Here is a 72,089-nt window from a genome sequence, read left to right on the forward strand (position 1 = left end):
CCCAACTCCGGCTAACTGTTAAAGTGGACCATGCCCCCCCCCCAAAAAAACAAAAAAAGAAAACACACACACTCACACACACTGCAAGGGTTAAAGAGGAAGTAAACCCTGATGAGTTTACTTCCTCTTTCATTCCCTGCAAAGGCAAAGCATAATGGACTACTATGCATCACATAGTAGCCCATTATGTGTCACTTACCTGACACAGGAGCCAGCGAAGTCGCCGCTGTCCCCTGTAGTCCGCCGCATCCATCTTGTTGGTGGGGTCTCGCAGCTCCGCCGCTGTCATTCGGCGAAGCCGCGATGACGTCACTCCCGCGTATGCGCACGGGAGTCGACACGCGCGGCAGCTCCATTCTTGGAAATGCCGCGCTCAGTGCCGTAGACAGCGGTGCCCGTTTTCGGGCAAATATCTCCTAAACCATATAGGTTTAGGAGATATTGCTTGGACCTACAGGTAAGCCTTAATCTAGGCTTACCTGTAGGTCAAAGTGGTTTGTAAGGGTTTACAACCACTTTAAATGCTCATCCAGCCTAGGAGATTAGGAATAAGCAGAAATAAAGTCCGACCGCAGGTTTTCCTTGAAATCCTTTTTTTTTATTATTTAGAAATAAACAGAAATACCTACTTTATTATTTGCTCCCTTATGCTTCCTCCCCGGTATTTACTGGTTCCACAAAGCCAATTCCCTTCATCACTCTTTCAGTTGGAGCCTCTCCAATGTGATGCTGTAATGCACACTGGTGGTCCCATTTTGTATGTGAGGATGCTGAGGTTCCATCCACAGTAGTGTAGAGTACTGAACTGTACTTGCTGTGGGGGAAAAAGATAAAAGGTAAGTGATTCTGCTTATTCCATTACTTTAGACTAAAGCAGCATTTAACCCTTGAAGTGTGGTGATTCATTTTGAAAGCTGATCAGAATTCCAATTTATTGTAAAGTTCATCTTACAATTTTCCCTTAATCCCCCTACAAAATAGAACACATTATTGTTTGTTGTGCCAGTCAAATACAGCTCATGCAGCTTTCATTAATGGGGTGATATAATTGCTATATTTCAACAAATAAAGGATGATCTGGCTCAAGCAGGGGAGGTTAAGGATATTTTTTAACTGTAACTTTGGATAGAGTAGGATAGGCTGAGATCTCTGTAAAATTTGTTTTGCTGTTTGTAGCCCCCATTAGAGAGCTGCTGTTACATTTCCTGTCTCATAGACATAACAGGAAGCAAGAGGAATTCTACCCAGTGTGAGGGAAAATCACATCTTTAAGAGATGTCTCCAGAACAGTTGTGTCTATTGGAATAATTTTCACTACACCTGGAATATTTCCACCCCAGTGACAAATAGTGAGTGCAGAGTTCCCAAATGGGGACAAGAACAGCAATAAAAACAGATATTTTAACTAAGGTTGCACTGATACCGATATTAATATAGGTATCGGTGCTGATACCAGGCATTTGCACGAGTACTTGTACTTGTGCAAATGCACCGATACTTAACCCAATACCTGCGTCCTCAGCATAGCAGGGGCGTGGGCAGCCTCATAGATGATCGGTGGGGGCAGTTACAAGCACCAATCTCCCTGTATACTTTTTAATAACATATCTTACAGCCGGCCGCTTCTCCTCCTCTCCCTCCCATGGCTGTCAGCTACTTTATTAAAAGGTATGCAGGGAGGTTGGTGCTTGTAACTGCCCCCAATTATCACTTAACTGTCCCCTGTGTCCTGCAGCTCCCCGGATCCTCCACTGACTCGCTAAGTCTGCTCTGGTCCTCCTCTGTGAATAAAGCCTTAAAAGACGAGCAAATAATGAAAACAATTGTAGTGGTGAGCTAGCTGAGCAATATATTTGTGTGTTGTAATTAGAGAACTAGTAAAAGGTGGTCCAGAGGTCTAATTACCAATTAACTTTCTGTCTCAATATTTTTATTAAGTTTTGAGAGAGTATGAAAAGCTGTGGTTTTCCCACGCAGGGGCAATATTAAACAGGCACATACAAAAGAAAAAGCGTATGTAAGTAGAGTGATTAACATAACTATAAACTGTTTTCAGGACCCAAAAGGGTCAGGGTAGAGGAAAGGCAAATAGCACAAGTTATACTGTATTGTCCCCTAAGGGAAATCAGTCTCCATATAATAGCCGTCATACCAAGAATGAAGAGGAAAAGAAAGACAGAGGAATAAAAAGGGAAAAAAGAAAAAGAGAGAGAAAGGCCCCAGGAGAGGGTGAGTACCACAGACGCGGGACCTGCACAAGCAAAGTTTACAGTCGACCATAGCTGGACAGGGGCAGAGACAGGCAGGAGTACCTCACCCAAGGGTCCCAAACTTTTAAGAATTTTGCATGAAAATTCTTCAAAATACCAGACCTGTTCATCCACCATCGGAGCAGTCATTCTGCCTTTCACTCCCTGAAAGACAACAGACGGAGTCTTCCAGGCCTGGACTATTCAATTACTACTCAATTTCTGCTGATGCGCAAATAGACCTGGTATAGGACAATGTAAAAGAGCCAGTCGGGCATCTTTACGAATTGTTACATGAAATAACGATTGCAATAGGCCAAAGACTCTGGACCAGAAGGGTTGACAAAGACAACCTACTATTAAGGCTGGATTAACACCTATGCATTTTTAGTGCTTTTTGCATTTTGCAGATTTGCACTACAGAATGTGTTCCATAGGAAACCATGTTAAATGGACTATAGTGCAAATCTACAAAATGCAAAAAGCACAAAAATTCATTGATGTGAATCCAGCCTTAGGGAGGCCTAAAGCAATTAAATAAGACCAGGGACCCCGGGGAGTGTAAACGGTATGCTCAAAGGATATCTTATGAAAAGGAAAGGAGGCAGTGCGGTGGAGAGATAAAATCCAGTTGCACAATTGTAAATAATGGTAATGTTCCTGCCCAGGGATCTCATGTGTCTCCCAGAGGGTCTCCCATGAAGGGAATGAGCACATAGATAAAAAATGATGCACACTATTAAAGTCATTGGAAGTCCACCAAGAGAAGGAATGGGGTTGTTCCAGCCCCGGCACAAAAAGAGGATTGTTAACGATCGGTAAAAGAGGCGTGAAAGGGGACATCAAATTTCACAAATAGTCCCAGAATTTCAAGCCATGAAGCATAAGAGGGGGTGTAAATTATGAGGAAGCTAAAGCAATGCTTGTAGAGAAATAGGGACGCAGTTAGGTAGTTCCGGGATGTCAAAAGTGGCATGCAACATAGATAGTTGAGAAATCTGGGCTGCCAAGTAATATTTAGCCAGGTTAGGTGCTCCCAGGCCACCTTGCAACCTATGGGTATAGAGCGACAATCTGGGTACTCCGGGGCGTTTATGAGCCTATATAAACTGAAGGACTCTGTTCTGTAAAAGACGGCGATAAAAAGATGGGGCGTGTATAGGGAGTTACCCTCCGTCTGAACGAAATAAAGAACTTTTGGCAAGATAGTCATCTTGACTGCATGGATTCGGCCTATCCAAGAGAGGAAAGGGTATTGCCAAGAACAAAGAGAATAAGGAGTAAAGCAAGTTATAGTATTTAGCCAAAAACAAGGTGGAATAGGAGGAGTAAATTTAATCTCCAAGTAAGCTATTGAGTGAGGTGCCCAGCAATAGGAAAATTGTGTCTGTAAATGTGTGACCAGGTCTGCAGGGAGGGTGACATTCAGTGTCATTGTTTTGGAGAGATTGATATGAAGTCCAGAGATAGCAGAGAATTGATCCAACAGAACCTGCAAGTTGGGAAGAGTGGTAATAGGATTAGTGAGGACCAGGAGGGCATTGTCCGCATACAAATTTGCCTTGTAGCAGTTGCCCACATAAGGGGCACCAGATATATTGGAATTATCCTGGAAGGCCATGGTCAATGGTTCTAGTGTGAGAATGAAGAGTGAACAGCCCTGCCACGTACCCTGGAAAATCGAGAAAGGTGAGGAGAGGAACCCAGCATATTTTACAGAGGCAGTAGGGGGATGAATATAGGGCTTTAATCCAAGCCATAAAGTCTCTGCCAAATCCCCACCGCATAAGTGCAAATTCTGGATAGTCCCAGGAATGTGAATCAAATGCTTTGTATATGCCAAGAGACAATAAAAAGCCAGGTATCTTACGTTGCTGTAAAATATGGACTAAATTAATAACCTTGTGGATATTGTCTCCTGCTGCCTGCTTGAGACAAAGCCCCCCTGGTCTCTGTGTATGAGAGTTTGGAGGCATTTGTTGACACGGGTGCTCAGGACCTTCCCCAGAATATTCTAAAAAAAAGAAATGGGTCTGAACGCCTGTGGCTCAGAGGTCTCGTCGGTTGTTTTAGGAATTGTGGAGATATAAGCCTTAAAGGATTCGGGGGAGGGCTGAGAACCCCATTTCAAGGAGTAAAAGTATGAGTCCCAAAAATCCATCCGGTCCAGGGGCCTTGGAGGGCTTTTAGCGACTTTATGGCCAGGGCAATCTCATCCTCAGAAATATCTGCATTCAAGAGGTCACGGAGCCACTGTAAATAAAGAGGGGAGACAGAGATGCTCAAAGAAGTTCTTGGGGCATTCTGGATCAAACAGGTTTGGTTTCCGATAAAATGAGGACAAAGAAGTTGCAAACTCTGCCATGACCTTTGTTGGGTCAGAGGTAAGACCACCACCCCTGGCATTTAGCGGAACAGGCTTGTGGATGTGACCCACAGAGTTGAGCTTCCTAGCCAACATTGGTCCAGTTTTATTGGCACTTGTATAAAATGTATGTCTGGACCAGCGCAATGTCTTTTTATTTTGCTCAGTGGCAAGGAGGTCAAGTTCAGTGGCTAAGGCATCACGTTGGCCACAGTCAGTCCTGCCTGCCAGGCCTCGTCCACCTGAGCCAGGAGAGAAGTCAAATCCCGTACCCTATGTTCCCTATATTGTTTTTTAGAGGTAGCGATGTGGATCAGTTCACCCCTAATAATGGCCTTGTGAGCCTCCCAAAGAGATACAGTTGAGGACACTAAACCCAGATTTTCAGAAAAGTAAGATTGAATATGGGAGTGTATCTGGAGACAGGGAGCCTGAGTGGTGAGCAGGGATTCATTCAGCCTCCATTGATAGGTAGGGCGCAAGAGATTCACAAGGTACATCAGCAAAACCAGAGAGTCGTTATCCGATCAGGTTGAAGTAGGGATAGAGATCCTATCCACTAATGACAGATACAGAGAATGAGTGAATATGTGGTCAATTCTGCAGGAGCTCTGATGTGAATTGGAATAGAAGGTATATTCCCGTGAACTGTGGTGGAGTTCCTGCCTAGACATCTGCTAGGCCATAGTTCTGCAGGAGAGAGCATACACTCTTTTCTGATGAGGAATCATAGGATGGAGCCCCCCACTCAAGGAGCATCTGCCAAGGAAAGAGGTAAGCACTAAGTTTGAGTCACCCATAAGGAGAAGAACACCCTTCTGGTATTGCAAGACGACTTGCAGTAAGTGAGAAAATACTCTATGTTGAAACCTATTTGGAGCATAATACCCTACCATGGTCATAATGAAAGGTGGGGGAGTGCAAGGTCTCTAACATCTGCCAGCTTCATGATGTCATCATGGAGGAATGCAAGAGGACTCCAGTGGCAACCTGTAGAGCTCTGGGGAACTCCATGCCCAAGAGGGTTAATGAAGTGCTGGAAAATAATGGTGGCCACAAAAAAATGTGGACACTTTGGGCCCAGTTTGAACATTTTCACTTAGGGGTGTACTCACTTTTCTTGGCAGCGGTTTAGACTTTAATGGCTGTGTGTTGAGTTATTTTGAGGGGACAGCAAATGTACACTGTTATAAAAGCTGTACACTCACTACTTTACATTGTAGCAAAGTGTCATTTTTTCAGTGTCAATTGAAAAGAAATAATAAAATATTTACAAAAATGTGACTCTACAATATTCTTCTGCCACTACCCCTCTTACATGCCACCATTTTCAAATATCATATACATGTACATCTATACACAAATAGGCTGCAGGTCTCTGCCAGCTATTTGAAAACTGGCAAAGACCTGCAGCATGTCTGCACACATTCAGGGAATTCCCACACATTCATAAATATGGTTTCTGTGACCTTATAGAGACCCGTAGCTAGTTTCTGAATTCCTAGGAAAGAGCAGTGTCATGTCTGCACAATGCACATATGCCTCTCAGTAAAACACTATCTTCTGGGGTGTGTAACATAGACATCCCAGGAGGCAGCAGGGGTCCCTACCTAATTCTTGCCTAGATAAGGAAGTAGGAGGTGTGTCGCTGAAGCACAAAAAACATACTAAAGTTTTCATGCTGAAATATTTTCCAATTCTGTAAAAGGAAAGGAGAAGGAACCAGGAGAGAAAAAACATGTAATGGGTAAAGGCAGTGGCGGCTGGTGCTCAAAAATTTTTGGGGGACGCAAATGAAATGAAAAATTCAGAAACAAAAACATTAGTTGCAGCCACTATGCCCCTCATATGCAGCCAACTGTGCCCATTATATGCAGCCACGTGTTCCCTTCATATACAGCCAAGTGTGCTCATCATATGCAGCCAACTGTGGCCATCATATGCAGCCTCTGCGCCCATCATATGCAGCCTCTGCGCCCATCATATGCAGCCTCTGCGCCCATCATATGCAGCCTATGTGCTCATCAAATGCAGCCAACTGTGCCCATCATATGCAGCCTCTGTGCCCATCATATGCAGCCACTGTGCCCCGCAAATGCAGCCAACTGTGCTCCATCAATTGCAGCCTTTGTGCCCTCCCGTCGCCCGATGTCTGCCCGGCACTTACCCCATGGTGGTGGTGGGTCAGGCAGCAGGTCATGCGGCAAGTTGTGGGACTTGGAGCGTGGCGATGGATGCTATGTCCTCCATGCACATCTTCTTCCTGTTCTGCACAGTGACCAATGGGATCACCTCTACCTCCAGCCAATCAGGTGTCTTGTATTACGTCCAGGCCTCCTTATATGCATTTGTTTTGCTTACACACCTGGGTGCACTGCGATCGCAATGGCTTGCGCTCACAGTGCACCTTTTTTGAAGCCTATTAGAGCCTATGGCTCTAATCAGGTGCTTCAAAAACACCCCCACCACTATAATTTAGGTGCCCTGGCGCCTGAAAATGGGGCCGAACGCCTGAATGAGAGTGACTAGAGCAGCCGTAGGTGGCTGGAGAGAGGGGGCGGCGCCCAAGTGCCCCTAATGGACACACACCGCCACTGGGTAAAGGTCTGCTTTAAGAACTTAAGGGATTATAGGCCAATTTCTAAAAGGAATCAGAATTTCCTGTGTGTACAAAAATGTCCCTGATATTGTATCCCTGTATCTTCTATATACTAGTCATCTTATACAGCATATTATCCTACAAAATATGACTTGAATAAGAAGAGATCAGAAGCAATATACAATATTCAAGCACCAGTATCTGGTTCTATCCTGGATTCTCTGAACTGCAAATTAATTATTTTAAAGTGCATTTCCAGAAATGAAAAAACCCTAATTTATTTATCTTATAGTACTAAGTAGAAAAATCTCCTCTCTACAATTGCGGTCTTGTTTGGCCTGCAGCATCAGCTGCTGGTGATTTTTTTTTCCTATTACAACATTACCATTAATCTCAATGGTTTTCCATGGAACAAGTTTATTTTGCAGATTTCCCTGCCTCCTTTTCTTAACATCTTCAGCCCCGGAAGTTTCACCCCCTTCCTGACCAGAGCACTTTTTGCGATTCTACACTGCGTCGCTTTAACTGACAATTGCGCAGTTATGGGACGTGCCTCCCAAAAAAAATTTACGTCCCTTTTTTCCCACAAATAGAGCTTTCTTTTGGTGGTATTTGATCACCCCTGTGGTTTTTATTTTTTGCGCTATAAACAAAAAAAGAGCGACAATTTATATAATTTAATAAATATCCCCCAAAAATATATATATAAAAAATGTTTTCCTCAGTTTAGGCCAATACATATTCTTCTACATATTTTTGGTAAAAAAAAAATGGTAAGCGTTTATTGATTGGTTTGCACAAAAGTTATAGCGTTTACAAAATAAGGAATAGTTTTATGGCATTTTTATTAATCATTATTTTTTTACTAGTAATGGCAGCGATCAGTGATTTTTAGCATTTTTGTGACCATTGTGTGACATGCCACTGATCTCTGCTCCCGAAACAGGGAGCAAAGATCAGTGACCCTGTCACTAGGCAGAACAGGGAGATGCTTGTTTACATTAGCATCTCCCCGTTCTTCCTCTCCGTGAGGCAATCACGGGTATCCCTGCTGCGATCGAGTCTGCAGGACCCACGACCCGACTCATGGAGGTCCCAGGCGGTGCACACGTGATGGGACGTATGGAAATTTAAAGGGACATACAGGTACGCCCATTTGTCCAGCCATGCTATTCTGCCGACATACATCGGCGTGCGCCGGTTGGGAACCAGTTAAAGTGTCACTAAATTTACATCATAAAAACTATCAATCAATGGTGTATTACATGCTGTTCACACTCATTCATTCACTGTGACATTTGTTTTCTGTATTCTGCAAAAAAACAGCTTGATCCTGCTGCTCTCTATCTCCATCTTCATGTCCCCAATTCAGCTAGGGATTTTGAAGCTGTGGTGGCAACTCTGCACATGCTCTGTTTTCAGTGAGTTTCTATTTTCTCCCTCACATCTAAGCAGCCCATGTGACTAGAGAGTCACCATTTGGGCTGTATGCCCACTAACCGCTAAACTCAATGGGGGGGGGGGGATATTACATTAGATTAATTGTGGCTTCACCTCCCTCCTATTCTAAAACAGAGGCTGGAGGGCCGCCCGTGACACAGCCTGTGACTGACAGAAATTCACCAGCACCATGTTTTTTCCACAAAATAATAAAGATTTGATTTTAAATATATACTTGTATACAAATTTAAAACCATTTATTGAACTTTATTTTTTTACTTTATATTTCAAAGGCTGTTTTTTTTTTTTTTTTTGAACATGTGAATCAGTAGCAGAGGACTAGAAGCTCCTCCTGCTTATGTTTCCCTGCAGACAGCTTGGGAAAGAACTGGATCATGTGACAGCTGTACATGGATTAGGAAAAAGGTACTTAGATTTGTTTTTTATTAAAATAATTACAGTGCCATCATCCACATACAAAAATAGAAGGGGAAATGTAAATTAAACAGTGTATGCTTAGTATCACTTCAACACGACAGCTAATATACCGCAATGGGCTGTACAGCTGTAGATTTCATGTTTGTTTCCCATCCAAATTAGAGCCTCACTCTTCTTACTAAAGCAGTGTTATTTCCATAATGATTCTACTTATTTTGTTGCTTTTACCAAAGCCCCTAAGAAATATAATGCATTATTTAACATCTAGCAAAAATGTGAAAAACCACTCTTATGCCGCGTACACACGATCGGAATTCTCGTCAGAAAAAGCTCTGATGGTTTTCCCAACGGAATTCCGATGGAATTCGGCTCAAGCTGTCTTGCCTACACATGGTCACATCAAATTCCGATTGTTTATAACACGGTGACATAAAACACGTACGACGTGACTAGAAAAAGGAAGTTCAATAGCCAGTAGCCAATAGCTTCTGTCTTGTAGTTGAATCTGAGCATGCATGATTTTTAGCGTGTCGGAATTGCATACACACGATAGGACTAACCGATAGAAAGTTTTTCCATTGAGAACATGCTATCAATTTTTGGCTGGCGGAAATTCGGACAGCTAAATTCCGATGGAGCATACACACGGTCGCATTTTCCGATGAAAAGCTCTCATCGGTCTTTTTCTGGCCGGAATTCCGATCGTGTGTACGCGGCATTAGAAGGTATGACTGGGTATTCTTAATGTAAAAGTAAAGCAATGAAGGATTTGAGCCATTGTGAAGTTTTTTTATTTTTCATTTTTTGATAGATTCAATTATTTGTCCTATTGACCATTGTTACTGAGTCAAAAAGTTTTAGGAAATACACAATTTTACACTTGTTATCGTAACGAGATGTGGATAAATCTTTCTGGAGACGCCTGCTCTGATGACACCTATGCTAGAGAGGAATTTTAGCCAATTTGGAGAGATTTCCTCTCATTTCCTGTTGCTTTTCTGGGATGCGAGTGAAGAGAAATATTACCCACAACTCGGGGTGACAAAATGGCAGTCACCAGTGCAGAAAAATAACAGTCACTGCATTGTGTGTGAATGGCCCTTCTAAGGATTTGGTTTTAATGTAAAGATAATTTAGGTAATAAAACTGATTTACAAGTATCCAAATTCAGTAGGGTCTCAATAGTGAATCCAGAGATAACTTAGTAAATATGCAATAAAAAAATCAAATAAAGTGTGGCACATACATGCTTAAAAACGTTATATTGACAATATCACAAAAAAAATCACAATACAATGAAAATTAAAATATATAAAAGAAGAAAGAAAAGTCCAATGTGGTATTTATACCAACACCAGAAATATGAATCAGTAATCTTCAAAGTGACTCTACTATTATATGTATTTACCACTTGTGCTCAAAAGTGTAGATGCACACACAGCAGAGGTGTCTGACCACTTTTTTCAGGTAGATCAAGCAGCACCTTTTGCCCTCAAAGGCTCTTATAACTTTGGGATGCTCACCAATGTCCTCCTCCAATTGAAAGGCATATCACTCATAACAACTGAGCAAGGGACGTCATTTCAAAAAATCATTGTGTAGTACTTATTGTAAACAGTGGATCAATTAATTATTGATTCATCTTTCTGGTGTTGGGATAAATACCACATTGGATTTTTCTTTCTTCTTTTTTTATATTTTTAACTCTCATTGTATTGTTATAATGGTTTTTGTAAAAAATTGTTTTTGAAGCATGTAAGTGCCACACTTTGGTTTGTTATTGCATAGATGGATTGGCTTTCACTTAAAGAGGCAGCTACGTGAGTATATATATATATATATATATATATATATATATATATATATATATATATATACAGTATCATACGAATGTGAGTACACCCCTCACATTTTTGTAAATATTCTATTATATCTTTTCATGTGACAGCAATGAATAAATTGCACTTTTCTACAACATAGTGAGTGTACAGCTTGTATGACGGTGTAAAATTGCTGTCTCCTCAATAACTTAACACACAGCCATTAATGTCCAAACCGTTGGAAACAAAAGTGAGTACACCCCTAAGTGAAAATGTCCAAATTGGGCCCAAAGTATCAACATTTTGTGTGGCCATCATTATTTTTCAGCACTGCCTTAACCCTCTTGGGCATGGAGTTCACCAGAGCTTCACAGGTTGCCACTGGAGTCCTCTTCCACTCCTGCATGATGACATCACGGAGCTGTTGGATGTTAGAGACCTTGCGCTCCTCCACCTTCTATTTGAGGATGCCCCACAGATAATAAATAGGGTTTAGGTCTGGAGACATGCTTGGCAAGTCCATCACCTTTACCCTCAGCTTCTTTAGCAAGGCAATGGTCACCTTAGAAGTGTGTTTGGGGTCGTTATCATGTTGGAATACTGCCCTGTGGCCCAGTCTCTAAAGGAATAGAATCATGCTCTGCTTCAGTATGTGACAGCAAGTTGGAATTTGTGATTCCCTCAATGAACTGTAGCTCCCCAGTGCCAGCAGCAGTCATGCAGCCCCAGAACATGACACTCCAAGAATCGTGCTTGACTGTATGCAAGACACATTTGTCTTTGTTCTCCTCACCTGGTTGCTGCCACACACACTTGACACCATCTGAACCAAAAGTTTATCTTGGTCTCATCAAACCACAGGTTCCAGTAATCCATGTCCTTAGTCTGCTTGTCTTCAGAAAACTGTTTGCAGGCTTTCTTGTGTATCATCTTTAGAAGAGTCTTCCTTCTGGGACGACAGCCATGCATACCAATTTGATGCAGTGTGCGGCGTATGGTCTGAGCACTAACAGGCTGACCCCCCACCCTGTCAACCTCTGCAGCAATGCTGGCAGCACCCATACGTCTATTTCCCAAAGACAACCTCTGGATATGATTCTGCAGCTCAGTTTCAGGGTCTTGACAATCTTCTTATAGCCTAGGCCATCTTTATGTAGATCAACAATTTTTTTTTTTAGATCCTCAGAAAGATCTTTGCCATGAGGTGGCAAGTTGAACTTCCAGTGGCCGGTATGAGAGAATGAGTGTGATACCACTAAATTTAACACACCTGCTCCCCATTCGCACCTGAGACACTAACAAGTCACATGACAATGGGGAGGGAAAATTGCTATTTGGGTCCAATTTGGACTGTACACTCACGACTTTACATTGTAGCAAAGTGTAATTTCTTCAGTGTTGTCACATGAAAAGATATAAAATATTTAAAAAAATGTGAGCAGTGTACTCACTTTGTGAGCTACTGTATATATATTTATTATAGAAATCGCTTTGTGATAAATGGTTGCATTTTCACAATTTTGGTACCAGACATTGGTTTGATCAGTTTTTTTAATAAATATGCGGACTATTGCAAATAAAACTTAATATAATAGTGCTAAAAAAATAACATGATCACACAAGTAAGAACTACTTACTTGTGAACTGTGTGGTTTATAACTTACTAACTGTAATAAGTGCAAACAAATGTGCACACTTGCCTGGATACCATCACTTGCAAAGCTTTAGCAGTCTAGTAAATATTCATATAACACTGTGGAAGTGTTAAGTAAATTCTCTGTAAACATATATTGTATCAAATCAATCTTGTGTTCTGTGGGCATGAAGAGGTTGTGAATTTGTCTATTATAGTGTTGTGATAATAGCATTTTTCTGCAGTTAACACACAAAAGAGAAACCTACCTTCAGTCAGAGAGTGACCTTGAATCTGAACTAGTCCGGTCATGAAAAAAGGCAGAGAATCTTCATCTCTAAAGCACTGGAAACAGTCATCTGCTTGAAATGACCTTCTTTGAGGCAGTGTTAAATTGGGCAGCACACTCACGCAGGCAACATGGTTTTTAACGAGAGGGGAACATTTTTTCTTTCATTTTTTGTTTAAGCTGAACATTCTTTATGTTCTTTATGTTCTTCATATAACATGGTCAGTTCAGAAGCAAGAATGACAAATGAAAAAAATGAATGTTTAACAAGCTCCTTGCCTATTTTTAATGTTTTCATAGTTTATGACAGTGAAGAAAAGTGACAAATTATAATGGTAGGGAAATCTGTAATGTCATAATTTACCGTGAGCATACAGAGAGATGGAAGGAAAGCAGTAAATATTCATTATGTGGATGTCAGTTTACTGCAACTGTTCCTTTTTAACAGAATATTATTCAGTTATACAGTGATTTATATCACATTTACAAATATAAGATATTGGAAGAATGGAGTGCCAACCCAATAATTGAATATCCAAGTGACGTTATTTGATCAAAAATGTCTGCAAGAACAATTCAATGCATTTTGGGGGTTCTGAATGTCGCCCTTCATCAGGCCTTTAAAGTTCTAAAGTAAGAAAGGTACAATTATGAGAGAGAGTAGCCACTCGCAGCTGGGCGCTTCAAGGCTGAACAAATCTCTAGCCAGAGATTATGGCAATCAGTACTTTGATCCGGAACTTACAAAGTCTTTGACCTTGAATAAAGCTTGCAACCGAAAATGAACAGGAACTTTTCCTCAGTACCTGGAACGTTCTCTGTCTCCTTGGCACTACTGGAAAAGCATGGATTCGTTAGTGTCCTTGACAACCCAGCAACCAGGCACTTCTAGGGATACCAGCTTGTTGGTCCTCCTCCGAAGAGTCCTCCCCCGGTCGCTTACACGAGCTGTGGTGCCCCTCCAAGTTGAGAGCACATCCGGCTGCCTTGAATCCTCCCTCAGTTGCTGCGCCTCGGACCAGCTGGTTCTGAGACTTGGGAACAGATGGATCCTTACCCCAGACCATGTGGGTCTAGTGGGGCTAGTCAAACCGACCATGTTGCTGGGCGGCACATGCTCCCGTGACCAGGACCCCTTGCGGGGCTACTCCGGTCCAGATCCAGGAACAGGCAGCTATGGCCTCACGAACGAACCCTGAACACGTGACTTCAACATCTTAAGTACCCTTCCCCAGACTCCCCAGCGGGGCCAAACGCACTCACTGATTGGCTCCAGGGAACACTGATACCTAAAGCGTCCAACCAGTCCTGGTTTTGGGCCTGTCATGTGCACCTGACTGTACACATGACCAGGCAGAACTCTAAGCACTTGTACACACGGTCGGACATTCTGACAACAAAATTTGTCGGATTTTGTCCGAAACTGGTGTTGCATACACACGGGCGGACAAAGTTGTCGGAAAATCCGAACGTTCGTAAAGTGATGACATTATTTTGTTACGACGGGACTACGTTCAGGCTAGTAGTCAATAGCTTTGGTCTCGTAATTTGATCTGAACATGCGTGGCACTTTGTCCGATCGTAATTCTCTACAAATGATTGGACAAAGTCCGATCAGATCATGTTGTCGGAAAATTTTATAGCCCAGCTCTAAAACTTTGTTGGTCGGATATTCCGATGGAAAACATTTTCTGTCGGAATGTTCGAACGTGTGTACAAGGGCTAACACAGCCCAGCCAAACTGATGCCAAAGTTAAACCTACACAATCAGCCCTCAGAACCCCTTTACTCTTCTGAGGGAAAAATACATTTCTACATAGCAGGCAGCTTTTCCAAAGTGTCGCCGCTACACTTATTTGCAGGACCTCTCAATCTCCATCAAGTTGGATAGTGAGCGTCGGTGCACAGCCATTTTCAGATCTCTACAGAGATGTTCAATCAGGTTCAAGTCTGGGCTGTGGCTGGGACACTCAAGGACATTCACAGAGTTGTCCAATAGCCACTCCTTTGTTATCTTGGCTGTGTGCTTAAGGTCGTTGTCCTGTTAGAAGATGAACCTTCGCCCCAGTCTGAGGTGTAGAGAACCTAATTTAAGGAACTTGTTCACCACATTACTAAAAACTTGCATGTATTTGTCAACTTTGTTGGTAGCTCAGCTAGGAGAAAATCCTTGGAGTAAATCCTCAGTAGCTTTGTAACTCTCCACCAAGCTGACCAACTGTTTATTATCATAATTTCCTTACCCTACCAGTCATCACATCTCAGTAAGCATATATACTTGTTTAGTACTAATATCTCAACAATCAAGCCTGTTGTTCAATCCTCATCTTGCAGCATGTTCTTTGTCAGCACATCTGTATACAGAAGAACCTGGCAAGCACCTAGTAATGCCTCTCTCTCTCTTTCAGACTATGTTGTACTGAATAGAGGATTAGAAGAGGCTGATACCAAATCAAATTCAGGTATGTACACTAGATGCGTTTAAAACTACATTCAGTGATTACCTTATTTATTGGCGTACAACACACACTTTTTTCCCCTTAAAATCAGGGGAAAATCGCGGGTGCGTGTTATACACCGATCCTCCGCGATTTCCGCACAATTTCTGGGCTCTGGGAGACTTTCAGCCACCTTCGGCTCTTCTCGCGGCTTTTGGCCGCCTTTGGGCCTTCTCGGCGGCCCGAGAGCGGCCGAAAGCCGCCGAGAAGGTCCGAGAGCGGCTGAAAGCCGCCAAGAACTTCCGGGCACTGCCTAGATACACAGGACATCTCAGCGGCGCCATTTTTAAAAACATAAGCTGACATCACTGATGCACAAGGCTACAATGACGGACAAGCTGCATGACAAGGCTGCATGACGGACAGGCTGCAATGAGGATAGGCTGCATGACAAGGCTGAAAATGACACTGACAAGGCTTCAGATGGACACTGATAAGGCTGCATTGATGGGCATTTAAATTTAAGTTTTTTCTCCTTAAATTTCCCTCCTAAAAGTTTTTTCCTTAAAATTCCCTCCTAAACTTGGGGTGCGTGTTATACGCTGGCACGTGTTATACGCCGATAAATACGGTATTTTCTTGAGTATATATATATATATATATATATATATATATATATATATATATATATATATACTGTATTTATATACTGTATACACTCACAGGCCACTTTATTAGGTACACCTGTTCAATTGCTTAGTAACATAAATTGCTAATCAGCCAATTACATGACAGCAACTCAATGCATTTGGGACTAGATCTAGACTTGATGAAGATAACTTATGCAGTGTACACACGGTCGGACTTTCTGGCAGAAAAAGTCAGACGGAATCATTTCATCGGATATTCCGATCGTGTGTGGGCTTCAGCTGACTTTTTTTTCAAAAATTCTGAAGGAGCTAGAAATAGAACATTTAAATCTCTTTGACTGAATCAAATCCTATCGGGAAAACCGTTCATCTGTATGATGTTCTGACGGACCAAAAATGACGCAAGGGCAGCTATTGGCTACTGGCTATTGAACTTCCTTTTTCTAGTCCCATTGTATGTGTTGTACGTCACTGCGTTCTAAACTATCAGACTTTGGTGTGATCGTGTGTAGGCAAGTCCGTTTCAGCGGAACTCCGTCGGAACTCAGTTGGAAAAAACGTCAGAGTTTATTCTGACGGAAAAACTGGACGCGTGTACGCGGCATTACTGCAGTTTAAACCGAGCATCAGAATAGGGAAGAAAGGGGATTTAAGTGACTTTGAATGAGGCATGGTTGCTGGTGCCAGATGGGCTGGTCTAAATATTAAAAAAGCTGCTGATCTCCTGGGATTTTCACACACAACCATCGCTAGGGTTTACAGAGCATAGTCCAAAAAAAGAAAGTATCCAGGGCAAATGTGCATTGTTTATGTCAAAGATCAGAGGAGAATGGGTGGATTATATTACGTACCAGGTAGCAGAGCCTGATATGGTGAGGAAAGCCTCTCTCACACCTCTGACTCAGGGCCCCTGATAGTGTAGACAGGAGGCGCAGGAGTATAAAGTGGCAGGAGTGCCTGTAAGTCTTGCAGTAGGGCAGATGTCAATGCTGGGCTGGAGAAGTTGTCAGATGGCTCCAGTAAGCAGATGGGCAGCTGTTACTGGTGACAGCAGGCAAAGTAGCAGAGTCAGGCAGACCAGGTGATATACAGACCGGATGGACCATGTAAAGGACACAGGCAGGTGTGTGGCCAGGAAACAAGCTCAGTCTGGAACCGATGAGTAAAGCAGGAGCCAATAGAGCAGACAGAAGCAGAGGTCAAAGGACAAGCCGAAGTCAGTGCAGACAGAGTTCAGAGAGTGGTGAAGACAAGCTGGGTCAGCAACTGGGATCAGGATTCAGAATCACAGAGTCACAGGATACACAGGAGGCTGAAGACAAAGCAGCACTGATCCTGAGCACTGGCACGGTTAAATAGCCCATTTGGCGCCAACATCTGTCACAGGTGCACGCAAGCTCCAGCGTGCATGAGAATGCACAACGGCATGTATGTGTGCGAGTATGCGCATGTACATATGCATTAGCCAATGCCCAATTCTTGCGAGCATGTAAGGGAACATGTTTTATTCTGTGCACAGAAGTCCATCCAGAGGAGTCATCTCATCTATTCGCAAGCCTTTCCTTACAGACTGGTTTGAGATAATAGAAAGGCAACAGTAACTGAAATAACCACTCGTTACAACCAAGGTATGCAGAATACCATCTCTGAATGCACAAAACATCAAACCTTGAAGCAGATACTGCTTTTGTCAGCTAAGAACAGGAAACTGAGGCTACAATTTGCACAGGCTCGCCAAAATTACAAAATAGAAGATTGGAAAAATGTTGCCTGGTCTGATAAGTTTCGATTTCAAAATTGTCAGTCTTTTTTGATTATTTTTTAGCAAAAAACACAAAAAAAACAGTGGTTATTAAATACCACCAAAAGAAAGCTCTGTCTGTGTTAAAAAAGATAAAAATCGAATCTGGGGTGTGACAGCACTGAAAGCTGAGAATTAGCCTTGGCAAAAAGGGGGTAAAAGTGACCAGTAGGCATGTAGCCAAATGCCACAGTCTACCTGAGTGTTGTTGCTGACCCTATCCATCCCTTTATGACTACAGTGTAGTGGAGGACCAGAAACGTTCCTTCCTCATTTCTGTGCTGGTCTGGTTTTACCTTCATAAGAGGGGAATGCAACCCCATGACCTCACCCAAGTGAAACTGGTTGAGAGATACAGCCATCAAGGAAAGGTATAATATCTATGTATGTCAACAAGTGTTCCTAAATTCGAGACTATGGATGGAACGGTAGATTCAAGATGATACAACATTGGCAGATAGGGCAACTGGGGATAGGGGTGTGACGGGGAACGGGGCGGGGGTAGAGGTAAATCTATATATAGGGATGGACTCCAAAGAAGGGGGTTAGGGGTGATGGGGTATACCCATTGCTATGAGTCATTGCAGTAGGTGAGGGTGACACTCCGTGATCCATATGGTGGTCTTAAGGAGATAAAAGTCTTGTAGGTAGCGGAAGGGCTCCATTGGTTGCAGAGGGAGATGGAAGGGGTCTGGGGTGGTCTGCAGATGGTAGCTGTGGCAATGTAGGGTGACCATTTGAGTTGAAATCGGGGGTTACAGGCCACGTCTGGATAAGCTTGCATCTAGCTTTTATTTGTCACATTGAGAGCTGAAAAATGTGGAATAGACTACCTCCAGAGGTGGTTCTGGCAAGCTCAGTAGATTGCTTTAAAAAAGGCCTGGATTCTTTTCTAAATGTACATACAGTAATATAACTCAGTAATAACATTTATAGGTAAAGTTGATGCAGGGAAAATCCAATTGCCTCTCAGGGGATCAGGAAAGAATATTTACCCCTGCTGTAGCAAATTGGAGCATGCTGTGCTGGGGTTTTTTGCCTTCCTCTGGATCAACTGTGGGTGAAGGATTCTGTATATGGGATTGTATTTATTTATTTTTTTCTTGGTTGAACTAGATTGACTTATGTCTTTTTTCAATCCGACTATGTAACTATCCTCATAAATTATGTATTATGTATGATATTAGCATACTGGGGTCTGTAAACTTTTAGACTAGTAAAGTTTAGAAGTGAGATAAGGACTTAGATGGATCAAAATGTGATCAGTTCAGCAGGGATCAGTCAAATTTTGATCCATCTAAGGCTCTTCCCAGTCATGAGACATCAATATAATGATTGACTTCTTATGAACGGGCTTGCTGGAAAATTTTGCTGCAATGCTGCAATACAATTCTGATCAGTGTATTTGGATGGTGGGGGCGTCCACCTGTCAGACTAAAATGGCACAGTGATTCCTCTATCCACCTCAAATGTGTGGCTGGAGGAATTGGTTCAGATTTTTTCATTCAGCCTACTAGCTGAACGAAAAAAATAAAAATAAATGAACACATGTATGGTCAGCTTAAGCAATATTAGTTGGAGTTGCAAGTGAAGAAAGGCAGAGGTAGGCTTCCTACTAGGAGTAATGCATGTTCACAATATATAATGCTGCCTGCAGTAGATGGCTCTGCATTCGAAGTTTCTTCTATGGTGGGTGATCAGCTCTGTAGTGTCAATCTGTTCTTAGTCCCTGTCCACATAGCAAGTAGACATGTGCAGTTCATTTCGTTCAAAATTGAAATTCGGACAAATTAAACATTTTCGTAAATTCGGATGTATTTGAATTTCCGAATTCTAATAGTATCAAATTTCAACTAATCTGAAAATAACGAAAAAAATAAATAATCAGATGTTCTTTTCTTTTCACTACCTTTATTTTCCTTTTCTGATCCTTCTATCTGTTTGTAATTATGATATCAAAGCTAGATCCACCAACGTTCATCACCAAATAACTGTAATAGCTGTCTCAATCACCACATTATGGTTCAAGGTTTCTACATTAGAATGGCTTTAAATCGTATAAAGGAAACAAATTCTGAAAATGAATTAAACAAGTTGAGCAAATGTAACAAAACAAATGTATGTAATTTTTTTTTTTTCGTTCTGCACATGTCAAATAGCAATAGAGCAGATTTATGAATTGCTTAAAGTGGTAGTAAACCACCAGTTTTTATTTTCTAAACCTGCAAGGGACTGTCATAATGTGCTAGTATACATTGCATACTAGCACATTATGTGAAACTTACCTTAGAACAAAGCCCTCCAGCGGCATGCTGTCACCGCTGAAGGTGCTTCCGTCTCCACCCGGTCTTCCTTCCAGGTTCGTAAACTCGTGGCTGAAGCTGCGATTAAATCACTCCGGGTCATGTGCAGATCAATGTCCCAGCTGGGCAGCAGGAACACCCCTAAGGGCTAAATCGATGTGACACTTGATCATGGCCAAAAAGATCGAGAAGTGATAATGCAGGAATGGAAAAAAAAAGGTTTGTAGGGTAGATCACAGTCTCGTTCCGTGTGGGGAGTAAGCCTCTAACCAAATAGCAGCAATTAGGTGAAGCCGAATTTAATCAACAATACTACAAGGCCAAGCAGAGGGTATCCCATAGAGACCAAGTGGCTTGGGCAGATCAACGTGCTTATCAACGTCCCAGCTGGGCAGCAGGGACACCCCTAAGGGCTAAAGTCGATGTGACACTTGATCGTGGCCAAAAAGGCAGAGAAGAGATAATGCTGGAATTAGAGGTTAGTAGGGTAGATCACAGTCTCATTCTGCATGGGGACTAAGCCTCTAACCCAATAGCAGAAAGTAGGTGAAGCCGATTTTCTTTTTTTTTTTTATCTTTTTTTTTATTTCAATGAACAACATTCCATAATATCACATTCAATTCAGCAAAATAATCGCAAAATAACTCTGTCCTGATCAGGGGAGCTATTATTAGGCTTTCCCCTTAGTTGTTTTCACGCTTCCCCTCTGGTCTTTAAACAGTTCCCAACCGATGCACGGTGATGTACGTCGGCAGAATGGCACGGGCAGGCAAACTGGCGTACAGGTACGTCCAGTTGAAATTGCCGCCCTGCCATCACGTGCGTGCCGGCGGCAGTGCGCACGCATGCCGGTCGGCACCCCCTCGAGTCCGATCCCACGGATTTGATCGGCGCAGGGATACCTGCGATCGTCTCACGGGGAGGCTGAACGGGGAGATGCCGTTGTAAACAGCATCTCCCCATTCTGCCTAGCAACAAGTGACACTGATCTCTGCTCCCTGTGATTGGAGCAGAGATCAGTGTTCACTAGCACTAGCCCAGCCCCTAACAGTTGGTAACATGCCCCTAGGACACACTTAACCCCTATACTGCCACCCCCTGGTTAACCCCTTCACTGCCAGTGTCATTTACACAGGAATCAGTGCATTTGTATAGCACTGATTGCTGTATAAATGGCAATGGTCCCAAAAATGTTTTTTGGGATCCGAACTGGGGAAGCTCGGGATTGTTTCTGAACCCCTGGCCAAATTAATCCTCAATATAAGTGTGCACACTTGAAGTCAAACACTGACACACACGCAGTTCAGTATTCAGATACTTCTGCTTTTTTATTTCCTGAAACTCCGACTGATATGCTCATAGCCGGATATCATACTATCAAATCAAAAACTAGATAAAAGACAGCGTGTACAAACCACAAATTATACATGTTCATTATTGTGACTGAGTAAAGGCTTTTTAGCTTATGTCTAAAAAATGGAAACATTTTCAGCCCCTTCTTCCTCTTGGGTGTAGTCTCATGTTGCCGAAAACAGGCGCAGTCTTTTTTTTTTTTTACGTTGCTCTTTTTAACCCTTGCATTTTCATTCCACATGAAGGGAGAAGCTGGCAGACATCTTAATTATGATTAAGGTTGATAACTGATAATAAAAGATAAGCACTTATACCTATAAGAGTACCAGAAATAGGCATTTCACTTTTAACACTCATGATCACATCCATTACAGTTCCCCCCTTGAAATGCTTATTTCACTAAACTGTTCCTCACACTATAAGACCACCTAAAACCACCGGCTTATCATTCCCCTCTGCAACTCTTTTAAGCTGTACATAGGGAAAGGGGAGTGACTAGCTCACCACCCCCCCCCCCCCCATACAGCTGGTGAAATGTAGCCAGGTGCTGTCTGTCCCTATGGCCCTACAGCGTCTCATCTCGGGGGAGGGCAACTGTAACGGAGCGTAACACATAACTGTCATCTTAGGCATCGGCAAGTCTAACATAAACATCGTAGTCATTGTCTGGGGTTTCTTGGTTCACCAATGTAGGGGTAGCTTGATTAACTGCCTTTTCCACGCATTTCCTGATGCAGGGGAGAATGCAGCAGATTATAGCCACCAGTACCAGGATAGCTATTCCTATCTGGGTCAACAATCCCTGCCATCCCCCCTTTATCCAGGCAAAATACTGATCCCAGGGATTGGTGAGCCCTGAATTCTGTTTTAGCTCTCTGGACAAGTCCTCAAGTTTCTGGATGGCTAAGGTCTGAGAATCCGGTTTCTGCAGCCATAGTATCCTCAAAGGTAGGGTTTGCTATGGCTACCCTGTCCCCTATTGTTCACATATGGGGCCTCAGGGGGTTAGAGTTAGGTGCAAACTGGGAATCTGTCCACTCTGGGTTGTTGAACATGTCTTTTAGTTGGAAAGGTTTCCTATCGCTGTAATACCCACTTCCCCACCATATACCGAAAACATAGGTCCAGCTGTCTCCTGGGCTGGGATTTTCAATGGTCAGTCTAAACTCCTTTTTGGCACACCGTCCTTGTTGTTTGTTAATTGTGATTTCCCATTCTTGTCTTTCCTATTTTTTGGCGGTTTCGGGGTTGTATCCCCATTTTGTATCTCCAGTGTTCCAACCCACTGCTCCCCAACAATCACAGTTGTCACCCCAGTAAGTGTCGGTGACACACACATACAAGGTTCCTGAATCCAGTCCTATGTCTCTGACTGAATAGTCTGTGCCCAGTATCCTACCATAAGGGGATATAAATGTAGCAACACGTGTGTTAGATGAGTTATACCAGAATTTAATCATACCATCTTTTTGTTCTACGGCCACCTCTCGGGCCTGAGCATAAATCACAATAAAAAGGATAAACAGGATCATGGCTTGGTCCCCTCAGCCTCTCCTTCTTCGGGCACGGGGACTTTCTTGCAAAGGGAGACGTGTATCCACGAGTTCTTTCCGGCCACTTTTACTGATGTGGAGGTTGTCAGAAGCACTTGGAAAAGACCATCGTATCTGGGTTCAAGGGTGTGTTTCCTCACAAACTTCTTCACCAATACCCAATCTCCGGGGTTTAACCCATGCGATCTCATGTCTAATTCAGGATCTGGGATAGAGAAAAACACTTGCACATGGATACAGGTTAATTCTCGGGATAAAGCAGTCACATAATCAGTTAATACATCAGATTGTAGTTGCAACTGTTGTGGAAAATAACAACCCAGTCTGGGGGCTGAACCAAACAATATCTCATAGGGTGACAAACCATGATTTCCCCTTGGGGTGTACCTGACACTGAACAGGCAATGGGTCTGGCCAACTCAATCCTGTTTCCTGAGACATTTTCAGCATCCTGGACTTTATTGTGCCATTTAGTCTCTCCACCTTCCCACTACTCCGAGGGTGGTATGGGGTGTGAAAGGCTAATGTGACCCCTAAGGCTGTCCATATCTCTTTGGTTACTGAGGCCGTGAAAGCCGGCCCCTGATCACTCTCTATAACCTCTGGGACACCATATCTGCACACTATTTCGGACAAGAGTCTTTTCGCGGTAGTCTTCGTGGTCATGCTGGCCACCGGATACGCTTCTGGCCATCCCGAAAACATGCAAATGACCGTTAAAGCGTAGTCATATCGGCCGCTTCTTGGCATCTGGATGTGGTCGATCTGTATCAGTTGAAAGGGGTATTGGGCCTTCGCCAAGTGTTTCAAGGGTACCTTTTCTGTTCTTCTAGGGTTGCATTTGGCACAGATAGCACATGATCTGCAGAAGTTGTTGGTAAGCGGGGTGATGCCTGGGGCTAGGTAGTATTTGTTGATTAAGGCATTCATCAGAGTTTTCGACAGATGAGAGGCACCATGGGCCCATTGTACCACTGCAGGGAACATTGCCCGCGGTAGGCACGGTCTCTTGTTTAACTCCATGATTCCTTCAACTTCTGTGGCTCCTTTCTTGATCCACACATCCTTTTCTTCTTTGTCAGCTGCCTCCTGTTGTTCCTTGAGGTAAGTTCTGCTCACAGGATGGTTTTGCAGATAACCGTTTGCGCCGTCACTTCAAGGTCATCTATTGGAACGCCTAGGATGGGTGCTGCATTCACTCTGCTGACCACTTCTCGCGTCCCATCTGCTGCTTGCTTTGTGGCAGTATCTGCCAGGTGATTGCCTCATGCTTCTCGGGAAACCATTTTGCCATGTGCTTTTACTTTAAGTATGGCTACTTGTGTTGGGAGAAGTAAGGCATCCATCAAGTTCTTGCTGTGTTTCACAAGTGTTTTCCAGATGATCCCAAAATCGCAGGCCACTCCCAGAGCATACCTCGAGTCTGTGTAAATGTTGGCTCGCTCGCCTTCGGCCAATTTGCATGCCATAGTTAGAGCTTGCAGTTCTGCTTCCTGGGCAGACATAGAGGGGGGTAACGCCGAGGCCTGGAGAACTGTGTCTTCAGTAGTGACTGCATATCCTGTGTGGTACCTTCCAGCCTCATCTGCATATCTGGAACCATCCACAAAAATTGTCAGGTCAGGGTTCTCAAGGGTTGTTTCACTGACTGTCGGTAGGTGTGATGTCTCCATCCTCATCACTTCAAAGCAGTCATGAGCAGTTTGGTGAGGATCATCTTCCAAAAAGGTTCCCCCCTCGAGAATGGGAAGCAGAGTGGATGGGTTGAGAGTATTACATCGAAGGATGGTAATGTTGTCGGGGAGAAGCAATGCACACTGAAGTCTGAGGTGCCTCTGTGAAGACAGGTGTTTGGGCTGGGTCTGGTTTAGTATGGCAGTGATATCATGCGGGGCGAGGAGGGTTAGGGGATGGCCCAGAACAAGGTCTGCAGTCTTGTATAGGAGAATTTGGGCCCCAAAAACAGCTCTGAGGCAGGAGGGTTCCCCCCTCGCCACTGAGTCCAATTGGCCAGAGTAGTACCCAAATGGTCTGAGTCTACTGCCATGGTTTTGGGTTAGGACTCCTGTGGAATGTCCTTGTCTCTCTGAGACAAACAGTTTGAAAGTCTTTCCATAGTCAGGTAGGCCCAAAGCGGGGGCTGTCGAAAGGATTTTCTTCAGAATTTCAAAGTTGTTCACAGCTTCTGGTGAAAGCAGGAAGGGGTCAGATTTCAGAGCTTCGTAGAGCAGTTGCATCAAAAGGGAGGCTTCTGGGATTCAAGCATGGCAGTAGGAGATTAGACCTAGGAAAGCATGGAGCGGCTTCTGTCCTTGAGGCAGGGGGATGGCCTTGATTGTAGCAACCCTTTCTTCAGTGAGGTGTCGGGTGCCTTGGGGGATGCAATGACCTAGGGAAATCACTTTCTCTCTACACCACTGGACTTTTTGCTTTGAAGCCTTACAACCTTGTTCAGCCAGGTAGTGGAGGAGGCTCTCTGAAAATATGGAGGCGTCACCGAAGGTATTCGCACACAGCAGGAGGTCATCAACATACTGAAGGAGGACAATGTCAGGGTGAAGTTTCATCCACATGTCCAGGATGAGTCCCATTGCTTTGGCAAACTGGGTAGGAGAGTTTTGTGCACCCTGGGGCATAACAGTCCAGGTGTAGCTCCGCCCCTCATGGGTGAAAGCAAAGCGATATTGGCAGCGGGGACTGAGCGGGATGCTGAAGAAGGCATTCGCTAGGTCTACCACCGTGAAGTATTTTGCCGTGGGCAGTATTCCTGCCAGCAATGTGTGGGGATTGGGGACGATGGGTGTCTCCAAAATGGTGGCTTCATTCACTGCCCTGAGGTCCTGTACCATCCTGTATTTCTCTGGCTCCCCTTTTGCGGTTCGTTTCTTCACTGGAAATAGTGGTGTGTTGCAGGGGGATGTACAGGGAACCAAGGCTCCATTAGAAAGGAGAGCCTCAACTTGTTTCGTGATGGATGCTGATTATGCTGGTTTCAAGGGATATTGTGGCTTTTTGGGCAAGGGTGCCCCCGGTTTTAGTTGCACCATGACTGATGGAACTTTCAAATGTCCTATGTCCTCAGGCCCTGTAGACCATAGGCATGTGGGGACCCGATTCAGAACGTCAGAATCTCAGGCTCGTCTTTCGAGTCCAAGGATAGAAGAAGGGGAATGGAGCAGAGTGCCGAGGCATCATCAACGGCCAGTGGCGACGTGATCAGGACACCGCCTTCAGGTTGGAAGGAGATGGAGTCTTGGATTCTGGACAATACATCAGTCCCTAGTAGGTTCAGGGGGCATGTGAGTGAGACCACAAACCTTGCCAGTAGGTCAGGAAAGTTGCCAATCTTCAGGGGACCGGTTAATGGGTTCCTTCTGGGCGTTCCATTTACTCCCACACATGCTATGTTAATGTCCGATAGGAAGGAAGTATTGGGTAATTCTTCTGCCCTGATCACAGAACGGGCTGCACCTGTGTCACATAAGAAAGTAGTGGGGTGTCCTTCAATGGGGAGGGTTATCTTAGCCAGAGGTCCTCCCGAATTTCCAGATGTCACCATGACAGGGGCAGGTGACACAGGCTTGCCGGAATCCTAGCGGAGAAGGTCCATTTGATCCGGAGTGGGGTGTGATAGCGGCCGAGTTTGATTCTCAGGTCCCTGGCCACAAGTGGCCCCGTATGGCCCGTGATTGGGGGCAAACTGGTTGTGATCGTGGTTTTGGGGGCTTCGGCATTCCCTCCTAAAGTGGCCAGGTCTTCCGCAGCCGTAACAAAGGCGTGGCATCGGTCTTGGTGGGCGGTCCAAATATGGTGTAGTGGAGGTCATCATGAGAGGGGTAATTCTTTTACTACCCTGTGCTGATTCTAAACCCTTTGCCACCAACAACAACTTATCACTCTCCATTGTCTTGTATTCTGGTCGTGCTAGAAGCAGACCCTTTTGGATTGGTTCCCTAAGACCTGAGACAAAGGCAGCAGTCAGCATTTGCACGTGTGCTTTGATCTGCTTGCTGAACCCCAGGTCATTGAACACTTGTGTAATTCTAATAGGAAATTTCTCAACTGTTTCCCCCTTATCTTGTGTCATATCCTGTATACCGGTCGCTTGATCTGCCAAGCGATCCTGAGCCCATGTTTTTAATTGGGCCACGAATTTGACCCCCGAATTCCAAGTATCGAGGTCATACCGTATATTCTCATTAAATCATTTTCCCATTACTGGCCAGTAGGCGTCCCTATATCGTTGTTATGGCAGCAGCTAGCTACCATAACCGCAGTATTCTCTTCTTCAATGGTCCGCTTTCATATAAGATCACCTTTATCAGTGGCGGGAGGGGGCCCCCTGCCACGCTCCAATGCCCTGCGCTGGCAGAGGCGGAGGTGATCGAGTCCTTCTCCTTGTTAGGTATGGAGATGAATGAGTGAACATGGCCACCACCCGTCTCCATACCATTGCAGGGCAGAAGCAACGTCAAAACGTCACTTATGCCCATAGCCCTTAAAGAGACATTTTTTTTTTTTAAACAACATTTTTTTATTGATTCTTTTTATTGCATTTTAGTGTAAATATGAGATCTGAGGTCTTTTTGACCCCAGATGTCATATGTCATATTTAAGAGGTCCTGTCATGCTTTTTTTCTATTACAAATGGATGTTTTACACTCCTTGTAATAGGAATAAAAGTGACACAATATGTTTTTTTTTTTTTAAAGAACGCGGCATTTCCCGCCGAGCTTGCGTGCAGAAGCGAATGCATATTTGAGCAACGCCCACATATGAAAATGGTGTTCAAACCATACGTGAAGTATCACCGTGATTGGTAGAGTGAGAGCAATTATTATATCCCTAGACCTCCTCTGTAACTCAAAACATGCAACCTCCTCACCTATGGAGATTTTTAAGGGTAAAAGTTTGTCGCCATTAGGGATGAGCTTCGTGTTCGAGTCGAACATACGTTCGACTTCGAACATCGGCTGTTCGCCCGTTCGGCGAATTCCGAACGTTATGGGCCGTTCGCGCCAAATTCGTGTGGCGCTCACGGCCCACAATGCACTGCGTCATCGCAGTGCATTGCTGGCTCATGATTGGCCAAGCATGCACTGTGACCCCGCATGCTTGGCCAATCACAGCGCCAGCAGCAAGGAGAGCCATGATTGGCCACAGGCAGGATGCCTGTGGCCAATCGTAGCTCAGGCTGTGTAGTACACGCCCCACACTATATAAGGCCGCCAGCGCGGCGGCCTAGTGTAGTGTGTTGGCGTCTGAAGCAGTTAGTGGGTGTTCTGTGTACCTTCAACACAGTACACACTGATCGTTTTTGGCCGATTTTCGATCTTGCTGTTGTGTAGTGGTTGTTGTCTGCTTGCCCTGACCACAGTATACACCGCTATATTCACCTCACCTATATAGCTAGTGATCTATCTTTTATAATAGAGCTTGCAGTCAGTACTGTTAGGAGCTTGTGCGTGCTGTCTGCGTGCTCTGTACCCAGTACACACCGCTATATCCACCTATATAGCTCTTCTCTATTTGAGCCCACTTGCCATCTGCAGGAGTTATTGGAAGTTGTGTGTGCCTCCAGCACAGCACAGTATACATCTGTATATACCCCTTTATCTCTGGCGTTCTATAAAAAAAGGCATCTGCAGGAGTTAGTGGGTTTTTTGTGCCTCCAGCACAATATACACCTGTATCTACCCTTTATTGCTGTTCTCTAATAGAGGCATCTGCAGGGCTTAGTGGGTGTTGTGTGACTCAATTACAGTATACCCCTTTATCTCTGGTGTTCTATAATAAAGGCATCTGCAGGAGTTAGTGGGTGTTGTGTGACTCCAGCACAATATACACCTGTATCTACCGTTTATTGCTGTTCTCTAATAGAGCCATCTGCAGGGCTTAGTGGGTGTTGTGTGACTCCATTACACTGCTGTTTTACCCAACTCCCTTCAGGCCATTACCATGTCTGAAAGGCCAGCAAGGAGAGGCAGACAGGCGCAAGCTGATAAAAGAGGGCAAGCAGGCTCTGTGTCTAGAGACAACAGTGCTGGTCGTGGACACGGTGCATTGTCATCAGCACGTGGCCATGGGACACACTTGTCCTTCTTTTCGGCAGCTGGACATGTTGAACCGCAACATGCCAACGACTTGGTAGAGTGGATGACCAAGCCCTCTTCATCCTCCTCATCCTCTCTCACCCAGTCTCAGGGTACTAGCAAAGCAGCTGCCAACGCATCGTCTTCCCTCCTCTCAATGTCATCATCAGTGACTCCTTCCCTAGACCCACCACGTCCTCCTGAGGAGTCTCCTGAACTCTTTGAGCACAGTGTTGGGTACATGCTCCAGGAGGATGCCCAGTGTTTTGTGGGCTCTGATGATGACACTCATCTAGAGGAAGGCAGTAGCGTGAGCGCAGAGAGAGGGGATGCTCAAGAAGGACAGCAATCTGGCAGTCATGTTCCACAAGCTGCAGCATACTGCCAGGTTTGCTACAGCGATGAATAGGGAGGGGATGATGAGGGCACTGACTCCACGTGGGTGCCTGGCAGGAGAGAGGAGGAGGAGGAGGCACATGTCCAACGAGGCAGGATGCCCTCCGGGGGCCAGCTTAGGGGCAGCACACCGACTGAATCACACCGCAGAGCTCCGCCTGTGCAGGGCGCTGCCTCTGCGCGTTATTCTAAAAGTTCTTTGGTGTGGGCCTTTTTTGAGACGAGTGCATCAGATCGCACCGCTGCTATTTGCATCATATGTCTCAAGCATATCTCGCGTGGCCAAAACATCAGCCACTTGGGCACCACATGCTTGACCAGACATATGTTGACCTGCCATGCAGCTCGTTGGCAAGCGTACCTCAAAGACCCACATTCAAATAACAAAGCGGACCTCTCCTTGCTCCTCATCAGCTGGCATCTCCAACCCCACTAGACCTTCAGTCCGCTCTGAGAGGAATGAAGGTGTAGAATTAGGGGTGTCACAGCCAAGTACTTCCGGGCACTCTGCTATCGGTACACCCACGTCCGATTATAGCAGGCAAATGTCCCTGCCCCAGCTGCTGGACTGGCGAAAGAAGTTCACTCCCAGCCATCCACATGCCTAGCGGTTGAATGCTAGCTTGGCTAAATTGCTAGCACTTCAACTGCTGCCTTTTCAGTTGGTAGACTCTGCCCCCTTCCGTGAGTTTGTACAATGTGCGGTTCCTCAGTGGCAGGTCCCCAAACGCCACTTTTTCTCACGGAAGGCGATTCCGGCTCTCTACTGGCATGTGGAAGGCAATGTCCTTGCCTCGCTGGACAGGGCGGTCAGCGGTAAGGTGCATATTACCGCTGACTCATGGTCCAGCAGGCATGGACAGGGACGTTACCTGTCTTTCACAGCCCATTGGGTCACTCTTCTGGCAGCTGGGAAGGATGCAGGACAAGGTGCAGTAGTGTTGGAGGTTGTTCCGCCACCACGCCTCCAAAATGCTACTATTGGTTGTGACACACCTCTCTCCTCCACCCCCTCCTCTTCTTCTTTCTCCATGGCCTCTTCCAGTGCTCTGTCCTCAGAACCAGCGGTGCTCCGTAGGCGTTCCAGGGGCTACGCAAGCACACAGGCAAAACGATGCCATGCTGTGCTTGCGCTGTTTTTTTGCGGGACAGGAGCCACACTGGGGCGGATGTTTTGTCAGCTCTGCAGGGGCAGGCCGAGAGGTGGGTGACGCCACGCCAGCTTAAGCCAGGAATGGTGGTTTGCGACAGGGACAACTGACCCATGTGCCCTGTGTAGCTCACGTCCTCAACCTGGTGGTGCAGCGGTTCTTGGGCAGGTACCCCGGCTTACAGGATGTCCTGAAGCAGGCCAGGAAAGTCTGTGTGCATTTCCGCCGATCATTTAATGCCTGTGCTCGGCTGGCTGAGCTCCAAAAGGAGTTGAACCTGCCCAAGAACCGCCTTATATGTGACATGCCCACCAGGTGGAACTCAACGTTGGCCATGCTGCAGCGGCTGCACATGCAGCAGAGGGCCATCAATGAGTACCTGTGCGACTACGGCACCAGGACAGGGTCAGGGGAGCTCGGTTTTTTCTCACCACGTCAGTGGGGCATGATCAGGGATGCATGTACTGTCCTGTCACCATTTGAGGAGGCCACAAGGATGGTGACAGTGCATGCATCAGTGACACTGTACCTCTTGTCCACCTCTTGGAGCATACGCTGCGTGGAATAATGGACAGGGCACTTGAGGCAGAACAGAGGCAGGAAGAGGAGGACTTCCTTGCCTCTCAAGGCCCCCTTTATCCAGACAGTGTACCTGCTGTGCCACCCATCACACAGGAAGAGGATGAGGAGGAGGAGGAAGAGGAGGAGGAGGATGATTGTGTCAGCATGGAGGTGGAGGCTGGCACTCAGCATCAGCAGCAGCAGCAGCAGTCTTGTAGGGATGATTTACAGTCCCAAGAAACACGTGGACTTGTACGTGGCTGGGAGGAGGTAGCTGCGGATCTTGTTGCCCTTAGTGACCCAGAGGACTCCGGACTGAATGCCTCAGCTAACCTACGCTGCATGGCCTCCCTGATCCTGCAAAGCCTGCGGAAGGATCCTCGTATTCTTCGGATCAAGGAGAGGGACCATTACTGGCTGGCCACTCTCCTTGATCCACGGTACAAGGGTAAGGTTGCCGACCTTATCTTGCCATCGCAGAGGGAGCAGAGGATGAGACATCTCCGGGAGGTCTTGCAGAAAGGTCTGTGCAACACGTTCCCAGAGACTGGGAGGTTACAAACTCCTGGTCCTGGACAACGTGTTGCTGAGGCATCGGTCAGAAGGAGTGGTGGAGAAGGTGGCCATCTGACTGATGCTTTCAGACAATTTTTTAGTCCGCAGCCCCAAGGTATGATCGGTTCCAGCAACCATCGCCAGCGTCTGATTTACATGGTGCAGGAATACCTAGGGGCAAGGTCAGACTTGGACACCTTTCCCACCGAAAATCCTCTGACTTACTGGGTCTTGAGGATGGATCACTGGCCAGAACTTGCACAGTATGCAATTGAGCTACTGGCCTGTCCTGCATCCAGTGTTCTTTCGGAACGCACCTTCAGTGCTGCTGGTGGCTTTGTTACCGATCACAGGGTGCGCCTGTCCGCCGAATCAGTTGATCGACTGACCTTCATCAAGATGAATCAGTCTTGGATCACCCACAGCTACCAAGCACCTGAAGCTGATGTAACCCAATAATTTTTTTTGAAATATCACATCCCTTCAAGACTGCCTATGCTGATGCTGAGTGACTGTCCTGTTATGTTGATTGTCTATCCTCTTCCTCCTCCGCTGATATGTTGGAAGAACATTTCTGGTTCTGGGTGATGCCATTAGCCCAATTTTTCTGCCCCTGTTTAACAGGGGCGTTTAATTACAATTTTTGATGCAATGCTTTGCAGCAGGGCTAATTCCTGCAATAAAACTAGAGTATATGGGAGAGGTTGCAGTGTCGTGGCACCAGCACCAGTGCCTAAGGCCCAATTTTTCTGCCCCTGTTTAACAGGGACATGTAATTACAATTCTTGATATAATATTTCACAGGAGGGCCCGTTCCTGTGCCCACCCAGAGTAACTGTGAGGACTTATAGTGTTGTGGCACCAGCACCACAACCACCAAAGGTCAATTTTTCTACCACTGTTCAACAATGGCATGTAATTACAATTCTTGATATAATCGTTCACAGCCGGGCGCTCCAGCGCCCAGCAAGAGTCACTTTGAGGGCTTACAATGTTGTGACAAAACCAACACCTTGATCCGCCATTTCTGCAGAGCATATAGGGCAGGCCCCTACTTTCAAACATCCAACTTACAAACATCTCCTACTTGCAAACGTAAGGAGACAACAGCAAGTGAGATGAAAAAAGATGGACGACAAAACAAATTATACAGGGGTGATAACCCTTCCCTATGTTTTCCAAAAAGCTTAAAAATAGTTTTTTTGACTGGAGCTACACTTTAAAAATGTACCAGTTGAAAATTACAAACAGATTCAACTTAACACAACAAACCTACACAGTCCCTGTCTTGTTTGCACCGCCTGTATACTGCTGTTCTGAGTATATAGGGCCTGGGGGCCACACGCATTTCCTTTTTTTAATATGGGTACAGGGTTCCCCTTGATATGCGTACAAGACCCAAAGGGGCTGGTAATGGGCAGGGAGGGCTACCCATGCCATTTTTCTCAATGATTTTCAACCATATTGCAGGAACCAGATATAACATTAAAACCGCAAGCAGTTTTCAATGATGTTATTTCTGTTTAATGTCATTTTGTGCAGGGACTGTTCTAAACACGGGAAACACGTGGCACTTCACAGGCATACTACAGACACCCCCCGGGCACCATTTTTAAAGGAATATTTCACTTTTTTTTCACTTTAATCATCATTAAAATCAGTGCTCCCGCCAAAACGGTCATTTTTTTAAAACATTTTAGGCATTGACCCATGTCCCCTGGGGCAAGAGCCAGGTCCCCAAACCCTTTTTAGGACAGTATCTTGCATATTAGCAGTTAAAATTAGCACTTTTAATTTCGAACGTTCGAATCCCATAGACGTCAATGGGGTTCTAAAGTTCGTTCGAATTTTGGGTCCGTTCGAAAGTTCTGGTGCGAACCGAATCGGGGGGTGTTTGGCTCATCCCTAGTCGCCATTCCACAAGCAGGTGCAATTTTGAAGCGTGACATGTTGAGTATCAATTTACTCAACGTAAAATTGGGCTAACTTTACTGTTGTCTTTTTAATCCAAAAAAAATATTTTTTCACAAAAAAGCTGCGCTTGTAAGACCGCTGCGCAAATACGGTGTGACAAAGTATTGCAACGACCACCATGATAGTTATTCTCTAGGGTGTTAGAAAAAAATATATAATAATTGGGGGTTCTAATTAATTTTCTAGCAGAAAGCGGTTGGGTCCTTAAGGGGTTAAACTTCTCCACACCCCCTGAGTTGTCTGGTGTGGTTCTTGGCCTTCATGCTGCTGTTTGTTCACTAAGGTTCTTTAACAAACCTCTGAGAGCCTCACAGAAAAGCTGTATTTATACTGACATTAAATTAAACACAGGTAGACTCTGTTTACTAATTAGGTGACTTCTGAAGGCAATTAGTTCCACTAGATTTTGGTTAGGGGTATCAGAGTAATGGTGGCTGAATACAAATGCACGTCACACTTTTCAGATATTTATTTGTTTAAAAAAAATTGAAAACGATTTATTATTTTCCTTTCACTTCACAATTTTGTGCCACTTTGTGTTGGTCTATCATATTAAATCCCAATAACATATATTTATGTTTTTAGTTGTAACATGACAAAATGTGGAAAGTTTTAAGGGGTATGAATACCTTTTCAAGTCTCAGTCTCTCTCTCTCTCTCTCTCTCTCTCTCTCCCTCTCTCTCTATCTATATATATATATATATATATTATATTAGCTGGTGCATCGGTGTGTTTTGGGTGCCACTGCTGAGGGTAGGTGGGGAGATTCAGGTGGGGAAATTCAGCTACACCTACTACATATATAGCTCTTTCCAAGGCTCACTCATATCATATGCGCTGGGCTGGGCAGCCTTGCCCAATGCAGCCACAAAGCATATAGAATGCAGGATGCCTTGAAACTATTGCACTTCTGTGCTGTGCACTGAGTTCAATGCAGTTTAGTGTCTTGCTCTGTCTATGCATTTGGACTGTACCAGACAAGGCTGCCCAGCCCATCAATCATTTGCAGGTTAAATCCTGTGATCTCATGTATAACTTCTCAAATATGGTAAGATAGCACCTGCTTAACACCTCACAACTCAGAGAGTGCTGGATCTATACTCTGCAAGTTCTTTCACCAAAAATGCTAAACTGTAACCAGGAAAAATACAGTAACACTAAGCTACCACTCCTGTACTTCTCTTTTTATTGTTGGGCAGAAGTCATGGAGTGTGCCATTATCATGTTCAGAAACACTTCTAATGGACTACCTGCAGACTTGGCCTCCAGAAAGCTTTCAATATCCTCCAGCCAAAAGTTAACTGCAAATGAATGCAAGAAAGCGAAAATCTGGGGATACCAAAAAACAATTAAAATTGTATTATTCTCGCATAAACGCTGTGATTAAAAGAATAAACAGTGGCATTTTTTTTTTTTAAACTACAAGAAAAAAATAATTCAAGAAAGATGGAAAAGTGTACAATATCTTCAGGAGACTACTGAGTTAATGGTGTGCGTGTGTAAGAATAACTATATATAACATATGACCTGGAAAATGATCTCTGTGGATAAATCTGAGCAACCTACTATTACCCTTATTCTAGTACACAGTAGCCTCCAATGACATATAAACTAGTAACATAGTTCAATGGTTTTAGGAATTTGTAAGTATATTTTGTTTGGCATGGGGGAATTGTAAATGGGTCTCCAATATTTCATTATTAATGTGAAACTGTATTGTTTGGAAAATTGGTTTGTTTTAGGAGGTAAAAAATTCTCCAGATAAATGCTCAGATTCAACTTTATATTATCTATGAAATCAAAGACTACTCTCAAATCGTAATTGACAGGAAAATTTTGAAGATTTCACATAAACTTTCTTTTAGCCTACAAAAAACACAGTGAGGTTATTGAAGCAGACCAAGAAATACAGAACAACACCCTGCAGGTGTCAGGTCAACTGCACCATTCATAAAGGAAACCTTAATTTGAAGTGTCAGGAAATAAAAAGTGTTCGGATGGGTTTCACATAGAAAGAATACTAATGGCGTGCTTCTTTATTTCTACACTGTGTGGATAGCTGGTTTAGATGTACCGCTTATCCCATTAGGTCTATGAAAAGAAAGCTTACTGCTTCACTTCCACGTTATGTTGAGTACAGAAATGGGATTTCTACCATAGCAATAAAAAGAGATACAACAACACATTACATTTAAACTTAAGATGCACAAATATTATTTACCTGCAAGTGCATTTTATTTAGGAAAAAAAAAATTCTATATATCATATGGACCCAGTACCTCTAGGCAATTACCATTGTCCAGGTTGTGCAGGACTTGCATAGTTTTAATGGCCCCATACAGAAAGCTTAAAGTCATTCTAAAGTCTATATGTTTTTTGACCTTAGTGCATTATGATAAAAAATACCCCACTATTTCCCTTCTTCTCTAAACATTTACCAGATTCCTTTATCGAGCCAGTGCTGTGCCTGGCTGCTCTCCCCTTTCCCTGCTCTTACATGCTACACTGAGAGCAGCAGGAGCCATTAGCTTCTGCTGCTGTCACTCAAATCCTAACAGGAGCAAGCAGGCGCATGGCTGAGCTGTGCTGTGTATGTCTATGTATGCAGGCAGCCTGGTTCAAGAGCACGCCTGCATGGGTGCCCCCAAAGCACATGGCTTGCTATGGAGGCAAGTGTGAGAAGGAGGGTGGAGCACCAGTGGGGGACAGCCAAAGAAGAGGTAAGGGATGGGCTCTGTGCAATATTGTTGCACACAGCAGGTAAGTATAGCCTCTTTTTTTATTTCAATAAAAAATCCTTTAGAACTTAAAGTGTAAGTAAACCCTCCTATTGTTTTCAGCCAAGGAAGTTGCCATCTTTGCCTCTGTTTAATCTACAACTGCCATGATGCTGCACATGTGATCAGTTATGACACCAGCCATTGGATGGATGGACAGTTTGGTTAGGAGCACAACCAAAGGGAATGTTACATTTCCGGCACGTGCCAGAAATTAAACTGTTTTATGGATGGGTTTACTTATGCTTTAAGTTGGAATTCTATGCATGTTCTAAATTAAATATTGGGTTTGGCAGTACCCACCATTATTCCTCTACTTCCCATATCATTCACACAGTGCTAATGGGTGCTACAAGTGTTATTGCTAGTAGACCTTGAGTCAGTATCAAGCAGGCAAGGTGGTGGTAACACATATTTTATTTCTGTATGGTGGTATATGGGGTTTATATTTTATTTAGATTATAGCTTACAGCTACATAAGGCAAAAGTAAAAGAGAGCTCACAGAGAGGTATTCCATGGACCAAGTAAGTTTAAGTGATTCCAGCATGTTTATTGGTCAGCATTTACAGCAAAAAAAGAAGATTCCCTTGCACGGTGTAAGCTTCACAGTCCAAAAACAAAAGTCCAACAAAAAAGGTTATTAAGGTCTGGATTTGCTTCAGACATGCAGGCATGTTACCTCACAGCCTGTTTGCTTCCTTTTCTAGCAACACACATTAACACAGGGGAAGACAAATTATACCTTAGGTGCAGAACAAGGTGCGTTCAGAGTTAACCCACTGTCCCCAACACTCACAAAACATGCAGTAAAGCAAACCTTCTTTTTAAGTCCAAACAGAGCTCTCTCTCTCAGATTCCCTTCTGAGTCTCAGGACAGAGCTATCCTGTGCTCTCTGCCTGCTCATTTAAAGTCCACCCGAGCATGGATGCAAGCGGACCACAACATCCAAACCGGAACCAAGCCTGCCACAGAGACTGGAAAAACCCAGGCCGGATTCTGGTTCATTTTCTTACAACAAAAACCCAAGCTAGGTGAAATATACAGATTATCCATTACCGCACCTTGCATACTTTCACGGTAGTCAAATGCGTATTTGATTATTTATTGAGGTGAGAATACTGGGAGCACTGAGGTGTCACCATTGGGTGGAAGTACACCATTTGTTTATATGTTGTTACACTGAAGCTGCCTGCACTGAAGAAAGAAAACTAGACACCTTAGTTATCATTTGATATGGACTATCGTGCACTTTTTAGCACACCAGCACTTTCTTTTTATTGAACTATGCTAATGTGAATTGAATATATTTGATGATTGGATATGTTTTCATCACAGATCATTTGAGTTTGTTTTACAGTATTCATTTATTTTTTTCTGGTATGCACAACACTTATCCATTGATTATTATTTCATTAGTGGTGGCTGGTGGGAACACAGTACAGTGTTTGCAGCAACCACACTTGGCTAAAATACTATATATAGTTTGAGTTTCTTTATTATACACATTAGTTCATCCACTGTGAATTTGTTCTACACACAGGCAGCACTGAGGTACTGTATTATTTCTTACTTGATGTTTAGTTTTTGTTTCTATTGTTTACAATGTGATTGCTATAATTGGACACAATGACACCATGTGATCTGCTGTATTCGGGACACACATCGATCACCGGGCTCCCAGGTGCACACTCTGTGAGCTGCGTAGGAGCCTCTGATGTGAGAGGACATTCAACAACATCCTCCCATATCAGCACGCATCCTATCTGGCTGTTTATGTACATGGGCTATTTAAACTGCCTTGTTCATTCCTTTTGTGCCTTCGCCCGGTCAACATATCTGGAGTGGCTCTCCTGTGTTCCTGTAACAGACTTTGCCTGGCTGATGTCCCTTCTGGTTCCTGACTACACTGATTTATGGTTATCCTGATTACTGGCTCTTCTGACTATCCGTTTTGGCTTCCAATCCCTGGCTTATGTTTTGACTATGTTTACTGATCTGTATACCATTTTTTAACCATTACATTAAAGGTGTAATTTTAACTGAATTTTCTGTCTCAGTCTGATTCATGGTTCCTGGCATCTCTATAGTTCAATTACATAGTTTACCATTGTTTAAACAAAAAAATACAGCAGCAAAAGCCTGCTAAGGTGATGGAAGCATAAGCATTCTGTGAGCATTTAAAAACATCTGTTGGTCATGATTACAATTTAAATATTCTACCATATTTTCAGGATATTAGTTCAGACAGCAAATATGGAACCACCTCTATCCATTTTATACATTGTTTGGCTGCTAACTGGGATGCTGCTTTTTCTTTTTTCTTTTTTATATATAGTAACTGCAAAAAAACAATTATATGCTTGCTATAAGATATGGAAAATCAGTGGTCTTTGCATTATTACTTGTCCCCTTGTTTAAATCAGATTAATACAATGCCACCTAATGTTCTATAGGTATATAGCAGTTTCCTTGGTAAGATATACACAGCTGAAAAAAAAAAGTCATAGAAATACATTTCTATTAAATTGATATGTCTCCCTTTCTTCCATTTAACATACAGCTAACCAGGAATGATTTTAATGTTTGACTGTTAGCAATGAAAATACCATTAAAATATTCAACTTATATTATACACTTTTTTTTTACCTATCATGTTTTCTAAAGCATGATGGACATTTTAGTGGTGTTTTATTTTACATCTAAAGCAATATTAGGCTTCTTTGTCAGACAAGTTATCTAATAAACAAGTTTAAAAGGATATGCAAATACTGTTAAATTTGGTTTTGGATAGAGTGGTGAAAGGTAGGAACCCATTTCAGATTTTTTTTGCTGTGTGTGTGTGTGTGTCTCTCGGAGGGAAATTCACTTTATTTATTTAACCTGGTCACTACTTTTCTTTTGGTTAAAAGTGGAAGTATATTATTGTGAGCTGTTATCATAACAGGAAGAGGGAAACCGTAAAATACTTTTTGGTACCAACTGATTAAAGCTGACCGTACATGGATCAAAATTCAGTCAGTTCAGCAGGAACTGGGCACATTTTCATTCATGTATGGCCACGATGCCTGAACAGAAGTCTCCCAACTGTCAGAATACAAAGACACAGGGTTTTTTTTTTTAATTTAACCTACTGGTTGAACAAAAAGAACTGACTCATCTATGGCCATCTTAGGAAGGGATAACATTCACTTTGGAAAGATTTTCTATCATTTCCTGCTGTGTGTATAGGAGATGCAGTGACAATATATCTCCACAATGGAACACAGATAACAAAAAGACAGAAGCTTTACCTATTATTTACTCCAAATTTAGGAAAACAAGTTTTGGCTTTAGAGGTATATAAACATTGCATGAAACCTGCAATAAGAAAAACATGTAGGCTGCAATTAATGACATTTCCTTCTGTGAATGAAAGTAAGGGGTCGCAGTTTTAACGCCTCCCAAACTCATGGGGCGGTGACAGCTGAGCAGTTTTCAGACTCCCCTTTTTTCCTCTAGTAAGTTAGGCAGGTGGGTGGAGTTAGGGTTTTAGCAGAATGAATCACCTGTCAAGAAGGTCAAATGGGGTGAGCCCACTTTTGGAGGTAAGCTGACTTGTGTAACTTAGCTGACCTTAGAGAACATTCCAAAGGAAGGTCACATGACCCATTGGAATATTCTAGAAGGAGTCTAACCCCAATAAAAGGCAGCTATGGGGGCCCCAATCTGCCAGTCCTCAAGTCCTCCTTCTTGTAGGCTCCCCTACCCCCACCCCCACCCCCCCCCCGTGTCACAGCCTAGAATTATTAGGTGGCTTTGGTCACCTTTCGTTTGGTAGAAAGGGGGACAGTTAATAAAAAATAGTTTGATTTATGGCAGCCCGAGATGTAGTGGCTGGGTTGTTTCTTCAGTGGTCTGTTATGAGTGAGATTGTTACAATGTATAATAACAGAGTTGGGGGGCGTGGCCTGACGCATGGAGAGGTGAGACGTGCTTGCACACAGCTCCTGGCTTCCTTGGCTCCACGGACCTCATAACGGCCAGTAAACCAGCCGAAAACAGACTAATGGGGAAAGATAAGCTCGAGGCACCTAAGGGCAGCTGTGGACACCATCCAGGGGGTGATTTAGATTATTATTTTGGACGTTTCAGATCTACTTCACAGCGCCAGGCAGAATCCAAGATTGCGCCAGCCCCGTCGTCCCCAGCATATTCTGAATCAGCTCTACACACTCAGGTGAGCTCACACAGCCAATTCTCACTCCCTGAGGACCCCGATTTTACACCCCGGCTCACCAGAAGCCGATCTAATGTCTCCCTGGGATCAGGGGAAGGATGGGACATGGAGGCTCAGATTAGATCCCTCCACAGCTATATCAGGTCCCTGCCCACTAAAGCAGACACTGAGCACTGTGTACACAGGATTGAGAAAACTTACAAGAAAGAGATTTCTCACCAAAAAAGCACATGGTGGCATGCTTTGAGGATATAGAGGGCACTGCAGAAAGCCTGCGTGACTCTGTGCAGATGCATGACAGAATCCTTAACACTCACACGGTCATGTTGCAACAGCTATCTTATCAACAGGACGATCTTGAAAATCGCAGTCGTCGCAATAACATACGCATACGGGGGATTCCCAAGTCAGTTGACCCCAAAAATTTCCCTGCGGCTGTGCCAGCCATTTTCAATCAATTGCTTCAACTCCCTAAAGATGACCCAATTGAATTGGACCGAGTGCACCGCATCTCAGGCCCAGCACTCCTGATCCCTCCTTTGTGTGTGATACATTGTGGCGGATCCACTTTTACAAGGTAAAGGAGAACATCATGAGGGCTGCCAGTACACAGCACATGATCCTCTTTAATGACGCACCTGTTATGCTTCTTCCTGATCTCTCCCGCCAAACATTGGCAATGAGGAAAGCTTTGAAGCCACTTACGCAACTCCTGCAAGTGAAACAGATTAAGTACCAATGGCGATTCCCGTTCCACCTTTGAGTACACCATGAGGGTAAAACCACCATCTTTCGCTCGTTGGGAGATCTACCTTCTTTTCTCAGCACATTGGAACTTCCTCAAGTCACATTGCCAGATTGGCCATTCTCACCGACCACCCCGGGTCTGCCCTTTACCCCGCAATGGCAGAAACAGGCCCGCAAATGTAATTCCAGGCCTTCCCAGCAACAGGATCCCAACGATTGAACTGCTTCAGAGGGCTATTTTGCCCTATCTCTCTTTTTTCTCTGCCAGGGACCCCCCCTGAGCCGTGCCTGGACCTGTGAGGGTCTGACTAACTTTTGATTACTCCTTTTCTTTTTTTCTGTATTGTTCTGTTCACCTTTTTTTTTTTTTTCTTTACAGACAGAGTGTGACCTCATAATTTTATTATGTTTTATATCCATATGTTTCAGAATTTGATTTGATATACTCTCATATGCTATAGTCCCTTTATTTTGCTCTTATAAAGGTTTGAAGTATGTTAATCTGCTTAGTCAGATCTCTGCTCTCAGGTCTAATGTACAACAATAAGCTTGATGGCATGCTATTTAATTTTGCTGGTTTTACTATATACATCTTCTGACCTTTAATGTTGAACCTTATATTGCTGCTACTTTGTTTTCTAGAAGGTCATGACTAATTTTGTGATTCCCTGTGGAGTCAGGGTGTCGGGGGCTGCTCTGTTCTGTGGTTTTGCCTTGCACCCCCCCCCCTTAAGGGTTTTTTGTTTTTCCTCAGTGCTATTATGGTCACTGATGTGTACCTCAATGGGAGTTTTTTTATCACTTGCTATTAATCTTTTGGCGCCACCTAGTGGCCTTTTTTTGTTATGGTTCTTTTTTTTTCTCCACTTTACCTGTTGGGACCATTCCCCCAAGACATTATATGTGAACTTTACACTGCTTGCTTCTCTAATTATTGAAGGGAAGGAATGTGGTCATGCTTGCGATTATCCGTATTACATATATAAGGTCATTCTGTCTTCTGCCTTTTTTTCTTTCTCCTCTTTCATCTCTCATCTGCCTTTTTACTTTACCTATATCCCTCTGCCCTCTCCCCTCTGTCTTCCTCCTCCTTAAATACAGATTGTCTCTGTCCCTCTCCTCAAGAGAAGTTGTCTCCTGACCCATTAGCCATACATACGCCATCCCGCATCTTCTTAGACTCCCTATGGCGAATTACGGGCCAATAGCCCTAGCATCTTTTAATTGTAGGGGTTTTAATATGCCTGAGAAGCGGAGCCAGACACTCTTCTTCTCCTTCTCAATCACTTTCATAAAATGCGTTCTAAAATTTTGCTTTTGCAAGAAACACACTTTCGTACAGGTGCTATACCACCCCTGTGCAATAGATATTACCCACAATGGTTCCATAGTACTAACCCTCGGGCTAAATACAAGGGGTATCTGTTGCCTTTCATAAATCTTTTAACCTGGAGGTAATAGACTCTCTCATAGATGATGCAGGTTGTTACATATTTCTGAAACTGAAACTAAACAATTTTCTTTTAACAGTGGCTAACATCTATGTTCCTAACGTGGGTCAGGCTTGGTTCCTCTCATCAGTCCTCACCAGACTGTCCTCCTTCGGGGGCCCATCTTTCATCATTGGTGGAGATCTTAACCAGTTGCCGACCGCCGCACGCCGATGTACGTCGGCAGAATGGCACGGGCAGGCATAAGGGCTTACATGTACGTCCCTTGCCTCCCGCGGGTCAGGGGCCCGATCGGGCCCCCGCCCGGTGCCTGCGGCGGTCGGTTTTCGTCCGGGAGCGATCCGGGACGAGGGGGCGGCCATTCATTCATGGCCACCCCCTCGCGATCGCTCCCGACGAATAGAAATCCCCCGTGACATCACTTCCTCTCCTGTAATGTAAACACAGGAGAGGAAGTGATGTATTCTCTCCTCCGTGTCGGTATTTTTCGTTCCGACACGGAGGAGAGCGGATCGGTGAGTTGCACCAACACTCTACACACACAGTAGAACATGCCAGGCACACTCACACCCCCCCTTTACCCCCCGATCACCCCCCCAATTACCCCTGCCCCCCAGTCACAGTGACACCAATGTCATTTTTTTTTTTTTTTGCATTGGTGTCATTTGTGACTGTAATAACTGTTAGGGCAGTTAGAGTTAGCCCCCTTTAGTTCTAATGTACCCCCCTAACCCCCCCAATAAAGGTTTAACCCCGTGATCACCCCCCGTCGCCAGTGTCACTAAGGCTGGGTTCACATTGCAGCGGTTTATGAGAACGAATGTGATTCGCACCGCACTGCAGTGCAAATCACATCCGATCTCTGTGCGATTCGAGTTCAGCCATTCGCCGCACCCGCCACACCCGCCGCACCCGCCGCAAATTCGCACGGGACCCTTTTTTTGGCCCGCAGCAGAATCGGATCGCATGGGTGTTCACACCATGCGATCCAAGTTTGTAGATCGCACTGCGATATGCGAACTGATCTGGGGGTGTCAGTAACATTTCACTGACACTCCCAGCAGTTCGCATAGGGCAGTGTGAACTGCCGCCGGGAGGCATGCGATGCGGGAACCCGCCGCGGATTCGCGGCGTTTCCGCATCGCTCCAGTGTGAACCCAGCCTAATAAGCGATCATTTTTCTGATCGCCGTATTAGTGTCTCAGGTGACGCTAGTTAGGCAGGTAGGTATTTAGGTTCGCCGCAGCTTTTTATAGCGCCAGGGACCCCCATATACTACCGCATAAAGCCCCCTGATTGCCCCCTAGTTAACCCTTTCACCAGTGATCACCATATAACTGTTACAGGTGACGCTGGTTGGTTAGTTATTTTTTTATAGTTTCAGGGCACCCGCCATTTATTACCTAGTCTCACTAGTGTACCCCTAAATTTAGGGGTGTCTACTTTCCAAAATGGGGTCATTTGGGGGGGGGGTTTGTGCCATCTTGGCATTTTATGGCCTTCAAAACTGTAACGCCCTTAGAAAGCCTGAAGGCGGTGCTTGGTTTTCGGGGCCCCGTACGCGGCTAGGCTCCCAAAAAGTCCCACATATGTGGTATCCCCGTACTCAGGAGAAGCAGCAGAATTTATTTTGGGGTGTCATTTCACATATGCCCATGGCATGCGTGAGCAATATATCATTTAGTGACAACTTTGTGAAAAAAAAAAAAAAGTTTGTAATTTTCCCGCAACTTGTGGCAAAATATAAAATATTCCATGGACTCAACATGCCTCTCAGCAAATAGCTTGGGGTGTCTACTTTCTAAAATGGGGTCATTTGTGGGAGTTTTGTGCCATCTTGGCATTTTATGGCCTTCAAAACTGTAATAGGTAGTGAGAAGTGAACTCAAAAATTTACGCCCTTAGAAAGCCTGAAGGCGGTGCTTGGTTTTCGGGGCCCCGTACGCGGCTAGGCTCCCAAAAAGTCCCACATATGTGGTATCCCCGTACTCAGGAGAAGCAGCAGAATTTATTTTGGGGTGTCATTTCACATATGCCCATGGCATGCATGAGCAATATATCATTTAGTGACAACTTTGTGAAAAAAAAAAAAAAAAAAAAGTTTGTAATTTTCCCGCAACTTGTGGCAAAATATAAAATATTCCATGAACTCAACATGCCTCTCAGCAAATAGCTTGGGGTGTCTACTTTCTAAAATGGGGTCATTTGTGGGGGTTTTGTGCCATCTTGGCATTTTATGGCCTTCAAAACTGTAATAGGTAGTGAGAAGTGAACTCAAAAATTTACGCCCTTAGAAAGCCTGAAGGCGGTGCTTGGTTTTCGGGGCCCCGTACGCGGCTAGGCTCCCAAAAAGTCCCACATATGTGGTATCCCTGTACTCAGGAGAAGCAGCAGAATTTATTTTGGGGTGTCATTTCACATACGCCCATAGCATGTGTGAGCAATATATCATTTAGTGACAACTTTGTGTAAAAAAAAAAAAAAATTTTTATTTTTGTCATTATTCAATCGCTTGAGGCAAAAAAATAAAATATTCAATGGGCTCAACATGCCTCTTATCAATTTCCTTAGGGGGTCTACTTTCCAAAATGGGGTCATTTGGGGGGGTTTTGTACTGCCCTGCCATTTTAGCACCTCAAGAAATGAGATAGGCACTCGTAAACTAAAAGCTGCGTAAATTCCAGAAAACGTACCTTAGTTTGTAGATGTGACAACTTTTGCGCAAACCAATAAATATACAATTATTGACTTTTTTTTACCAAAGACATGTGGCTGAATACATTTTGGCCTAAATGTATGACTAAAATTGAGTTTATTGGATTTTTCTAATAACAAAAAGTAGAAAATATCATTTTTTTTCAAAATTTGCGGTCTTTTTACGTTTATATCGCAAAAAATAAAAATCGCAGAGGCAATCAAATACCATCAAAAGAAAGCTCTATTTGTGGGAAGAAAAGGACGCAAATTTTGTTTGGGTACAACATTGCATGACCGCGCAATTACCAGTTAAAGCAGCGCAGTGCCAAAGTGTAAAAAGACCTCTGGTCATTTACCAGCAAAATGGTCCGGTCTGAAAGTGGTTAATGTCACACTGTCCCCGTCCGCAGACACATCCTCGGGTAAGTCCTCTGTTCCCTACTCAACACTGACACGTATAAAATCATTGTTACACTCCTCCCATCTGGTGGATGTCTTGCAGGTCCAGCATCCCACAGAGAGGGACTAGTTACTACTCTATTGCACACAGTTCCTATAGTAGATTAGATCACTTTCTCATCTCACAATCCCTGTTAGACACCCCCATTCAAGCGTCGATCGGTCACATTCTTTGGTCAGACCATGCCCCAGTCTACCTGACCTTGGCCCGCCCTCCTGCGATTCGCAGGGGAATGAATTGGAGACTCAAGGACAATTTAGTACGGGACTCTGTCTGCATCACCGATGTCTCTAAAGCCATTACAAATTTCATAGTTGATCACTCCTCGGATACGACCTCCCCCCTCAACCGATAGGAAATGTTAAAATGCGTGACACGGGGCATTCTCATACAACATGGCTCTCGCCTCAAGTAAATTAGAGCCGATGACATAAGCAGACTCCTTGCCACGATTGCAGAGCTTGAACCCATTCATAAACATGACCCAGACTCTGCTACTTTTGTCCAGCTCTCTAATGCCCGCAGAGACCTACTCCAACTTCTAGACTCACACTCCTTGATTGCTAGAGATAAAGTGCGCAACCACTATTAATCATTGGCACACAAATTCGGTAACAACCTGGTGAGGACTATCCACCCCAGACTGCCTCGTCATTCTATCCCCTTTATTGTCCAACCCATCCAAGACAAGACATTTAATACATCCGGCATTTCTGCATCTTTCCAACAATACTACTTGCAACTGTATAATCTCCTGTGTGCAGTCCCCGGACATTCAGCCCTCCGCCCCTGGCGACCCCATGTGGGACTACATCGCAGAGACAACGCTACCCACTGTCGACGTGTCAGACACTCTAGAGCTCAATAAGCCCCTCTCCACTTCTGAATTCCTACAAGCCAATAAAGACCTGAAAATAGGCAAATGCCCTGGGCCTGACGGATATACACCTCGGTTTTACAAAACTTTTCCCCCCCAACTGGCGCCCCTTTTAATGAAAGCTTTTAACTCAATCAAAAATTCCAAACTCCCATCTAAAGGACTTCTATCTGCCAGCATTTCCATTATACCTAAACCAGGCAAAGATCCATCCCAATGTAGTAGCTATCGGCCCATCTCCTTGCTTAACATCGATCTTAAGCTGTTTGCAAAAGTTCTGGCCACCCGCTTGTCCCCCCTGCTCCCGAAGGTGATAGATAATGATCAGGTTGAGTTCATCCCAGGCCGTGAAGCGAGGGACAACACCACCAAAACAATACATCTCATATCCCTGATACAGCACAAAGGACTAAGGGCTTGCCTTCTGTCCTTTTGATGCTGAGAAGGCTTTTGACAGGGTCAGCTGGAGGTTCCTGCAACTGTCCCTTGAACAACTCGGCCTTGGGTCGTCCTTTAGTACCAAAGTAATGTCTTTGTACTCTTAACCCTAAGCCACTGTCCTAGTAAACGGTACTATGTCAGAACCTTTTGATATTTCAAATGGCACAAGACAGGGCTGCCCCCTCTCCCCCCTCCTCTTTGTTATTATCATTGAACACCTTGCTTGCGCCATACGCCAAAACGCCTCCATTCATGCCATACAAACATCATCTGCCCATTACAAGCTATCCCTTTATGCCAACTACCTCTTGAGTTTATATTCAGAACCCACATACCTCACTACCATCCTCACTAATGGAATTCCGTCACTTTGACACTTTTAGTAACTTTAAGCTTCATATAGCAAAGATGGAAGCTCTTAATATCTCCCTTGCTCCCTCTATATTATCCCTACTGAAGTCCAACTTATTTCATTGGCAAACAAAAGGGATTTCCTATCTCAAAGTCATTATCCCCTCCAACCTAACCAACTTATTTCCCTTTAATTATATCCCCTTACTTTCCCACTTTCCCGTATATGGAAAGACTTGGAGGAGTGGGGAGGATCTTCTCTATCATGGTTCGGGAGGATTAATACCCTAAAAATGGACACTTTGCCCAAACTCCTTTATCTGTTTCAAACGATCCTCATCTTAGTTCCCAAATCATTTTTCGCCTCCTTATGTTCCCTAGCCATTAGATTCATGTGGAATCGGGGGGGGGGGGGGGCTCCCAAGAGTTAAATTTAATCTACTCACTCTCCCAGAGATGCAGGGTGGGAAGGCCTTCCCGATTTTTAAATATAATATAAAGCTGCCCATATTGCACGTGTTCTGGAGTGGTTCCCTCACCCATTTCAGAAGGCTTCAGTATGAATAGAGCAAGATCTTTCCCCGGTTGACCTCCGGGCTCTTCTCTGGGCTTATAAACATGACTATTCTCGCTTGCCCTCCCTCTCCCCATTGACATTGGCCTCCCTTAAACTTTGGTACAATAGGAGCCTTCACACTATTCTCTCTTCTGATCCGAGTCCCTTGACATCTCTTTTTGACAACCCCGTGTTCCCACAGGGGGTAGAAGCATCGACCCCGGGTTCCTTCAAACGTTCAGAATGGCCTCAAGATCACTCCTTTGTACACCACTCACAGGGGACTCCGGTTTCTCAGGAGGGTCCTGGTAACTGGCTCACTGCCCTACATATGTCTACGTTCACCAAACACTTACACTTCTCCTCCCAAATGCACCGCACATATACCAGTTTTGAAGATCTGTGTTCCCTTCAGGAAACACCCAGGCATCTTCTCTCTTCCCTATATAGCTTGTTACAGGCCTTAACACATGACCAATTGCCACGTTACACGAGGATGTGGTCTGCGGACCTGGGTGAGGACATCTCCATACCGGAATGGCAAACATCTTTCCACTTTACACATAAATCAACAATCTCTTGTTATTCTCAAAAAAAGAATTATAAGATCCTATCTAGGGGGTACAGAGATCCTGCCGCTCTGCAAAAAATCTTTCCGTCTTCGCCGGCCACCTGCTGGCTTTGCGATATCTCTGCTGGGACTTATCTACACATCTGGTGGGACTGTGAGAAGATCTGCCCCTTCTGGACTCAGATATTTGAATGCTACAATTTTATCTATGATAAGAAAGTACCGACCTCCCAAAAGATTGCCCTCCTTTCTATATTGCCCGGGTCAATGAAATCGCAAAAACAAAACCTACTCAGCTTTTTCATGTCTTCCGCTAGGCAACTCATACCATTTTGGGAAACTAAGATTACCCCTCCACTATCACGTTGGGTCTCTACCATGAATGACAGTATGAGGATGGAGGAGATGCTAGCCCTTGATAATGGCACATATGCCAAATTTACAATGTTGTGGTCAGTCTGGCTCCGCTTCTCATCCTCTGACACCTTATTGAATAAGTTGTCAAGCTTGCAGGGACACCCTTACTGCCCCCAGGCCCCCCTACAACCCTCCTCTATGCTCCTCCCTACCTTATACCTACATGTCTTCTCTTGATTAACCCCCTCCCCTTTTCTTTTTCTTTCTTCTCTCTACCTTGGTCGTTTCTATTCTCTTCTTTTACTCATATCAGTTTACAAGTATTACATTGTGTCGTGAACCATGAGTACTGTTAATTGGCATTATATAATATGTTGGGAAACGGGCTTTCTTCTCGATGTTACCATGTTAAGTAACTAGGAGCCTAGCTATGGATGATAGCGACTAGGCTCACTCCTTGTATATTTGAACTTGTAGCCGTCTACTGATTATGTTCTTCTCATGTTGTTCACTGTTTTTTTTTTCTATGAAAATGCTAATAAATATATTTTCAACACTGTAACAGTTATTTATTATTGGCTTGTTATGTATTAAAGTATATACTAATAATAAAGAGGCAGCGGACAATTTTACCTCCACCAAGTTTGTTCTTGTTTCTTATTTATGCTCTATGTGCTGTCCACAGTCCCATGCTAGTTGCCTGGCAGTCATGCTGATATTGTGGCCTCAGTGATTTCCTATTCACTGCTAAAACAAGCATAACAATGAAGAATTCTGACTGTTCTCTAGCCTTTACTTACTGTATGATTACCTTTGGCCTTAGACTCAGAAGTATTATAGCCACACGCGGGCAGACTACTAGAATTTTCAAGAGGAGGACAGCAGTGGCAGCCTTTAAGGAATATGTTGACATGATTCAAAAGCTGGAATGTACAATCTTCTGAGTGAACTAATAAAATATATTACTTTAACTTCAAAGTTGAATCCATTATGTCAATCACTTGAGACCTATTCCAGTACATGACTGACTACAAGAAATAAAAAACACTTCACAGCTTTCCAGCACAATTTAAATAAAGACAGTAACTCGATTCAATCCAAATACAGGTCATGATGTACCCAAACTCAAACAAAAAAATATAATTTAAAACAAATAAACAAGTCTACTTTATTAGAAATTAGGGAACAGTGATTGATATTAATTATGCTAGGAAGAAGAGAACAAATGATTCCTGTTTTAATCAACACAAATGATTTGTCACTCTTTGTGTGTGCAATATAACTGACAGCTTCACCTAATAGAACGGTTTGTAGATTACTGTGGGTATTAATAGTTTAGTTATCTTCATTTCCTGTCTCAAAAAAATAAATAAATAACAGCACAATGGATTCTTCAACTAAAAACAGCAGATTTAATATGATTTCATAGAACATTTTAGGACAAATAAAGCAATAAAACATGACTTACAACTGTAAATTGAAAGTCAGGGCAAACTGCTTATAACATAGTTGAAATATCTACATACTGTATTTACAGTTTTACTTGTCAAAGAATTTGTAATTGTATATATCCAGTCTAGTTTTTTTCCACACAATGACTTGGTCACACATACTCATTTCATTAACCATTTAATCATCTAGGTTCTGCTACGTTGCTTCCTGTGTCTATTTTTATTCTCTAACCACCTTATTGCGCAGGTAACAGAAATATTATTTTATTTTATACTAAATATTGGCAAATTGCTTTATATATATATATTATATATATATATATATATATATATATATATATATATATATATATATATATATGCTTGAGGGCTTTTTCATAAATCTAGAAGCTTTTTCAAGTTTCTAGATAGATGCCAGTTAGTGTTTGAGAAGTCATAAGTGACTGAATTAACAATGTTTCTTGAAGTAATGGAAACAGATTCTGTATCTACTCATCTACTCTCAGAACTATGTATTTTATCTTCTTTAAATGTTATAATTCTAGGACAGGTAGGCCCGAACAAAGTCACAATCTGTCCTGTCAGTCCCCAAAAGTCTCTCCTGAACTAAGGGCAAAATCCTTAACAGAATACTGAATACTCAACATGTATTGAAGTCACAATTCTGGTGCAATTAGGGGTCCTCCTAATTCCTGTCAAAGGAAAGGGCCTCGCATAAGGTATACCTGCACCTTACATTTCCCTTCAGCCTTGAAAGAGTCTCTCATTGTTGAAAAGCACAGAGACAATCTAAGAGATAATTATCAAGCCATGCATTTCAAACTTTACAAAGTCATTTCTAGGACTGGATTTATATCAGTAGCACATGAAGACACTCAGCCATTGGTGCCCAAACAACTGCAGGGAACATCTCTTTTACATGTAGCGGTCTCCCCGATTTCCAAGGGCCTGATGAAAAGATTGGGTGCCAGTCACTTTTTAAAAAAAGGAACAGAGAGAGAGGTTTTATTTATTTTAACAGGAACGTTGGGGAGAGAGGGTTTAGGGCACAGGACACCTTTAGGCAAATGCAATAACAATTAAGGAAAACTCTGCAGAAAAAAATAGAACTAGGCAGACAGCAATACAGAATGGGGGCCTTTAAGCTGAATGCAGCAATATGTGTCTTGTAGCAACCACTGTCTCCTAGAGCAACTGAACTCTCAACAGTAAATATGGATCTGCACACATAACTCACAGTATCCCATTGTAGATCTGCTTTCACATCTCACAATATCCCACTGTAGATCTTCACACTGAGCTCCCAGTCTCAATAACTAGACTTCCAAGACCCGACCCACTCCTGGGTCCCCTGAGCTCTTACAAAGCTAAATGCTGAATGCTCCTATTACATTATTGGTCAGTGTAAATCCCCATAACATTGTGGCCAATGTAGAAACTCCTCTTTATATTTGTAAATGGAAAAAAACAAAAACTTGAATTTGTGGTCAGTTTAGAATCCTCCCTTTGGTGGGCTATGTAAAAGCCCCCTTTAAATTGGTGGTGAGTTTAAATCCCCCCTTACATTGGTGGCCATTGTATAAATAACCATTTATTGGTTGTTGATGTAAAATTCTCCATTACATTGGTTGTCAGGGTAAATTCTTCATTACATTGGTGATCAGTATACATTTCCCTTTATCTTGGTGGTAAGTGCAGTATTGCCCTTATACTGGTGATCAATGTAAACCCCCCCCCCCCCCCCCAACGTTGGTAGTCGGTGTAGAAGTGTCACTTTACATTGGTGGTCAGTACAAATCTCCGTGACAGTCAGTGTAAATGTTCCCTTAAAAGGAGATCATTGGATACCCCCCTCACACTGGTGGTTGGTGTAAATGCTCCTATTACATTGGTGTCAGTGTAGAAATCCCTCTTTATTTTGGTGGGTGGCATACAATTCTTCATTACATGGTGGTCAGTGCAATGCGCTCTCACATTGGTGCTCAGTGTAAATCCCCCCTCACATTGGTGGTCAGTGTAAAATCCCCCTCTATATACTTGCCAAATATTTCCAAATATTTCCAGCTTTGTTCTATATGATTCAGAATTTGCCACAGTGTATTGCCTCTAACTAATCCCATCCTCCCACCACTGCCACTGATCCCATCATCCTCCCAGTGTTGCTACTGATCACACCCTCCCTTAACATTGCCACTGGTCCCAGGTGTTCTAGGATCCCTAGGAGTTTTCTCTCTATTTATAAGTCCCCTCACCTCTCCAGTCCATGGTGTGCAGGTAGTGAGGAGATGATGTACTGTAACCTTTAGCAACCAACCAGTGAGCAGTTATTGTGCAGTAACCTCTTGCAACCAATCACTGAGTGGTAAGGATATGCAGTAACCTCTTGCAACCAATCGGTGAGCAGTAATAATGGGCAGTAACCTTTAGCAACCAGTTAGTGAGTGGTAAGAAATTTCAGTCATCTCTAGCAATCAATCAGTGGGCAGAGCATTATTGATGTACAGTAATGTCCAGCAAACAACCAACAAGCCGAAGTTGTGTGCTGTAACCTCTAGCAAAAAATCAGTGTGCCATAATTTGTGCTGTAACCCCTAGCAGCCAGTCAGTGAGTGTAACCTCTGGCAACCAACGGCAATCACTACCTGATTTGATTCAGTAAATGGATTTTGAGTTTAGTCGCTATTTATTGTATGTCTCAGAGCAGGTGGAGACCAAAACTGCATGGAAAGGGGAGGGGCAAGAAAATGTTTGCCTAGGGTCTAATCAATATTAAAGACGGCCCTGGATATACAATATTTTACCTTTTTTTGCCAGATAATGTTCAGGACTATCCTGTCTGCTTGGCTACCCTATGATTAAGCTCATGGTCAAGTGAAATAGGTTGGGGTATTTGTACTGTTGGACTGTTGAATAAATGGATTTAAGTCTTTAAATACAGTGAGTGTCTATTTTAGTGGCTGATGACTAGAGTTGGGCTGAACACCCCCAGTTCGGTTCGCACCAGAACACCGAAACATGGAAAAATTTCAGACCAGAGCCGCAAACCCTATTTAAGTCTATTTTTCTACTTGACAAAACTATTTTTCTACTTGAAAAATCAAAATTCTAAATTTTGAAGGCTTATATGCAAGTTATTGGCCATAAAAAGGTTATAGCTACCTGGGTACGGCCCCAGGGGACATGTATAAATGCAAAAAATATTTTAAAAAAGATAAAGTTTTTAAAGGAACAGTAATTTTAATGATGCTTAATGTAACAATTAAAAATGTATTTAAATATAGTGCCTGTGGGGTTCCCTTAGTCTTCCTGTAAAGTGACACATCTGTTCTGTGTATAGAATCTGCTGCAGCAAAACTGACATATCTAAAGAAAAAAAATGTATTTTTTTTTATAAAAAACGACGTGGTCCCCCCCCCTCAAAATTCATACTAGACCCTTATCCAAGCATGCAGGCTGGCAGGTCAGAAAAGGGGGAAGATGAGTGAGTGTCCCCCCCCGAACCATGCCAGGCCAATTGCCATCAACATTGGGGGTTCTTTGGGGCATGAAACCCCCCCCCAAGCATCTTGTCACCATGTTGATGGGGACAAGGGCCTCTTCCTGACAAACCTGAGCTGTGGTTATGGGGGATTTGCAAGCAAGGAGCTTATTGGAATCTGGAAGCCCCTTTTAACAAAGGGGCCCTCAGTCCCCCCCACCCCCCTATGTGCATGTGTATGGGGTTCATAGTACCCCTACCCATTCACCAAAAACATGTTAAAAAGAAATAACCCCTCCATACACACACACAGTTTTTGACAATTCCTTTATTAAAAAGATTCAAAAATGGCACCCAATCTAGATCCATCATCAATAACAATGTCCACCACACCGCCGGACTCGAGAAAAAGATAAAAAGCTCCTCCCATGACGAAGGCTAACCACTGTCTTCCTGCTCTGCCATTTGACAGTTCCTAAATAGGTAAGGGGCAAAGCCACCTGGCAACATTACCTTTGGCATAGGATTCCCCATAAAATCCATACCAAACCCAAAGGGCCTGGTATGGATTGGGGGACCCCCTTGCACATTTTTCTTTTGCTGGTAATGTTTTTCTTTTATTCAGCTGTCAGCAGGGAAACCACTGACAGCTGATGACTCATCCTTTGTTAAGGATACAGCAGCCAGCTTTCCAGCCCACTTCTTAAAGCAGAACTCCACCTAAAAGGGGAAGTTCCACTTTAATGTCTCCTCCCCAGCTCCTGTTTGCGAAATGGAGCTTTTTGGATGGAGGGGGAAGGGGTACCTGATTTTGACAGGTGCCCGCTCCCACTTCCGCTTCAATCACCTTGATGACTGGGAGCGGAAGTTCTCCTTCCCCCCTCCCGAAGTCTTCTGGGACACATGACAGGTCCCAGAAGACTTTGAGACCAGTCATAGAGTGCAGCGCCATTCGTGCATGCACAGTGGGCAACTGCCTGTGAAGCTACCCATAGTGAAGATGACGGCGGTAGCGAGAGAGGATACAGGGAGAACACAACTGGGCTAAGCACCCCACTGGATCGTGGGACAGCTGAATGGCTGTTTATTAGAAGTCAGCAGCTACATTTTTTTGTATCTGCTGACTTTTGATTTTCACTTTAAGAAAATCAGGGCTTAGAATGCACTATGCAGCTTGCAGTGCATTTTGGGGTGCTCAGGAGGTGAACATCTCTCCAAGCACCCTGCAAATTTTGGTGTTTGCCGAACAGGGCCCAATGTATGCTCGGTCTGAACTGTTCACCTAATTTTGACTACAAGGAATCTTTTCCTGATATTGGTGAGAGTGTGGGGCTATAGTTTTAGGTGGAGAATTTCCTTTCTCTATACTCCAATGTTCAGGACAAACTGATCGGGAAAATATTGGCAAGAGGACTTTTGTACGCATAAACAATGCTTATTATAGGAAAACCTAATTAAAAAACGAATAACTAGCTTGATGAATGATTAAAAAAAGTTACCTTTTTTTAAATGTGTGTTTCAAAGCAAAAAATGTATTAAGTTAAAAAAATTACCATTCATAATGATACGTATTAACTGACTAAGCCCCCATACACACGGTCGGAAATTCCGACAACAAAATCCATCGGATTTTTTCCGAAACTGGTGTTGCATACACACGGTCTGATAGTTGTCGGAAAATCCAGTCGTTCAGAACATGATTTTGTTCGTTGCGACAGGACTACGTTGCGGCTAGTAGCCAATAGCTTTGGTCTCATAATTTGATCTGAGCATGCATGGCACTTTGTATGATCGGAATTCTCTACAAAGATTGGAAAAAGTCCGATCGTATTTTGTTGTCGGAAAATTCGGGGTCCTGGTCTCAAATTTTTTCAGATGGAAAAAGTCAGAGCCCAAACACGATCGGATTTTCTGACAATATAGTCCGATCAGACCTTTTCCGTCTGAATTTCCGACCGTGTGTACAGGGCATGAGTTTGATGGCTACAGACTAGTAATACCAGGCTTCCAGGTAATGGTAATAGTGGCTAGGGATGGGCCGAACACCCCTCGGTTCTGTTCACACCAGAACATACCGAACAGGCAAAAATTTGGCAGAACACACAAACACCGTTAAAGTCTATGAGACACGAACATGAATAATCAAAAGTGCTCATTTTAAAGGCTTATATGCCAGTTATTGTCATAAAAAGTTTTTGCGGACATGGGTCCTGCCCCCAGGGGACATGTATCAATGCAAAAAAGTTTTAAATCCAGCCGTTTTTTTGGAAGCAGTGATTTTATTAATGTTTAAAGTGAAACAATAAAAGTGAAATATTCCTTTAAATTTCGTACCTAGAGGGTGTCTATAGTATGCCTGTAAAGTGGCAAATTTTTCCCATGTTTAAAACAGTCCCTGCACAAAATGACATTTCTAAGGGAAAAAAAATAATTTAAAAGTACTCACTGCTATAATGAATTGTCAGTTCCAGCAATACAAATAAAAGAAGTCATTGAAAAAAAGGCATGGAAATCCCCCAGTCCATTACCAGGCCCTTTGGCTCTGGTATGAATATTAAGGGAAAACCGAACCAAAAAAAATAAATAAAAAAATGTGTGGGATCCCCCCCAAATTCGATACCAGGCCCTTCAGGTCTGGTATGAATATTAAGAGGAACCCCACACCAAAATGTAAAAAATAAATGTGTGGGGTGGGGGGATCTGACTCAAAATCCATAGCAGACCCTTCAGGTCTGGTATGGATTTTAAGGGTAACCCTGTTTTTTTTTAATGGAGTGGGGGTCCCCCCAAAAATCCATACCAGACCCTTATCTGAGCAGGCAATCTGGCAGGCCGCAGGAAAAGAGGGGGATGAGAGAGAGAACCCCCCTCCTGAACTGTAACAGGCCACATGACCCCAACATGGGGAGGGTGCTTTGGGCTAGCCCCCCAAAGCACCTTGTCCCTATGTTGATGGGCACAAGGCCCTCATCCCCACAACCCTTGCCCAGTGGTTGTGGGGGTATGCGGGTGGGGGGGCTTATCGGAATCTGGAAGCCCCCTTTAAAATGGGGACCTCCAGATCAGGGCCTCCCTCCATGTGAAATGGTAACGGGGTACAAATGTACCCCTACCATTTCACAAAAAAAGGTCAAAATGGTACAAAAGACAAGACACCGCTTGGGACAAGTCCTTTATTAAAAAATGTAAATGTCCCACGAAGTTCATTCATCTTCTCTCACTCTGCCGATGGACTGAAAAAGAAAAAAAAAAGTCACGAATGACCCACCTCCATGAAAGGCATTCTTTTATAACTGAGGGCAGGGCCACGCGTGACATTCCTGGTTGACCCCATCCCCTCTGATGCACAGCATGGCATGGCATGGTTTTCCCCGGGGGCATCAGAGGGGGACAGGGCAACCCTGTTATCTAAACAGGTGGCCCGGCCCCCCCCTCTGACACCCCGAGAAAGCCATGGGAAGTCCTGTGCTTAAGAGGGGGGGCATGGTCACCCAGGAACATCACTGTGTGGCCCCGTCCTCAGTTATATAAGAACTGTCAAAGCAAAGCAAGTCATATGGTGGGTTCCTCCCATGGAGGTGGGTTGGTCTCGGCTTTGTTTTTTTTCTTTTTCAGTCCATCAGCGGAGCGAGAGAAGATTAATGGACTTCGTGTGACATTTTATTTTTTTATTTTTTAATAAAGGACTTATCCCAAGCTGTGTCTTGTCTTTTGTACCATTTTAACACTTTTTTGGTGAAATGGTAGGGGTACATTTGGATAAAATGGATACTTTTGATTTTTCATGTTAATGTCTCATGGTCTTTAACAGTGTTTTCGGCAGTTTTCAAATTTGCCCTGAACACTGCAAATTGTTCGGTGTTCTGCAGAAAATCTGAGCTACCAAAGTTCAGCCTGAACTTATGCTTGGGCCGAACCATTCGCCCATCCCTAATAGTGGCTTACATGGCTCATTGTTTAGATACAGTGCCTTGAAAATTTATCCATACCCCTTGAAATCTTTAACATTTTGTCACGTTACAACCAAAAATCGTAAATGTATTTTATGTGATACACCAACACAAAGTGACACATAATTGTGAAATTGAAGGAACATTTTCAAAATGTTAAATCTCTGAAAAGTGTGGCATGCATTTGCATTCAGCCCCTCCCCCCTCCCCCGAGTAAATACTTTGTAGAACAGCCTTTTGCTGCAATTACAGCTGTAAGTCTTTTTGGGGATGTCTCTACCAGCTTTACACATCTAGACAGTGAAAATGTTGCTCATTCTTCTTTGACTTGGCTATTTTAACACATGAATATGCTTTCATCTAATCCATTGTAGCTCTCGCTGTAGGCTTAGGGTTGTTGTCTTGCTAGAAGGTGAATCTCTGCCCCAGTCTCAGGTCTTTTGCAGATTAAAACAGGTTTTTCTAAGTTTGCCCTGTATTAGGCTCCATCCATCTTCCCATCAACTCTGACCACAACATAGTGTTGCCACCACCATGTTTCCCGGTGGGGATGTTTTTTTAAGGGGGATCTGCAGTGTTAATTATCGGCCATTATATGTAGCGTTTTGATTTTAGGCCCAAAAGTTCAATTTTGGTCTCAGCTTTCACATGTTTGCTGTGTCTCCCACATGGCTTCTCACAAACTGCAAACAGGATGTTACGTACCTGGGATGTGAGCCTGACGTGCAGAGGAAGGCCTCTCATACAACTCCGGCTCGCGGACCACTGGTAGTGATACAGCAGCCACAGGAGCACAATGGGGTATGAGTGCCTGTAAACAGTTCAATAGTCCCTGTAGTAGCGGTGATCAGTAGGCAGGTAGTGGATGAGCTCACACGATGCTTGACTGATGGCAGGCTGGGATGAACCACAGAGCAGTTCCAGATGCAGGCTTGCAGGGCTGGGAGCTGAAGCAGGCTGGATGAGTGAGATGCAGGGTCAGACAGGCTGGGTCGGTAATAATTAGGCAGATCAGGCATAGACGGTAAGCAGAAGAGAGGTCAGGTCACAAGCCGAGTAGTACCGGAAGATCAGCAGACAAAATCAGCAGGCAGGATCAGAGTCAAAGGGAAGCCAGGATCAGAACAGGCAGCAGGCAAACACAGGTAACGACATGCTGGATCAGATTCAGAGGTCACACAGGAAACAGGATACAACACAGAAGCTGCAGACCAAACAGCAATGAACCTCTGTAGGAGCCCTGTTTAAATAGCCTGCCTGACTTCAGTATTAGTGACAGGTGTGTTTCTTAAAGTGCTAGTACCCATACATGCAGGCCGGGATCTTACATGGAAAGCCTGTCTTCCCTGACACAGGACTTCATATGGCTTTCTTTAAAAAATGGCTTTCTTCTTGCCACTCTTCCATACAGGCCGGATTTGTGGTGTGCACGACTAATAGTTATCCTGTGGACAAATTCTCCTACTTGGGCTGTGGATCTCTGCAGCTCCTCCAGAGTTACCACTCTTGGCTGCTTCTCTGAAAAATGCTTTACTTGCCAGGCCTGTCAGTTTAGTTGAACGGCCATGTCTTGGTAGGTTTGCAGTTGTGCCATATTCTTTCCATTTTCTAATGATGGATTGAACAATGCTCTGTGAGATGTTCAAACCTTGGGATGTTTTTTTTTATAACCTAACTCTGCTTTTAACTTCTCCACAACTTTATCCTTGACTTGTCTGGTGTGTTCCTTGGCCTTCATGATGCTTTTTGCTAACTAAGCCTCTTTAACAAACCTTTGAGCACTTCACAGAACAGTTGTATTAATACTGAGATTAAATTAAACACAGGTGGACTCTATTTACTGATTAAGTGACTTCTGAAGACAATTGGTTCCACTAGATTTTAGTTAGGCATATCAGAGTAAACCATTTATCATTTCCCTTCAACTTTACAATTATGTGAGACTTTGTGTTGGTTTATCACATAAAATCCCAAAAAATACAGTTACGTTTTTGGTTGTAACATGACAAAATGTGGAAAATGTCAAGGGGTATGAATACTTTTCCAAGGCACTGTATGTCACTGATCCAGAACTAGTTTAAAGATAAGGAATTCTGACACTAATTTATATTTTGCTTATTCCAGGTCTGTCACTAAATATTAGCTACTTTTTCAAGGCACTGTACAATATACAACAGTTTTTTTTAAGCAGTGGCACATGGACATCGTCAGGTGCTTCTGGAGGGTTTAGAGGGTACAGGGCACATTTACTGCATTAGCAAATGTTCATCAGTTTTTAAAACATAAGGGATTGTTTGGAGTTAATAAACAATGGCTACTCATCTAGTTTTCTAATTAGGCAAACTGCCAAATTAGCACTTTTTTTTCGATTCGTCTAAATAGAGTATATGCCTACACATTTTTCCAGTTTGCATACAATTATACAGTTCATCAGTCTTGATTGTCAGGATTCCAGAATTGTGCAATTCTCAATCAATATGAGAGATGTTCATGCAAATACAAAGGTAAATAAAGCATTAGAGGGTCTTTGATTATTCTGATTTGATCATCACTAGTAATAAACATGTGCATAGTGAAAGTTGTAAGTCATATAGTAGAATAATAAATAAAAGTAAACCCCATACATTTACAAATATTTACAGAAATATATGTTTCATTAAATGTTAATTGCTAATGTGGCTTTTTCACTTCCATTTTTTTTTAAACACAATAAAGAATTTTAGCACAATAGGCAAGACTGCACAATTTATCTATTAACACTTCTAAACAAAGAGAGCTATGGGAAAATATGATTTAACAAGATAATTTAATCTCATGCTGATGTTCTATATGTGTAAAGCTCCACATTTTGCAAAATAAGAATCATCTGTTCTATTCATAGCTACAAAAAAGTAAATCATCTGGAAGCATATCATATTAATTTATTTTGAGAAATAATCTGGACCTTTGGAGTGTGATAATGCTCTCTCTGGAACTTGCAAATACTTCTTTAAAACAAATGTCATTTGAAGTGTAAAAAGCTATTTGGCATAATGCATTGCAGAAAACAATTTCTATTTGAACTGAAGTAATTGAATAATTGAAGGCATAATAACATGGTAGGACACACATATTTTTAACATTTACATTCATTGCTCATAGTGTAAACAATACGGCCCATTAGAATATATATTTTAATTTTGGTAAAAAAAAACTGCATTTAAAAAAAAATGTTGAATAAACACACCCTATATGTCTTTATTAAGAAGAATTTTAATTATTTGATGTTAATTGTGTGTGTTCTTTCTACTTTTGTTACTATTTGTTTATAAATCTTTATTAAAAATACTACTTACAAATGCTATTTTAAAAATACTAGTTACACATATGGAAAAGGATTCTCAGAGCACTGTATACTGTGAAATGCATAGGTAAAGCAGTATTTGACTAACTAAAATTTACTAGTTGATTTACTAAAACTAGAGAGTGCAACATCTGGTGCATCTGTGCATGGTAGTCAACCAGCTTCTAACTTCAGCTTGTTCAATTAAGTTTTAAAAATAAAACCTGGAAGCTGACTGGTTTCTATGCAGAGCTGTACCAGATTTTGCACACCCCAGTTTTAGTAAATCGACACCTCTGTGTCCAATTGCAGCCCCAGACAGAGATGCATGGAGACAGGTGAATGACTCTCACTTGTGTGTGTAAAGCCGCGTACACACGGGCGGACTGTATGGCCTACTTAGTCCGTCATACAATCCGACGGACAGTCCATCATACTTTCGAATGAACGGACTTGACCACACACGGATGCACAAACAGTCCGTCGAAAGCTTGCGCGATGACGTGTACAGCACGTAACACGGGACTAGAAATAGTAAGTCCAATACACAGCAAAGCACATTTCCGCCGTGTAAATCCTTTCTGAGCATGCGCCATTCTTAGTCTGTTGAACTAGCCTACTGACGAGCGGATTGTCCGCTGAAACCAAAGTACGACGGACAGAATTTCCAAAAATCCGAAATACTTAGTACGCCAGACTACACGCTGAAAAAGTCCGCTGAAGCCCACACACGAGCGGACTGTCCGCTGAAATGTGTTTTGGCGGACTAAGTAGGCCATACAGTCCGCCCGTGTGTACGCGGCATAATTTTCACAGAGAGTCACTGAGCTCAATAAACAAATAAATAATCATAAGCAAAAAGAAACTAGGGCTCCATCTTCTACCTGCATGTGAAAATGAAAACAAAAAAAAAATATCTGGAATATTTCTTATTTTCCTGAAAAAAAATTGTTCTAAGTATTTTTTCATGACCACCGGTATCTGCAAAGCCACTATACAGTCCCTAGAAGTTATGATACTGTTAAAAATTAGAGGCAATAATTATTGTTAAAATTAAAACTGATTATTAATATTTTGTTTTCTTGGCTTCAGCAACAACTAAACCATTCTAATAGCTGGTGCCTTGTAAATGTTAACTCCATATAATAAACTATTATCTGCCCCTAATTTTTAGTTTTCCTTTGTGACTTCCAGCAGCAGCTGTTCTAAAATGTCTCCAGGAAGTATTGTCATATTTTCAAGTCTAGGAGGGGGTCAGGTGAAGGAAAGGGGGGTGAAAGTTGTATCCGATTACATTGTGTGCCATGACTAGGTTATGTCTAAAACAAATAAAAGCAATACATTTGCAGGCAGTTCTCAAAAATTTGTGGATATACAGTGTGTGTATATATATATATATATAATAATAATATATGTATTTTTTTTTCTCTCTCTCAAAAGCAAAATTGTAGCTTATTGATCACTAGGTTGTTATTTGCTTGGTAACTTTTTAAAAAATATAGCATGCTGTTATTAAAGTTAACCTATGTGCAGCAAGTGTTTTATCATCACTGCTAATCCATATTAATAGTAGCTGTAAAATACTTACTTTTATGTAGAAACTTGGAATTGGGGCTCCCTCCATTGGTGGGTCATGTGGTCAATGCAAAGCTTTGGTCACATGATATATGCAGAAGTAGAGGATCCCTGCTCAGGTAAGCCATTGATTTGCTGGCATTGCCATCACATCAATCCTCCAGAGAGGATGTAACAGCTTACCAGTTTGCTCAATACAGACCAGTGTAAGGTAAACCAAGTAGCTCTTTAAGTATTAACCACCAGTTACTGTGTATTGATACACAGTATATAATAATATTACAAAACCAAAATAGATGTCCTTACAGCTATATGACTAATTTCATGGTTCCATTTCCTGCTGCTTGCAAAATACGAACCTCTGGCAAAGAAATCGTACTAATATAATTTACTTTATTCAGTGCATGCTACATATGCAATATGCCTATTTAAAAAAAAAAAAAAAATTAGCATACAGACACATGGAAATGCGAGCTTTGATTTATTTCAGTAGATATAAATGAAACCAAGAGAGACGAGGTAAGTAATAGTATTCATCAAAGTAGTTTAGTTACCTGACACATCTACAAAATATGTTTCATTATTCCTGTATAAGCCAATGCATGATTTTCCATAAACATATACTACCTGAAGGTTTAGTCAGCAACGGTTATTTACAAACACTGTCAATTGATTTATGTAGTATCCACCAGTGTCCTTGGTGAAATGTTAAGACAGGTTGCAAATCTAGTATTTTAATGGTACAACAAGCAGGATTGATGACTGCATTTAAAAAGGCAGAATAGATATAGCTACAACCTTTTGTTTTGCAGAGGTATTTCATAATATGATCAATATAAAATGAAAAATATCATATAAAATAAATTAAAGAGCACATAGTAAATATAAACATTGTTCGGATTCTAGTGAATATTTGTCATTGTTTTTTTCTGGGAAGTTAGAGAATTCCATTAGACTTATGTCTTCCTCATTGTTGAATGCAGAGGGAGACATAGGATGATAAAATAAGAAAAAGATTGGCCAGGAATTTAAAAAATAAAAAAATGGAGGTAAGGCGATTCATTTTAATTAAGGCTGGATTTTACATGACCAAGATGCCATGGTCATGGTCATATTATTCAAACTCTTTTCTGTAGTTTCCCCACCATTGATAGTCAAATTCTGACCCATTGAATAATAGTGTAGTGCAGAAGTGTCTACCTTCTTTCCTGTGCACTAGGAATAAGCTGAACTGCCCTGGGTTCAGTTCAAGCTGGATTTTGGTGAACTTCAAATACAGTTTGGATGCCAGAACTGATTGAAATCAATGGGAGCAGAATCTGTCAAATTAAAAATAAAAATTTTCCTGTCTGATAGGCAAGGGGTGTAAAAAAATAAGCTTGAGGGTGGTAACACCCTGGGAAACATTTAACTATGCATTTTTTTACAGCCTGCAGCAGTGATTTTTTTAAAGTAAAAAATTGAAAATGCCCAATTCCTTTAAATAACATGTCTCAGGGGTGTCCTAATCCTGCCTGTTAAGGGGCACCTCTCACTGAAAGTGGTGCAGACACAAATACATTTGGCCAAGAATGTTATTTTCTGGTAATTTAAACTAACAAATTAGCCCCTTGCTTACTGGCCACTTAAACACCCTTCCTGCCCAGACCAATTTTCAGCTTTCGGTGCTCTCACACTTTGAATGACAATTACTCAGTCATGCAACACTGTACCCAAATGAATTTTTTGTCCTTTTTTTCCCACAAATAGAGCTTTCTTTTGGTGGTATTTGATCACTTCTGGGGTTTTTATTTTTTGCGCTATAAATGAAAAAAGACAGAAAATTTTGAAAAAAAACTCATATTTCTTTGTTTCTGTGACAAAATTATGCAAATTATTAATTTTTCTTCATAAATTTTGGCCAAAATTTATACTGCTACATATCTTTGGTAAAAATAACCCAAATTAGTGGATATTATTTGGTCTTTGTGAAAGTTAGAGAGTCTACAAGCTGTGGTGCGGATCGCACAAAATTGATCACATCTGATGTACTGGTGGCCTATCTCGCTTCTTGTGACCCGAACAAGCCAGGAAAGTACAAATACCCCCCAAATGACCCTTTTTTGAAAAGTAGACATTCCAAGGTATTTAGTAAGAGGCATGGTGAGCTTTTTGATGCTGTCATTTTTTTCCCAAAATTCTTTGCAAAATTAAGGTTTTTCATTTTGTTAATTTTTTTCCACAAAATTGTCATTGTAATAGGTTATTTCTCTCACATGACATGTCTATACCACAAATGACACCCCCAAAAAATTCTGCTACTCCTTCTGAGTATTACAATACCACATGTGTGGGACTTTTTCACAGCCTGGCCACATAGAGACGCCCAACATGCAGGGAGCGCCATCAGGTGTTCTAGGAGCATAAATTACACAACTAACTTGTTGACTACCTATTACACTTTTGAAGGCCCTGGAGCACCAGTACAATAACACGTGACACTGATGACAGATGGCACTTATACGTGGCCCTGATGACACGTGGCACTAATACGTTGCACTGATACATGGCACTGATGACAGATGGCACTAATACGTGGCACCGATGACAGATGGCACTAATACGTGGCACCAACGTGTGACACTGATGACAGATGGCACTGATAAGTGGCATTGATGACAGATGGCACTATGTGGCACTGATGGCATGTGGCACTAATGACAGATGGCACTATGTGGCACTGATGGCATGTGGCACTAATGACAGATGGCACTTATACGTGGCACTGATGACAGATGGCACTGGGGACAAATGGCACTGACAACAGGTGGCACTGGGGAAAGATCGCACTAACAGGTGTCACTGGGGACAGATAGCACTCACAGGTGGCACTGGGGCAGGTGGCACTGGGGTGGATGGCACTGGGGGAGGATGGCACTGGGGGAGGATGGCACTGGGGGAGGATGGCACTGGGGCGGATGGCACTTTTTTATTTTTATTTTCCCACTTACGGCCGCTGCAGCCGTTCATCTCTCCCCTCTCACACACTGTCTGTGTGAGGAGGGAGAGCGGCGCTGAGAGATGATCTCATATGTTTACATATGAGATCATCTCACATTGGACACGCCGATCGCGCTGTAAACGGCCGTTGTGATTGGCCGTTTACAGCGATCTGTGTTTGCCTGTCTCCGGGGGACACGGCAAACACAAAACTTCCCCAATGCGCGCCCGCGGCGGCGCGCATTGCGGAAGTAAACACCAGGACGTCCAGGAACGGCCTCCCAGACAAAAGCGCCTGCTCTATAGCCGTCATTCGGCTATAGGGCGGGCGGGAAGCAGTTAAACTGTATCTTTTCACTTTTGTTATAGCTCATTGTACTAGAATAAAACAAAAAGATTGCATAGAGTCCCCCCAAGCCTAAAAACATGCCAGACCCTTTGAGTCTAGTATGGATTTTAGGTTTTACCTCACAAATCCAGACCCTTTGGGGTTGGGTGTGTATTTTAAGGAGGACTCTATAAAAAAATAAACATTAACTCCCCCACACCCACCTAAAAACCCATACCAGACGTTAAACCAAAGCATGCAGCCTGTCTAAACACAGGAGGTTGCCCACTCTGCATGGGTTCATTTTAGGGAACAGTTTACATTTTCTCTGTGAATGCAAAGTGTTCTCTGATTGGACAAGGTGGAGATGGCAATCTCACCTCTTCACCTAGTCCAATCAGAAAATGATTTACATTGATTGAGAAAATTCAAGTGTTCCCTAAATTGTGCTATTTTCCTAATGCAGCAGGGCAACCATTTTAGTAAACTTTTCATTTCAGATTTTGGATAATGTGTAGGGGGTGCTAATCACAAAAATGTAATCATCAACGTGAATAATGACCTTCTCACTAACAATCAATAATTTACCACTTTTTAACAAATATCATATGTGCAACTACTCATAGTACATTCACCATAATATGTACCTAAAATAAATTTAAACAACAATTCATACAATCATGTGATAACAGCCCAGTGACAGCAATTGCTGCAACAACTATAATGTAAAAGTCCTTAGAATTTAAATTATTCCAAATAAAAGTTCTTCTATAACGTGATGTGATTGTCACACACTAGGGATGAGCTTGTTGTTCAAGTCGGCATGAGTGTGTGGAGCGCACGTTATCTGTAGTGGATGGTGTGGATACCTTCGGTATTGCAGCACCCTCCACCTCCATGCTGACATAAGCCTTCTCCTCCTCCTATTCCTGTGTGATGGGTAGTGATGGACGAACTTCCGATGGGACGTTTCGCGAACGCGGCCGATAGTTCGCGAACCGGAACGTTCGTGGCAGGCCCCATTGACTTCAATGGGAGGCGAACTTTGCAAACCTACAGGTCAAATTTGCAGCCACAAAATAATTAATAGCTGTGCAAACATAGTCCCACCACATGGCCAATGACATAACACATGTATGAGGTGAATCTGGGATCGACAACTACAAGCATTCTTTTTTTATATGGGAAATTGTTGTGACAATTCAGGACTGTGGAGCGCATGAAGGCAATGGAGGAGAGGGGAGGTCAGGGTAGGCAAAGAAGAGGGTGCAGGAGATGATCACCAGCAGCGTGACATACAGCAATGACACCAGCACCGTGATAGAGTCATCTGACACCAGTACCGTGATAGAGAGCACTGACATCAGCAGCGTGACATACAGCAATGACACCTGCACCGTGATAGAGTGATCTGACAACAGCACCATGATAGAGAGCACTGACATCAGCAGTGTGACATACAGCAATGACACCTGCACCGTGATATACAGCACTGACAGCAGCACTGTAAGCAGCCCCAGGAGGAAGTCAGCATAGCACAGGGATGGTGGGAGTCCCTCATAATGAGCAAAGCACAGGGATGGCAGGAGCCCCTCATAATGAGCATAGCACAGGGATGGTGGGAGCCCCTCATAATATGCACAGCAGAGGTACAGCCCCAGGAGGAAGTCAGCACAGCACAGGGATGGTGGGAGCCCCTCATAATAAGCAGCCCCAGGAGGAAGTCAGCACAGCACAGGGATGGTGGGGGCCCCTCATAATAAGCAGCCCCAGGAGGAAGTCAGCACAGGGATGGTGGGAGCCCCTCATAATAAGCATAGCACAGGGATGGTGGGAGCCCCTCATAATATGCACAGTAGAGGTACAGCCCCAGGAGGAAGTCAGCACAGCACAGGGATGGTGGGAGCCCCTCATAATAAGCAGCCCCAGGAGGAAGTCAGCACAGCACAGGGATGGTGGGAGCCCCTCATAATAAGCAGCCCCAGTAGAAATATGACACCGCTCAACCTCTTCAAAGAGGAGGGTACGGGCATATAGTATGGTGTGCTTTTTTTGGACAAGGAAGTGAGCCAAATGAAGAAAGAAGGTCTGTGTGCTCGATTTAAAAAATTGTTTTATAGACATATACATGGTCTACTGGTCACATGTGTTGAATTCCTCTGAGATCCATGCCTCATTCATTTTTAGAAATGTGAGGTAGTTAACACTGTCATGAGCTAGGCGAGTACGCTTATCGGTCACGATCCCCCCTGCTGCGCTGAACGTCCTTTCGGACAGGACACTGGACGAGGGGCAAGCCAACAGTTCGATTGCAAATTGGGCAAGCTCTGGCCAGAGGTCAAGCCTGCCCACCCAGTAGTCCAGGGATTCATCACTCCTCAGAGCGTCCACATCGGCCGTTAACCCGATGTAGTCGGACACCTGACGGTCTAGGCGTTCCCTGATGCTGGATCCGGATGACACCTGTCGATGGGTCGGCTGAAAGAATGACCTCATATCCGTAGTCACCAACACATCTTCAAACCGGCCTCTTCTTGCAGGCGCTGTTGGATTGGTACCCGCAACTCCTTCTCTGGGAGTGGGAATTGCTCCTCTGCCAGCGCACGCAAAAGCAGAATGCAGCATTTCTCGAAGCAAGGCCTGGAAGTGCTGCATTCTGACAGTCCCTGTGACAGCGGTAGCATTTCCGCCATTTTGTGTTTGTACCGGGGGTCTAAGTACGTTGCCACCCAGTACTGGTCCTTGACCCTTATGCTTTTTATACGGGGGTTCCTATTAAAACACTGGAGCATGAAGGCCCCCATTTGCACTAAACTGGAAGCGGTGTGGTGGCCTGGCTCCTGCTCATCATCCAGGATAATGTCGTCCTCTTCATTCTCCTCTCCCCATCCACGCACAACAACAGGGGTCCCAGAAAGGTTTAAAGCATGCTCTTCTTGCTCCTCCTCATCCGCCCTGGCACCATCCTCCCCTGACTCCTCTTCAGACTCCTGTTGTTGACTTGTCTCAGATAGAGTAGCCCCCCCTGGGAATTCATCCAGCATTGCGACTTCCTCATCTTCCCGCTCCTGCTCCTCCACAGCTTGATCAATGACACGCCGCAATGCACGCTCCATAAAGAAGGCATAAGGTACCATGTCACTGATGGCGCCATGGCTGCGACTGACCAGTTTGGTGATCTCCTCAAATGGCCAGAGAAGTCTGCATGCATCGCGCATGAGCAGCCACTGGCGCGGTGAAAAAAAACCCCAGCTCCCCAGAACCTGTTCTGCTGCAGAGTTCATACAGGTAGACGTTAACTGCACGTTTCTGCTGGAGCAGCCTATCAAGCATATAGAAGGTTGAGTTCCATCGCGTCGGGCAATCTCAAATAAGACGTCTGACTGGCAGATTGTGTCACCGCTGAATGTCAGCAAGGCGAGCCATGGCTGTGTAAGATCTTCTGAAATGGGCCGAGATTTTCCTTGCCTGCCGCAAGATGTCCTGGACCCCAGGGTATTTGACAATGAATCGCTGCACAACCAAGTTTAAGACGTGTGCCATGTATGGCACGTGCGTGATTTTGCCCTGTTTCAATGCGCTAAGCAGATTGGCACCGTTGTCACACACCACTTTACCAACTGTCAAATTGAGCGGTGTTAGCCACTAGTGATGGCCGAACCGTTCGCCCGGCGGTCGTTTCGTGGCGAATTTCGGCTGTTCACGGTCCGCCCGATCGGCGAACTATTGCCGCCGTTCGCCCGGCGGACGTCCGTGTTTTCTGTGTAAAAGAACTTTGACCTATGATGACAGATCCATCATGGGGTACAGGACAGCCACTAGACATTACAGCACATGGACACTTAGACATTCCCCTTAACTTATAAATAGACTCGATCCGGCGGACATTTTACATTCTTTCTTCTGTCACTATAGGGAGAGGTTGCTGTGTGGAGCAGGGAGAGATTGCAGTGACCCAAATCGCTAGCTATTTGGTACACAAAAGTTCTTTTCAGGACAGGTATAGGTGTTAGGTGTAGTTCAGGATATAGGTTTGAGGCAGTGCTGTGCTAGTGATTGTTGCAGCAGCCTGAGTGTCTTTTGTCAGTGTAGAGAAAGGGACAGGACGGTGTGTGCTGCAGGGACAGTCAGTTTAGTCATTAGCTGTTACTATCAGGTCCACAAAAGTGCTATTCCAGTTATTGTTCCAGCAGCCTCTGTTTTGTCAGTTTATATAGGGACAGGCAGGAAGCTGTGTGTGAGGCAGTGAGGGTCAGTTTAATCAGTAGCTGTTACTATATTAGGTCCACAAAGGTTCTTTTCAGGACTGGTATCAGTGGTATGGTAATAGGCTTGTACACGTATAATATTCTTTCTTCCAAATATAGAAAGAATATTATACTTGACTGCTGCCCTTCTGCTGCAGTCTGCTAATCAGTCACAACCTACTTGTTCCACAAAGGTACTTATAAGGACTGGTAACCTGGTGTAGGGTGCTACAGTACATAGGGTTGAGTGAGGTACAGTCTGCTATTCTGTAAGGACTGGTATAGGTCCACAATACATAGGGTTGAGGTGCACTACTGCTGACCTATACTGCAGCAGTCCTTCATCAGTATAGGGACTGAGAGTTTTGTCACAGGGTCATTTAAAAAATGACAGGCAGAGGAAGAGGCAGGCCCTTCCGCAGGGGTGGTAGGGGTAGGGCATGAGCAACAGGCTTGAGCCAAAGTGGGAAGTTGCAGAAGGTGCGTTCAATTCATTTAAAGGACGCACCAGACTTGGTTGAGTGGCTCACTCAGCCTTACTCTTTTGCACCCTCCTCATCCTCTCGATCTGCACCCTCTTCTTCACTCTCTGCTATGTGCACCCCCAAAGACACTACCACCAACAACACCACCACCACCACATACCTTCCGCTTGAGTCACAGGAATTATTTTCCGATCCATATCAAGACATTTCTGATGCGCAGCCACTCTTGGTATTGGATCAGGAAGAGGAGGTAGCAGCAACCGCTACTCAGCTGTCTGACGACAGTACCCAGATCAGCCCAAGGAGGAGGTTGGTCCCCGGTGTTGCTGCCTACTCCGAGATCTCTACTTATAGCGGTGGGGAAGGTGACGTCGATGATGACGTGTCCAGTGATGTCACGTGGGTGCCCACAAGAGAGGAAGAGGAGGGGAGTTCAGAGGGAGATATGGACCAGCAGATAGGGAGGAGAAGCAGGAATAACATTGCACAGGAGGGACAAAGCAGACTGCAAATGTATCAGGAGCGAGTCATCGACCATGTACGGTCACATCTGGCGCTCCCAGGACACCGGCACATGGCTCCGCAGTGTGGGCTTTTTTAAACGTGTCCGCTACTGACAATAGCATTGCCATCTGCAATCTTTGCAGTCAACGCATTAGTCGTGGTTAGACATGTGCAAAAGGAAAAAATTTGTTTAGTTTCGTTTCGTTTTGATTCGTTAATTCATTAATTTCGTTTAGTTATATTCGTTAACTTTCTTCAATTCGTTTTCAGATTTCGTTTAGTTTTCTACCAAATTCGAAAAATCGGCCACAATCGAAAATATTTCAACCAAATTCGAAAATATTTCTACCGGATTCGAAATGATTTCAACATGATTCGACATTATTTCAACCGCATTCGAAATGATTTCAACATGATTCGACATTATTTCAACCACATTCGAAAATATTTTGTGACCCGACTTTAGGGCCATGTTTCTCGGGGTCACTTGGTGCTAGAAACTCTATATTTGGATATGATGTGGTGCTAGTACTATTGTGTTAGCATACCAAATTTGTTTCTAGCTATAAGTGACCCCGAGATATGTGGCCCCAAAATCGGGTCGC

Source organism: Lithobates pipiens, unplaced genomic scaffold (assembly GCF_037356315.1).
Source record: "Lithobates pipiens isolate NorthernLeopardFrog02 unplaced genomic scaffold, aLitPip1_a1.2 Scaffold_18, whole genome shotgun sequence".
NCBI classification, from domain to species: Eukaryota; Metazoa; Chordata; class Amphibia; order Anura; family Ranidae; genus Lithobates; species Lithobates pipiens.